Below are 65,753 nucleotides of genomic sequence, written 5' to 3' on the forward strand. Positions count from 1 at the left end.
AACTTTTCTACATATTTTAGATATTAGCCCTCTATCAGATGTGGGGTTAGTGAAATTTTTTCCCAATCTGTAGGTTGCCAACGTGTCCTATTGACAGTGTCCGTTGCCTTACAGAAGCTTCCCAATTTCATAAGGTCCCATTTATCAACTGTTGATCTTAGAGCCTGAGCCATTGGTTTTCTGTTCAAGAAGTTTCCCCCTGTGCCAATGAGTTTGAAGTTCTTTCCCAATTTCTCTTCTTTTTGATTCAATGTATCTGGTTTTATGTAGAAGTCCTTGATCTACTTGGACTTTGTGCAAGGTGATAAATATGGATTTATTTTCATTCTTCTACATTCAGACCTCAAGTTAGACCAGCAACATTTATTGAAGATTTTTTTATCCACTGTATGTATTTGGCATCTATGTCAAAGGTCAAATGACCGTAGATGTGTGGGTTTATTTCTGGGTCTTCAATTCTATTCCATTGATCTATTTGTTTGTCTCTGTACTGATACCATGTGTTCTTTATTACTATTGCTCTTTAGCAAAGCTTGAGGTCAGGGATGATGATTCCCAGAAGATCTTTTATTGTTAAAAATTGTTTGATTCTTTTTGTTTTTCAATATGAAGTTGGGAATTGCTCTTTCCATGTGTGTGAAGAGTTGGGTTGGAATTTTGATAGGGATTGCATTGAATCTGTACATTGCTTTTGGTAAGATGATCATTTTTGCTATGTTAATCCTACTGACCCATATGCATGGGAGATCTTTCCATGTTATGAAGTCTTTTTTGATTTTTTTCTTCAGAAATTTGAAGTTCTTGTCTTACAGATCTTTCCCTTGAATGGTAAGAATTACACCAAGATATTTTATATTATTTGTGGCTGTTGATAACAGTATTGTTGCCCTAATTTCTTTCTCAACCTGCTGTTCATTTATATAAATGATTTGTTTGAGTTAATTTTATATCCCACCACTTTTATGAAGTTATTTATCAGCTGTAGGAGTTCTCTGGTAGAATTTTGTGGGTTGCTAATATGCACTGTCATGTGATCCACAAATAGTGACACTCTGGCTTCTTTTCAATTTTTATCACTTGATCTCCTTTTGTTGTCTTATTGCTCTAGCTACAACCTCAAGTTCTATGTTGAATAGACATAGAGAGTGTGAGCAGCCTTGTCCCTGATTTTAGTGGGCTCACTTCTAGTTTCTCTCCATTTAATTTGATGTTGACTGTTGGTTTGGTATATATTGCTTTTACTATGTTTAGGTATGTGCCATAATCATTGGGAAAGATGAATTGTAAAGGTACACTGAATATAATTTACTTATTTCAGAATTACAACACCCATTCATGTTAAAAGTTTTAGAGAGATCCAGAATTCATGGAACCAGAAGGCACCATGAAAGCTCACAAAGGAGAGAGGCAACCAACAGCCCTACCCATCTATGATGCCTATGAATCACAAAGACCAGCAGGGAATGATAACCCTATGAGAACAGTAGTGACAAGAATACTTGGCAGTAACCAAAGTCTCTCTAAGACTTAATGATCTTCTCAATCAAAGGAGTATCATGTCTGAACACCTAGGTTACAAATCTTGCTAGTGAAATTATCATTACTGGAGGATAATCTATAAGGGTGGTTTTACCAAACCAACATAATCTCTAACAATAGTCTATAAATTGTTTGGTCTTTTATCTACAGATCAATTCAGTCTTCATTCCTATCAATGAAAATTCTCTTTACAACAGACTAAGACCACTCTATTAAACCAGAAGCAATTAAAACACAGAGTTGTGGACCCAGCCCCAATGGATAAATCTTCAAAATACTCCCACACCTAAGGCTCTAGTAACATTGTGAAAAGGGGTACAGAAAAATTGTAAGAGCCACTGGATAAAGGAGTTTGGTGTGAGATTATGTCTCCTAGTAATATCAAAAACTACATCATAAAATTTACTCAACACGACCACCCAATTGTGAGCTAAATTGGAGGACACCAATGAGCACATTGAAATTCACAGGAAAAGCCCAGAAGACCTCAACCCTACACAAAGAACTACAGGCAACTGAAAAAAGCTGAGAACCAGAGAAGCGGCTCTCCTCAGGGAAGAGCACACCAATTGATAGCCCAGTGCCAGAAAGTTGGCTCAGAAAATAAAGAAACAAGTAACATCATATTGACTTAACAGGTTATATCTAGAAATATATATGATATATAAATACATATGTCCACATACTAACAATTGATGTAAAAAGAGTTCATGAATATAAAGAAGAGTAGTAAGAGGTATGTGGGAGGGTTTGGAGGGAAAGGAGAGGGAATATGTTGCAATCAAAATAAAACCTTAAAATAACTACAGGAACCGAAATCCCATGGGGTAGAGAGCTGGACCCTCAGAAGTGTGAACATTCCTAAGAACTCAGAGGAGACAACTCTCTGCCCACATTCCCAACACAAGAGGAAATTGCCTAGTGCCCTCTGTGCCTCCTGGGCACAGGGACCTAGAAACAGTCAGGAGTAGGACCGTTTGGGTTTCTGCCTGCACCAAGAGCGGAAAATCAGTCACCAGGAGGGCCTATACACCTGAAAGCATTGTTCTCTGTTCCCAGATCTGGCTAAAAGAAAACAGATCTATAGGAGTGCTGACACACAGGTCTATAGGAGGATCAAGAAACTTTCAGAGTCAACAAGACAAGCCAACACCAGAGACAAGCTGATGGCAAGAGGTAAGTGCAGAAACCTAAGCAAAGGAAACCAAGACTACATGGCATCACGAAAGCCCAGCTCTCCCACCAAAACAAATACTGCATACCCAAACACACCAGAAAAGCAAGATTTAGATATAAAATTACACTTTATAATGATAATGGAGGACTTTAAGAAAGACATAACTAACTCCCTTAAAGAAACACAGGACAGCACAAGTAAACAAGTAGAAGCCTTTAAAGAGGAAACACAAAAATCCCTTAAAGAATTACAGGAAAACATAATCAAACAGGTGAAGGAAGTGAAGAAAACCATCCAAGATTTAAAAATGGAAATAGAAACAATAAAGAAAGCACAAAGAGAGAAAACCCTGGAGATAGAAAACCTAGGGAATAGATCAGGAGTCATAGATGCAAGCATCAACAACAGAATACAAGACAGAGAAGAAAGAATCTCAGGGGCAGAAGATACCACAGAAAACATGGATATAACTGTCAAAGATAATATAAGATGCAAAAAGCTCCTAGCCCAAAACATCCAGGAAATCTAAGACACAATGAGAAGATCAAACCTAAGGATAATAGGTATAGAAGAGAGTGAAGACTCCCAATTTAAAGGACCAGGAAATATATTCGACAAGATTATAGAAGAAAACTTCCCTAACCTAAAGAAACAGATGTCCATAAACGTACAAGAAGCATACATAACTCCAAATAGATTGGACTAAAAAAGAAATTCTACCCATCACATAATAGTCAAAACACCAAATGCACAAAACAAAGAAAAAAATATTAAAAGCAATAAGGGAAAAAGGTCAAGTAACATATAAAGGCACACCTGTGAGAATTGCACTAGAGATTATGAAAGTCAGAAGATCCTGGGAAGATGTCATACACACCAAAAAGAACACAAATGCCAACCGAAGCTACGATATCCAGCAAAATTCTCAATTAACATATATGGAGAAAATAAGAATGTTTCATGACAAAAATGAAATTTACACAATACCTTTTTACAAATTCAACCCTACAAAGAAGAATAGATGGAACACTGCAATACAAGAAGGGAAACTACACCCTAGAAAAAGCAAGAAAGTAATCTCCTTGCAAAGAAACCAAAAGAAGAGAGACACAGACATTATTCCACCTCTAACAATTCTTAAACTATCTAATTATCTTAAACTAGCTAGATAGTTCAAGGTTAAACCAATATGACATTTTATCTTAAACTACCTAATTGAGTTTAACAGTTGAGATAAAGATGCTTGGATACACAGTGTGAACCTCTGTGGTACTTGAGTATATTCCTTTAAGGGTCATTGACTGAGTTGGTGCAGACGCATCCCCTTTTCTTGTTCAGTCAAGACCTGGATCTTTTTCTGTCATTGATGTTATGAGGAAACACAAAGTTTCCCTTTATTGTGTAACTACTATATTTTATTGAAACTAGAGTCAGTGTTAAGATGTGTCTTGATTTCAGAGATTAAACTGTGTTACCTTAGAATTAATGAAATACCATGTGGTTTTGTTTCAGGGGCCATTACTTAACCTGTGAGTCGTTAATGGTGATAACTATTGTCATCTCTGTACTTCTAAATATAAGTGGTAATTATATTGCAGAGTGAACAGATGTGCTTTTTAGTTGGCAAGTATCGTGTTTAAGTTTTTCAACCTTGCCTCTTTATATTACAAGCATTTTAATTTCTTTAAAAAATTCTCAATGGGCTTCTAGTTTTTTTTTAAAACTAATATTTTAATTAAGGAAGAAAACTTTCCCTTACACTGATTATGAAGTAAACATGAAAAAGTATTCTTTGCAGGTATTAATGTCTTCTGCAGTTCCCAGACACCATTAATAAACACTCTTATAATGTAGGTTAAAAGTGAGAGTTTATACCTAAATCCTGCCAGATTTTATCTATTATAATCATGTCCTGAAATGATGATTTCTATAATTCAAAATGATCAAAATTTAAAGTTAAAAAATTTGCAATTTGGAAACTTGTCTAACGACTTTTTAAAGGGAGAGCTAGGAAAAAATTAATAAGTAAAATTCACATCACCAAAAATATAAAAATGTCTGGTACAGAAATAATGGTTTTGTTTAGCATTTTGCAAATATTTACTAACTTCTTGTAAGAATTATTATTTTAGACAAGATTGGAGACTTAAAATTGTAAAACTTGCATTAAATTAGAAGTGAATTATTTCAGAATTTGATAGAGTATAAGATGTGCCCCTTTGTCTACATAAATATTGAATTAATTTTCAGGCTAGGTTGAAACAATTGGTTATTTTGTGTAGTCAAGAGTGCATTCTTTTAATAGTAATACATCAAATTACAACCATATCATTTCATTAATCTTGTCCCTTTTAGTATCTTAAATAGATTTTTATTGTAATTGTCCTGGTGTATACAGTGTGTGGACAATATTGTGTGAAGAGTGGCTTTTTTTTTGGATTTGTGCATTTTAAATTATTTATGTAACTAGGGCTCTGAGTAACACTTTTTTTTTGCTTAAAGGAAAGCTATATTTAAATATTCAAATAATTATATATTTCCATGTAAAACTAATGTGAAGACCGATGTATTTTTTATAATGCAATTTAAAGTGTAAACTTGTTTTGATGTTATCAAAATAAATTTATTAAATTTTGAAAAAAAAGAAAATAGCAGGAAAATACAATCAAACAGGTGAAGCAAGTGAAGAGAACACAAACTACTCCTTAATATCTCTTAACATCAATGGACTCAATTCCCCCCAAAAAGACATAGACTAACACACTGGATATGAAAGGAGGACCCAGCGTTTTGCTGCATACAGGAAACACACCTCAGAGAAAAAGACAGTCACTACCTCAACGTAAAAGGCTGGAAAACAACTTTCCAAGCAAATGGCCTAAAGAAACAAACTGGAATAGCCATTCTAATATCGAATAAAATCGACTTTCAACCAAACGTCATCAAAAAGATAAGGAAGGACACTTCATATTCATCAAAGGAGAGATCCAACAAGATTAACTCTCAATCCTAAATAATAGTAGATTTCAACACCCTACTCTCATCAATGGACAGATCATGGAAACAGAAATTAAACAGAGACATAGAGAAACTAACAGAAGTTATAAACCAAATGGATTTAACAGATATTTATAGAACATTCCATCCTAAAACAAAAGGACATACCTTGTTCTCAGGACCTCATGGTACCTTCTCCAAAATTGACTATATAATTGGTCACAAAACAGGCCTTAACAGATACAGGAAGGTAGAAATAATCCCATGCATCCTATCAGATCATCACAGACTAAGCCTGGTTTTCAATAACAACAATAATGACAGAATACCCACATATATATGGAAGTTGAACAATGCAATACTCAGTGATAACTTAGTCAAGGAGAAATAGAGGAAGAAACTAAAAACTTCTTAGAATTTAATGAAAATGAAGGCACAACATACCAAACTTATGGGACACAATGAAAAGAGTACTAGGAGGAAAACACATAGCTCTGGGTGCCTGCAAAAAGAAAGAGGATAGAGCAGACATCAGCAGCTTGAAAGCACACCTAAAAGCTCTAGAACAAAAAAAGGAAATACACCCAAGAGGAATTGAAAGCAGAAAATACTCAAATTCAGGGTTGAAATCAACCAAGTTGAAACAAAAAGTACTATACAAAGAATAAACAAAATCAGGAGCTGGTTCTTTGTGAAATTCAACAGAATAGATAAACCCTTAGGCAGATGAACCAGAGAGTGTATCCAAATTAACAGAATCAGAAATGAAAAATGAGACATAACAACATAATCTGAAGAAATTTAAAAAATTATCAGATTCTATTACAAAAGCCTATATTCAACAAAACTGGAAAATCTGGAGGCAATGGATACTTTTCTAGATAAGAACCAGGTACCAAAGTTAAATCAGGAACAGATAAATGATCTAAATAGCCACATAACTTCTAAAGAAATAGAAGCAGTTATTAAAAGACTCCCAAATAAAAAGAACCCTGGACCAAACGAATTTAGTGCAGAATTCTACCAGACCTTCATAAAAGACCTCATACCAATACTGTCCAAACTATCCCACAAAATTGAAACAAGCAGAGCACTACCCAAACTTCTTCTATGAAGCCACAATTATGCTTTTACCTAAACCATGCAAAGAACCAAAAAAGAAAGAGAATTCAGACCAATTTCCCTTATGAATATGGACACAAAAATATTCAATAAAATTCTTGCAAACCTAATCCAAAAGCATATAAAAATAATCATTCATCATAAGCAAGTAGGCTTCATCCCAGGCATGCAGTGATGGTTCAATAGACTAAAATCCATCAACATAATGAACTATATAAAGAAACTCGAAGAAAAAAACCTCAAGATCATTTCATTAGATGCTGAGAAAGTATTTGACAAAATCCAATACCCCTTCATGATAAAAGTCCTGGAAAGATCAGGAATTCAAGGCCCATACCTAAACTTAGTAAAAGCAATATACAGCAAACCAGTAGCTAACATTAAATTAAAGGGAGAGAAACTTGAAGCAATCCCTCTAAAATCAGGGACTAGACAAGGCTGCCCACTCTCTCTCTCTCTCTACTTATTCAATACAGTACTCTAAGTCATAGCCAGAGCAATCAGACAACAAAAGGAGGTCAAAGGACTACAAGTTAGAAAGGAAGATGTCAAAATATCACTATTTGCAGATAATATGATAGTATACTTAAGTGACCCCAAAAGTTCTACCAGAGAACTACTAAGCCCCATAAACAACTTTAGCAAAGTGACTGGGTATAAAATTAATTCAAACAAACCAGTAACCTTCCTCTACTCAAAGGATAGACAGGCTGAGAAAGAAATTAGGGAAATAACACCCTTCACAATTGTCCCAAATAATATAAAATACCTAGGTGTCACTTTTTTCATGCAAGTGAATGATCTGTATGAAAAGAACATCAAGTCTCTGAAGAAAGAAATTGAAGATCTCAGAAGATGGAAAGACCTCCCATGCTCATATGCCAGAATTAATATAGGAAAAATGGTCATTTTTCCAAACATAATCTACAGATTCAATTCAATCCCCATCAACATTCCAACTCAATTCTTTATAGAGTTAGAAAGAGAAATTTGCAAATTCATTTGGAATAACAAAAACCCCAGGGTAGTGAAAACTATACTCAATGATTAAAAGAACTTCTGGGGGACTCACCATCCCTAACCTCAAGCAGTATAACAGAGCAATATTAAATAAATAATTAATAAATAAATAAATAAATAAATAAATAAATAAATAAATAAATAAAAATAACTGCATGGTATTGGCACAGAGACAGGCAGGTAGACCAGTGGAACAGAATTGAAGATCCAGAAATGAACCCACACACCTATGGTCACTTGATCTTTGACAAAGGAGCTAAAACCATCCAATGGAAAAAGATAGCATTTTCAACAAATGGTGCTGGTTCAGGTGGAGGCAGCATGGAGAAGATTGCAAATTGATCCATTCTTATCACCCTGTTCAAAGCTTAAGTCCACATGGATCAAGGACCTCCACATCAAACCAGATGCATTCAAACTAATAGAAAAAAAGTGGGGGAAAGCCTCAAACACATGGACACGGGAGAAAATTTCCTGAACAAAACACCAATGGCTTATGCTCTAAGATCAAGAATTGACAAATGGGACCGTGTAAAACTGCAAAGTTTCTGTAAAGTAAAGGACACTGTCATTAGGCCATATGGCAACAACATACTGGGAAAAGATCTTTACTAATCCTACATCCGATAGTAGTGTAATATCCAAAATGTACAAAGAACTCAGAAGTTAGACTCCAGAGAGCCAAATAATCCTAACTTTAAAAATGGGGTACAGAGCTAAACAAAGAATTCTCAGCTGAGGAATACCAAATAGCTGAGAAGCACCTAAAGAAATGCTCAACATTCTAGTCATCAGGGAAATGCAAATCAAAACAACCCTGAGATTTCACCTCGCACCAGTCAGAATGGCTAAGATCAAAAATTCAGCTGACAACAGATGCTGGTGAGGATGTGGAGAAAGAGGAACACTCCTCCATTGTTGGAGGAATTGCAGACTGTTACAACCACTCTGGAAATCAGTCTGGAGCTTCCTCAGAAAATTGGACATTGCACTACCTGAGGACCCAGCTATACCTCTCTTGAGCATATACCCAAAAGATGCCCCAACATATAACAAAGACACATGCTCTACTATGTTCATAGCAGCCTTATTTATAATAGCCAGAAGCTGGAAAGAACCCAGATGCCCTTCAACAGATGGATGGATACAGAAAATATGGTACATCTACACAATGGAATATTACTCAGCTATCAAAAACAATGACTTCATATAATTCTTAGGCAAATGGATTGAACTAGAAAATATCAATCTGAGTGAGGTAACCTAATCACAGAAAAACATACATGGTATGTACTCACTGACAAGTTGATATTAGCCCAAAAGCTTGAATTATCCAAGATACAATCCACAGACCACATGAAGCTCAAGAAGAGGATGACCAAAGTGAGGATGCTTCACTCCTTCTTAAAAGGGGAACAAAAATGTTCATAGTGGGTATGTAAGCAGAGTTTGGAGAGTCTAGAGCAACAGCCATTCAGAGCCTGCCTATCTATCTATCTATCTATCTATCTATCTATCTATCTATCCACCAAAATGAGGTATGATTGATGAAGCTAAGAAGGGCATGCTGATGGGAACTGGATATAGATGTCTCCTGAGGGACACAGCCAGACTATGTCAAATACAGAGGAAAATGCTAGCAGCAAATCACTGAACTGAGAACGGGACCCCTGTTGGAGGAATTAGTGAAAAGATTGAAAGAGTTAAAGGGGCTTGCACCTCCATATGAACAACAATGCCAACCATCCAGAGCTTCCAGGGACTCAACCACTACCCAAAGACTGTACATGGACTGACCCATGGCTCCAACTCCATATGTAGCAGAGGAAGGCCTTGTTGGGCACCAATGGAAGGAGAAGCCCTTGGTCCTGCCAAGGTTGGATCCCCAGTGAATGGGAATGTCCGGGGGTGCTGTGTGAAGGGGGGTGGCTGCAGAGGGGACCACCCTTATAGAAGGGGAAGGGGATGGGATAGGGGGCTTATGTCTGGGAAACTGGGAAAGGGAATAACATTTTAAATGTAAATAAAAAATGTAAAAAGAATAACTACAGCAAAAAAAAAAACTTATATAACGGAGAAAAATATTCTTTCAGAATCACTGTGGCTCCACTTAATCCCAGAACCACCATGTCATCAGTCAGCAAAATGACACTGAAATTGCTCAGAGGTCTAGTTTTTTAGTTTGCTTCTTCATTGCTGTGATAAAACATTGACCAAAACAAACCTTATGCGGAACATGGTCACTTCGTCTTACAATTACAATCTACCAGGTCAAGAGCTCAAGGAATGGACCGAGAGTGCAGAACCAACTTGGGAAGTATGAAAAAGGCCATTTACTGTCTTTGTTTCTGTAATGGTCAACCTGCTTTCTTATAGAACCCAGGTTATATTACTGGCTACAGTGAGCTGGGCCATTCTACATCAATCATTACTCAAGAAAATGTCCCTCCCACAGGTGGATCTGATAGAGGCACTTCCTCAATTGAGGTTCTTTCTTCCCAGCTGAGACTAGTTTGGGTCAAGCTGACCAAAACTACCACATCCAGGAAGAAAATTCTTGAAAGCTAAGGATTTCTTTTTGAATTTTAAATTGTTTCTTTTATATAGGATTACTCACTTCTTTGATTTAGGATCAACCTTAAGGGTCAGTGCAGGCTGGGGAGATGGTTTTATTGGTAATGTGCACGCAGCACAAATGTGAGAAATGAGTCTGAGTCCCATCTCCAGCACCCACATTAAAAATGATAAGCAGGCGAGGACTGGAAAACCAGTGTTGGGGAAATGAAGAAAGGAACCCTGGGGATGGCTAGCCAAAAAGCCTAGGTTACATGGAGAATGCCAAGTCAGTGAGAGAATATGTCTCAAAACACAAGGTTGACAGTTTGTCTCAGTTAGGGTTACTATGGTCGTAATGAAACGCCATGACCAAAACCTTCCTGGGGAAGAAAGTTTCACTCACAGTTCCATAAAACAGTTCATCAAAAACACTGTAGGCAGGGATTCAAGCAATGTAGAAGGCGGAGGAAGACGACACAGAGGCTGTGGGCAGGGAGGGTGCTACTTACTGGCTTGCTCCCCATAGCTTGCTCAGTTTGCTTTCTTATAGAACCCAGAACCACCAGCCCTCAGAACCAGAACCCACAGTGAGCCAAGCCCTCCCTCATTAACTGCTAAGTAAGAAAATGCCCCATCTTATAGAGGCATTTCTTTTTCAATTGAGGCCCCCTACTCTCTGATGATTCTAGCTGTGTCAAATAAACATAAAAGTAATCTGGAAAGAAGGTCTACCTGTGGTCATCCCCTGGCCTCCAGGCTTCACATACACATGCACACATGCACACACACACACACACACACACACACACACACACACAAGGCAAATGCACAAAGAGATTCATAGCAAATAATCTCCCACCCAATCTTCCTTTCACCCACCTCACATTGGCTTCTCCATAGTTGTTCTCTTGAAAATGCAAATTGGCCTTTGCTCTAATGCTCTGGTCTCAGAAATAGCTGTGTTAGAATTCTCTGATTTGCGCTTGTTGTTCCCCTTAAACTATTTTTCTTCCTTGTGTTTCATTTTCCTTATATGCAAAGGGAAGCAGACTTTGTAATAGTTAAATGGGAGAGTGTCAGCCAAGTCAGCATAGCATCCAATACATAGCAGATGTTGATAAATGGCGATTGCCCCTGTTGGTGCTACTATCAACAAAACTTACTCTAATTAGGTATCAAACTGTAAGTACATGAATGCATATGGTTAGAATCTTTACTATGAAACTAGCACTACTCACCATGCAGAAGCAATTTAACAGGTTACCTTAAATTTAGAACCACTTCCATATGCGTATTGCTTTCCAATATATGTAAAACAGTTATAATGATGGTATAATGTGACCTACTTTAAGACACCTATCATTGCTAACTGGAAATTAAAGGCCACTATTGTGAACAGTGTATCAGAGAGGGGCATTTCATAGGATTCATATTTACATTAATATTCTTATTTATCACATGCATTTTACCATACTGATAATTTGATGTTTATCAAAACTTTGTTTAGCCTTTTAAACTGACAGACACGATGGCATGTTTAACTAATTTTCTAAGCAACTGCACACTATGTCCTCAGTTCAGCAACCACAGGACACTGCTAGAAGTAACTATGGCAACTACTTTGGAGCCCCACAATCCCTACAACTTGAGTAGACATTGTGACGGGAGGTAAGGTGGGGGAGGATCATTGCCACAGACCACAGACATGCACAGAGACAGCTAATGGTTGCTTGGTAACCTCTGCTACCGTGTGTGATTGGCATAAGATAAAGTGAGGTATTAGCAATGCTGGATTGAGTGCATACCTACTTCAGAGGAGAGACAATTTATTACAGCTGTGTTTCCAAGAATGACTAGGCGTGAAAACTCTTAAGAGACTATGTAAAAGTTCCTGACACTGTCACAGATAGACACACACCCACGCTTCTCTTATTAAAACAGAAAATTAACTTTCAGTAATTCATTTTAATCCACCAATTAAAATGTAATAGTCAGGTTAACTTAAAAAAAAAAAACTCTACAAGCCTATATGTTAACAGTATTTACTTAGTGGCTCCTGGAGTTATTGAATGATGCTCTGAGGTCTAGACTTTATTAAACTGTATTTGTGAAAGCATAGCACCAACATGCAGGTTTGAGTAGACTTAGATCAGCAGGGAGGTTTAATCGTGACCTAATCCATAAGAGCAGGTCTTCTTTCCCTCTCTGAATCCCTTTAATTATGGTGTCTTGTAACAATAGAAAGTATCAGTAAAGGTCAGTACCCTGAAAGCACTTTTGAAAGAGAAATTAAATTTTAAAAGAAAATTTAATTATTTTAACTTTTTATTGATTCCTTGTGAATTTCACACATGCACCCTAATTCTACCTCTTCCCTAAAATAAATGACAATAAACTAATTAATTTAATTAAATCTTGCTATGGAAGCTGCAGTGTGTCACACTGTCACAACATACAAACTTTTGCCCAAACAGCTTTACTTGCAAATGCTTATTACACTGAGTCATTGGTCTGATTGAGACCTCTCACTTCTGACACACTACCAATATTGGATCTTCACAAGAACTCCTCTCAAATGTACTGTTGTTGCCTTGGGTCATGGATATCAGGTAGTTTTAGATCTGCACAACTGACCCCTTCACATGCTCCAGCAGTTCATAGATTACCCAATCCATGTTGGGGTGGGCCAACTCAGAACCCTGCATCTGAATTGATTATCCTGCCAGCTCTCCTGTGCCTATACTACCAAGGCCAGCACTTCTATTTTGCCCAGGTAAGGGACAGGGCCAGCTCTCCTGCATGTCACAAGTGGGGGAAAAACATCACCTCTACCTCTACTGTACCCATGCTACTGCAAAGCAGACAATAGGTGGGAACAGCTCTTCTGGGTGCAACATCTGATGAGGAGCCAGGCCAGGTCTCCTGAACTCATCATGCTATCAGGGTTGGCTCTCCTGTGCTGTCCAGGCAATGGGTAAGGACAGCTATCCTGAGTATGGTAACCAGGGAAACAATTAAGACAATATTATTCGTCTACTGACTTTATTACTGAAATTTGAAAGTTCATCCCCCACAAAGTTGGCATATTGAAGTTGTGTCATCAGCTGGGTATGCTGGCTCAGGCCTGTGATTCCAACAGGAGCTGTGAAGAGTGCCATTAGTTCAGTGCCAGCCTTGGCTACAGAGTGAACTCTAGGCTCATCTGATTTAAAGAGTGGACACTGTTTCAAACAGAAACAAGTCAAACAATAGACAACAGAAGAAATGAAATTAATATCTCAGAACTAAAGGTATGAGTATGTGTACAAGTATTTCTTACATGTAGTTTGACTCTCAAGTATTTATTATTCTTAGCCTCTTTCTAATCTTTGCATTGCATGCATGGCAGCTAGTGAAAAAACAGGAATTTCCTTCTGCCATTCAGGATCCTTACTCAATTCCTTGTGTTTGAGATACACTAACACTGCAGACATCTGACTGCAATTGACACACATAGAAATGGTCTATATGTTCACGCCTCCCTTGGTCTTTTTTCAACTGCTTCAAAAATGCATGAGCCTATGCAGAGAGCCACTGAGCTCAGACATACAGTAAATATGCTACATTTAAATATGTATTCAAATTTAAATTATGTTTTAAATTATAGATTTTGTATTTTATATTATAATTTAATATATTTAAATTTATTATAAATTTGTAATTTGAGCCCTGCTAAAAAAAAGTTTGTTGATTTATTAGGCTTATACTGCAAATTATAAGGCACATGGCTATGATAATGGTCTGCTTGGGATGATGGATGAGTAGCAGTTAATCCTCTTAAAATTTTTTATTTGAGGGGAAGCTGGAAGAAAGACCTCCAGAAACCTGCCCTGGCCCTGCAGCAGATACACTACTATGAGCAAATATGTAATGGAAAGATTGGAAATCCAGAGTACAAAGTGAAGAAATGAAAGAGAAAGAAATCCAAGCAGTTCATGCTCTGTGGAGAGAGGTAGAACTGGAGACGAGATTGTGGTGAAGAACAGGACATGAGGAGCCCGTGCACACCCACCTCAGGCCACCAAAAACAATGTCACTAGAGTTTGCTGACTGCCAACCTGTTGCAGGATATTTAGTCACACTGTGAACCCTAAGATTGTGTTATTTCTTGGGAAAAAGAAACTCGTTCTAGTTGTGGTGTGGCTTGGCCCTTAGCACACATCTTTAATCCCACTGACTGGAATGCAAATATTCCCTTAGTATACACCTTTAATTCCAAACAATGAAGGTAAGGTTAATTTGTAGTAGGAAGCAGCCATGTTCGAAAGTGATTCCTAATTGAGTGGCAAACAAAGTGATGAATCAGAGATTGAAAGGGGAGCTTTTTAAGAGAGAACAGTGCATGGAAAGAAGGCAGTTTTCCCAGGACAGTTGCACAGAGACTAGTTACAGAGAGAACAAGGTAGCCACAGGTGAAGACAGAATGAGACAGAGAACGAAAAGTAGATGATTAGAACAGATCACCAGAGTTAGTTTGAAGTCAAGCAGAGCAAAAAGTCAGAGGCTAAGAGAAGCCAGATTGAAACAGTCAGCTTGGAGAGGAGTTAGAGACAGAACAGCTGAGCTAATCATCCAGCCAGAGTTTATAAAGAGCTAGAAAGGGTGAACGTCATATTCATTACTACATCTCAGAAGCTGAAATATTATAGGCCTGGATAAGATTGTACAGAGGCTGAAGCTTCCAGGACTAGGCCAAAGATAGATGATAGAGGCAGTACGCCTCCAAGAGGACAATCGCTCAGGTGAATAAAAGTTACATTTACATCAACCCACAAAAACGACTAATCTCAGGTTCCTTGGTAGACTCTGCCACAGGGCAATCAGGCAAAAAATAACAGAGAAGACCGATGCCTCTGCCTTCCTTTGGCCTCCACAGGCAAGTACATGTATTTATTTACACATAAATGCAAATTATTTCAGCATACATACTGTCACATGCAAAAAGATTTAATTAAAATTAAAATCATTATATTTCCCCATCCTTGTCTTACTCAATTTAAGTCAAAAAAAGAACTTCAGTTCTAGGGAGCGAGCTGTCACTACTGAACTATTTTCTGTCCAACACAATAGATACACTTGCTCTTGATTTCAAGTGTAGGTCAATTTTGAAGTGACAATTGAGAGAGGAAATTGGTAGGAGAGAATTTTTCTTTCGTAAGTGTGAAAGGATACATTCAGAGAAAGTACTATGCTTACAATCTAAAAACTAGGACATAGTTTTTCTCCTAGAGGAGGCAAGTCAATGAATTCCAGACATGAAAATTAGTACCTTATTAACTCATTATTAAACTTACTGATAGAGAGGTAGCCTTTTAAATTGTACAGCATTTGAAAATTGTCTACTTTTCTCTATAAATAAAAAGCCCTACAAATTCTTTTCATCTCAAGAACACATAAATACACAGATAATAGTTTAGTTGTGTCATCTGGATAAAGAAACTGGGACCCAAGTTACAACACCAAGCCCTGAATCCTGAGTGTAACATGATTAGGCAGCCAGCCCCAGCAGAAAATTGGGAAAGTAATACTCTACTGGTTAACAAGTTCCCATTTTTATTGTATTTTGAGTTGTATATTTGTTTTTGTTTTTCTGTTTAGTTGGATAGTTGGTGTGTGTGTGTGTGTGTGTGTTATATGCATACATATTCACGCATGTGCACATGTGTGTACGTGTAGGTAGAAACCTGGATTGACACTAGGAGTCTTCTTCAATTGCTTCCCAACTTATATATCTTAAAGTAAGGTCTTTAGCTGATTCAGCGCTCACCATTTGAACTGCTCTAGCTGATCAGCTTGCTGAGACTCGGTTGGTATTTTTTCTTCCATGTACTGGAACGTACTGGATAGACAGCTGTAACTGCTGAATTTTTGTGTATCTGCTGGGATCTAAACTCAGGACATTCTCAGACATCACTGTACCTGCTATTCTAGCTCCCCAGCCTGGCCTTGATTTTTAAATATTTGTTTCACAACTAAATAAAAAGATAAGATATAAGACAAATCAAATGCACCTCTCTACCCATACAGTGAGAGGAAGACTTTTAATTTTTTTTGTTTTTTTAATGGATATTTTGTATCTACATTTCATATGTTATTCCCTTTCTCGGTTTCCCATCCATAAGCTCCTATCCTATCCACCTCCCTTTCTTCTATAAGGGTGTTCCCCTTCCTCAACTACCCCCCCTTCCTGTCTCACCACCCTAATATTCCCCTGCACTTCGGGGTCCAGCCTTGGCAGGACCAAGGGCTTCTCCTCCCATTGGTGCCCAACAAGGCCATCCTCTGCTACATATGCAGCTGGAGCCATGGGTCTGTCCAGGTATAGTCTTTGGGTAGTGGTTTTGTCCCTGGGAGCTCTGGTTGGTTGGCATTGTTTTTATGTGGTTGCAAGCCCCTTCAGCTCTTCCAATCCTTTCTCTAACTCCTTTAATGGGGACCCTGTTCTCAGATCAATGGTTTGCTACTAGCATTCACCTCTGTATTTGACATGCTCTGGCTGAGTCTTTTCGTGAGACAGCTATATCAGGCACCTGACAGCATGCATTTCTTGGTTTCATCAATATTGTCTAGTTTTGGTGACTGTATTTATATGGGCTGGATCCCCAAGTGGGATAGACTCTGAAGGGCCATTCCTTCAGTCTCTGCTCCAAACTTTGTCTGCATATCTCCTCCTATGAATATTTTTGTTCCCCCTTTTTAAGAGGACTGAAGCATCTGCACTTTGGTCATCCTTTTTGAGTTTCATGTGGTCTGTGGATTGTATCTTGGGTAATGCGAGCTTTGGGGCTAATATCCACTTACCAGTGAGTTCATACCATGTGTTTTTCTTGTGATTGGGGTAACTCATCCAGGATTATATTTTCTAGTTCCATCTATTTGCCTATGAATTTTATGAAGTCATTGTTTTTGATAGCTGAGTAGTACTCCATTGTGTAGATGTACCACATTTTCTGTATCCATTCCTCTGTTGAAGGCCATCTGGGTTCTTTCTAGCTTCTGGCTATTATAAATAAGGCTGCTATGAATACAATGGAGCATGAGTCTTTGTTATAGGTTGGAGCATCTTTTGGGTATATGCCCAGGAGAAGTATAGCTGGGTCTTCAGGTAGTAGAATGTCCAATTTTCTGAGAAATCTCCAGACTGATTTCCAGAGTGGTTGTACCAGTTTGCAATCCCACCAACAATGGAGGAGTGTTCCTCTTTCTCCACATCCTGGCCAGCATCTATTTCACCTTAGCTTTTGATCTTAGGAGAAGAAGATTAAAAAAGCCGTCACAGGACCTTTAAAACAATCTTACAAACACTCCAACCCTTAGTCTGTTTAAACATTCTTCCTGTAGGTTTTAGTATGGAGTCAGCCATAGACCAATTTAAATTCTGTTTCCCCATCACAGAGGTGAGAAAATGATGAGGGAAAGTAGTCCTCAAAGTTAAAATACAGGAAACTTCATTAATGATAAAAGTTTAATAATGAATATAGGTTATAACTTAATAAATACAATAATTCCATGTTGCATATAAATTAAAATGTATTTCAAAATCCATTAAGTTTATGGATTTGTCTTTTTTAAAGGAATTTGTAAGAATGCTTCACATTTGTTTGTCTGTGTGAGGATATTCTAGACATTCTAGAATATCCCAAACAGGCTTGGTTACTCAATCCACATAGCACAGCTCCACTTTGGTTATGGTTGAAAAAAATAAATGGAATAATGAGGACTGGAATGCATTGTAATGGTTAAAATGCATTATGATTATGTCTTTGAGTAAGCTTGCATCTTATTATAACAATAGAAGCTTCTGATTTCTTTGAGAGTTTAGCACACAATAATGTATAATAGTAAAAATAATAAGGATATGGACTGATGAGATAGAATAGCTGATGAATATGAAGAAAAAAAGCAAGTTCAAAGAGCAATGTATCCAGTGGCCAGCAAAAAGGGATTTGTAATAATCTAGCCTAGAGGAAACAGAGGTAGAGATGAGCTTCTGGGGGCTGATGTAATGACATCGATGACCAAAGCTGAACTTTAACAGAAATAAATTATGTGCTGCTTCTCCCTCATCAAATCCAAAGCCTACAGGTTTAGTAGCCATGAGCTTATCAGCAGGCTTCAAAACATAAAAAGGGATTCGGAGAAACATCAAAGAACAACAGGGTTCCTTAAAACACGACTGTAGTGTCTAATCCAACTAGAGTGGAGGGTACTTTGTGAAATGATGTGCCCTAACGGCTAGTCTGTATGACACTTCAACTTCAAGTAGAGAAACTAGTATAGTTGTCAGAATGCAGGAAGAGAGGCTTGAATGTGAAGGTGAGTGTGAAAATGTATTGCCACGTTTTCAGGTACACTATTTGTGTTCAGGAAGCTTTCTGGGATGACACCGAAGAAGAAGTGACAATGCGTTGGCCAAAATTTTGAGCACTATACTTTCCAGAGTTTAAAGTCGTCAGGAGAATCAATTGACAAAATAGGGAGACATTTTTCTCATATCCTTTGCATATGAAAGAGACAGGTGCCTACTGTATTTTCTTTTTGTGACTAGTTCTTGGCAAGGTGGTATTATCAAAAGTGATGCATGCCTCTTCCAGATGGCTAAGAACGAATGTATGTTCCCTTCCCTGATGTTTGTTCATTGAAGGAAGAAGATTCTGAAGACCCAGGTTCACAAATTATTGAGTATCCAGCCCCCAGAATCACCTCAGGAAGAAAGACCACTGTCTCCACTAGCCCGTTACACCTTGTTAGATAGCTTTGGTTTTAGGAAATTAAGTGGGGTTTTTTTTTTCTCTTTTAAATTGGATAAACCACCCTGGGATCTTAATTCTCTTTAATGGGGGCACAAAGTACGCAGAGTCCCAGCAGCCACAGAACTGTGCTGCAGATCAGAGTCCTGAATATGAAAAGGTGCAGAGTCTGCATATGGTAAGAGCAACTATTACAAATTAGGCTGCTGTCGAGTGTTTGTCTTCAGCTTCTTAGATCTGTTGAAATCTGCACACCTGAGTATATAAAAGAAACTACATCCTCAATGATGCTGAGCTTCACCGCAGAAGGACGTTCTGTAAATATTTTTACAACGGTGTGCCAACAATACCTCCAGGCAGGCACAGGAATCCTACAAGATTGGGAAAAGAGCTGTATTTCTAACCTAAATACAAACAAGGTTCTCTGAAGATATTCAGAGATGGCCATTTAAAAAGAATTTTTCCCTGTGAGTGATAATTTTTTACTTCCATATGCAAATGTTTCTGCAAGATATGAGGATTTCAATATCCGTTATGTTGTTCAAAAGATTGAACAAGCAGCATAGTCATGACTGAGAAACACGAAGATCTTAAGCCTATGTGCATATAGAATTAGCTTCCCTTTGTAGACAAGGGTTAACAGGCAAATAAAAAATATGAATATACTAAATAATAGGAAAATCACAAAGGTCATTAAGAGATATTATAATTGTATTATTGACATAAATGGCTTTAATGAAACAATATAAATTTGGCTCAAAATTAATTATTCCTAATTTTTTGTATTGCTGGGATCATGAATTCCTAGTCTGTTTTAAAGTAGGAAATCATATATGGCTGCTTTTAAAAACTGTGTCTTTGAACCCCCAGTGAACGTGATTGCTGGGGGGAGGGCGGCAATGGGGGGAGGATGGGGAGGGGAATACCCATAAAGAAGGGGAGGGGGAGGGTTAGGGGGATGTTGGCCCGTAAACCGGGAAAGGGAATAACACTCGAAATATAAATAAGAAATACTCAAGTTAATAAAAAAAATTAACTCAAACAAACAAAAAAAAACAAAAAAACTGTGTCTTGGGTGAGTGAGTTCACTAGAAAGAAGACAATGGGACTTAAAAGGTGGTTCTTCAACAATGCCAACCAACCAGAGCTTCCAGGGACTAAGCCACTACTGAAACACTATACATGGACTGACCCAGGACTCCAACTGCGTATGTAGCAGAGAATAGCCTTGTTGGGGCACCAGTGGAAGGGTAAGCTTTTGGTCCTGCCAAGGTTGGACCCCCAGTACAGGGGAATATGGGGGGAAGTAAGGGGGATAGATGGAGGGAATACCCATATGGGAAGGGGGAGGGGATGGAGGGACTTATGGACAGGAAACCAGGAAAGGGAATAACATTTGAAATGTAAGTAAAGAAGTATATCTAATTTTTAAAAAAGTGGGAAAAATGATTCTTTAAATAAAGGTATTTACTACCAAGCCAATGGCCTAAATTTAATTCCCAGAACTCAGATGATAGAAATAAAGAACTAGCTTTTACAAGTTGTCCTCTGACCTCCACACATGCACCATGGTGTGAATCTGTCTGCATGCATACAAACACACACGCACACATACACACACACACACATACACACACACCACAGAAAATGAAACAATTATATAATAAAATAAAATTGCTTTAAGCTTTTAAATTTTATCTTTATTTTATTTATTTGTGTGTGCATGAGTGTGGATGCCAGTGGAGGACTGAGGTAGCAGATATGCCTGGAATAGAGTTGTAGGGTCCTGCAAGCTTCCCAGCGAGGATGAGGGGAATCAAGCCTGGGTGCTCTAGAAGAATAATTCACATTCTCAGCTGCTAAGTCATCTCTTCGGCCAAGCACGCTGTTATTTTTAAAGAATATAACACTATGTGGGATGGGGATGTATTCCAGTGGTAGAGGGCTAGCGTGACACTCAATCTCTAGTACCACAAGATTGAAAGGAGAGAGAGAGAGAGAGAGAGAGAGAGAGAGAGAGAGAGAGAGAGAGAGAGAGAGACCTTTTATGAAATTGTGCCTGTGGATAAGGTCCAAGGTGCAACCTTGTGAGGATTTCAAGGCCACTGGACATGCAGATGTGGAACTGAGAAGAAACTCACCAACACTGACTCCTTGGGATGGTAGCTGGAGAGATATCTGAAAAAAAAATTGAGATTTATGAATAAGACTTAATTTCAGTGATATGTTCTCAATAAATGAACTTGACTGGCTACGGTGAACAGAGAGAGGGCTTGGGATAGCAAACTGTGCCTTGGTGTCCAGGATTGTCTGATATAGTAAAGAGGGAATAGCTGAGAGAGAAGTGATGCTCCCTAGACAGTAAATGTGTTGGCTTTTTTTAAGTCTCTAGGGCTAGAGAGACGCCTTGGAGGGTAAAGTCCTTGCCACACAAGATGAGGACCTGAGGTGGATCCCCAGTGCTAACCTCAAAACCTAGACAGAGCAAATACTCCTGAAATCCCAGCACAAGGAAGGCAGAGACAGGAGGACCCTTCCAAGCCTGCTGGCCAGTCAGTACAGCTGAATCAAGGCTCAGCAAGGGGTCCTGTCACAAAAACTCAAGTGCAAGAAGTCGAGGTAGTCATCTGGTATAAATATCTGACTTCTGCATGCATGTTCCCACACATGCATATGTACCTGAACCCACCCATACGTGCACGTACACAGGAACAAATATATAGATGTTCACACAAACACAAAGAATTCAGGACTATCTTTGACTACAAAGTGAGTTTGGGAGTTTCTCTTTCTCTCTCTCTCTCTCTCTCTCTCTCTCTCTCTCTCATACTCACACACATACACACACACACTCACACACACACACACACACACACACACACACTCACACACACTGCAAGTTTTTGTTCTGAAAGACTAGAGTGTCTCAGGGTACTTCAATCGAACCAAGAAACTGATACTGTTAGAGGGGAATGTTGTGAGTCTAAGCTGCCTGCCCACAGAGCAAGAGATACAGAGGTGCTCATCATTAGAGAGTCGGAGGGGAAACGAAGGCATAAAATGATGTCCCTGGAAATACGGGAATAATGATGTGCTAACATAAGAAACTGAAATGTCTTGCACATTTGGGGTTGATTATTATAAGTAAAGGTAAGACATTTGAGGATTTTTGACAACTTTATGAGGAAAGTGGGCACTAATCTTAATAATTATCAGGGTAATTTATGAACCTTGCTTTACTAAATAATGTTTTCTGTTACTCAAATATGAAAGGAGCTGGATAATCAGCAATTTTAGCATTCCACTTTTAGTGACTACACATAAGATTTAACATTTTGGGTGTTGAAAATGACAAGTGAGTAATTTTGGATTATCTTCAGTTAATCAATAGATATAACATTTGTATGTACGAAACTGGGAACCAGCTTAACTAGGGGTAAAAAATGTCAGTCACCATATTGATATTTCTACAGAATTTTTAATAGCTTATACTACTTTATTTTAAGGTGCCATTCATGTAACCCAAGCTGCTTTCACACTCCCCGAGTAAACGTGAACTCTTCCTGGGCACACCACCCCTGGCTCCCACTTTTAATCAAATTACTTTTATCTATTTTCCTTTCCTTGGATTGTGGCATTTATTAAAAAAGACAAATAGGAAAGCCTGAAGATAACTTAGCAAGTGAAGTCTTCATTGTTTGTTAAATAAACTCTACTTGAAATAGAAAAAAAAAGTCCTGTGCTTGTTTGAAATGGAAGTCTTATTGTCTTCAGTGGTCTAAAATTTAAACAGGTGAAAATTAATTGATTTTCATTGATTCCAGCTATGTCTTGGAAACAGGAAGAGAAAGTGCCTTCTCCGTGCCTCAGCTACACATGAGGATAGCTGCCAGTCAGAGCGATCGAACAGTTCCAGAGGCGGCTCTGCCTCAGTGAGCAAAGCCATCACAAGAAACCAGCAGAGACTACTTCGCTTTCTGTGGGGCTGGGAAAACAAAGGGCAAAGCATTAAACACACACAACAAACACTCCAAGAAAAGAAACTACAAAAAGGAGAGAGAGAGAGAGCAATCAATCTCTGAAAAAAAAAAGTGCTTTTTTTTTAAGGTGAACTTCCTCACCTATTTGAAGATCCAATTTGCCAAATTATAACATGTGAAAATTACCGTGATCTGATATCATAACAAGGCATTGATGTGTGCAGGCACTGGTGTGTTTTTCTGATGCCTCTGTCTTTGTCTATTGTTCTTCAAGTGACTGCCTGATAATCCGCACTCTTTATCTCCTCAAAGATCTCTTAAGGTCTAAAGAAATGAAATCCTTGGAGGTGTCACTGAGAGACATAAGATATGCAAGAGTGAACTTCTAACGTGAATAACTGTAATACAGGCATCTTTTACACTTGGGTGGGGGCGAGAGAGCATCCCTCCTTTAGTGGTCCACCTGGCAGAGCTGGGTCTTTGACTTGCATTTGACAGTGTGATCATGGCAAGAAGGGGGTCTGGCCTTGGGGAACTTCTTAATTAATTCTGCAATGCAGCATTCCACCACTGAAACAGGATGCAATTTGGGCAGTACTTTTTCTCAGAACAAAACTAGGAAAAAGACAGTGCCTCTATTTAACTCTCTTGGTGATGTAATGACCTGGAATTGAGTACAAACACACACACACACACACACACACACACACACACACACACACACACACAGGCACACACACATGTATACAGTCATGTGCACACACGCACACACATATACATACACACATACACAAGCATTCAAACACATATGCACACAAACATACACACATTCATATACACATATACATATACATGCATGCACACACGCATATATATGCATATTCAGACTTGCCCCTCACAAAAAGACATGCGCACACACACACACACACACACACACACACACACACACACACACACCCCTGCAGGACTACTGCTTTCCACTATGTCCCCAGCAGGAATCAAAAACTAATCATTCTTAGTTGGATTCCTTTGCTTGCCAATAATCTCTAACCAAACTTTCCAAGATAATTTCTTTGTTTTAGAGGCTTCTCATCTGCACCTAAGGGCACTTACGAGGAGTCAAGAAGCTAATAGTTTGTGTACTTAACTTTACACATAGTTCAGGAAAGGCGAAAAGAGTCAGTGTCTTGGGCATTTCATATAGATGACACTGAGTGCTGTGGCTAACAGAGAAGCATCTCCAGTCAGTTAAGTACATCATACAAAACTGGTAACAGGCTCTCAAATTTGTGGAAACTTGCTTCTTTTTTTGCTCCAGATTTTTCTCCCCAAATTCCAAACCATAAGTTCATTTAATTTCCAAAACTGAAGAGTTGGTTTGGACAGTAAGCAGTCAGAATACAGATACTGTCATGGCTGTTCCGGGCACCAGCAACCAACCAGCGTTCAGAGAAGATGGCCAAGGAAGCATCCCCTAATATAGTTATTGTCAGGCAGTTCATAAAATATGATTATTAACCATTACATTTGGACACATACAACTTGAATGATATTTCCCTTTTAAAGTGTGTCAGGACTTGTATGCAAAATTCATTTAAAGACTCTCAATAAGTTGTAAAGAACTGTAGTGGAAAAGATCTCTGTAAAATGAGAAATCAGCTCCTGTTATGTGAGCACTTTTTTTTTTCTTTCTCATATGATATATCTCCTCCCTTCTCTCCTCCCAGTCACTCTTCTTCACCTCCTGTCTCCCCGACATCATCATCTCGGTTACTCTTCATAAAGGGGCAGGCCTTCCAGGAATATCAACTAAACATGGCTGCAGTCAGACTAGGCATATCCCCTCATATTAAGCCTAGACCCAGTAGGAGGAAAGGGCCCACTCCCCAAAAAAACGGGCAAAACATCAGGGACAGGCCCCACTGCCACTGTTAGGTGTCCCACAAGAAAGCCAATTACACAACCATACATACACAGACAGTCTAGGTTAGACCCATATATAGGCTCCCTGACAGTCAGTTCATTATCTGTGAGCCCCTGTGAGCCCTGGTTCGTTGTGGGTCTTTTTCATGTGGTCCTTGATCTCTCTGACTTCTTCAATCCTTCCTCCCCAACTTTAGCCAGGTTCCCTGCATCCAGTGATCACTTCTTTAATCACTTCAGTATTGCCATATACCCAATTTGCAGTTAGAAACAAGAGAAAGTTCCATATGATTATATGTTGTTATGTGTGTGCCTTGCCGCCAGGGGGTGGTCCCTTCTATTTGTGCTATAAGATTCCAATTAAAACCAGAAGTGGGTTTCTATTTAACTCAGTGGAATGTAGTTTCTATGCTGCCAGCAGTTTGCCATCCCAATAACAGATTTATCCAGCCAAAAATCTCTCTCATAAAGCTAGAGGGGAACAATAAATCTCTGAATCTAGTATGGTTTCTCACATTTTTCTTTACACGTTTATGTTAGGATTTATGAATATGCTGTGGGTGTGTGTTCTTATATGGTGGTATATCCTACAAATAGGCAGGTGCTCACGAAGGCTGGAAGAGGGAGTCGATCCCTGGAGCTGGGGTTACAAGTGATTGCAAGCTGCCAGAAATGGCACCCGGAATGAAACTCAGATTCTCTGAAAGAGCAACAAACAACTAAAACTTCTCCACAGCCACTTTATTTTCAATCCGATGTCAAGGCATAGCAACTGATACATTGTGGGGATAAATTCTTATGCTTATTTCTTCCCCTTATGTGAATTCTTTATTGTCATCTCTACATAAAATAAAAACCTTTGATATGAACGCATGTCCCACCCCCTGCATCCCTATTTAACATGAAATAATATCTATCTTCCCATTGATAAACAGGAACTGTTATGTGCCTAATAGAAACTATAATTCATCCATATTGCCTCAAATTGCAGCTCCTTGGCATCTCCAGTCCTTGCCACAATCTTTTGAAATTCACTAACTCTTATCTGGGTGAATATATTTCAATACTACACTTTTAAAAGAAAATTAAAAAGGGAAATACCAACAGCTGATCTTTTTTCCTTACCTTTAACTACATGTTTATGCTTTTTATCTTTAATTTGAATATTAAGTCAAATTTACACAATGAAAATTAAAAGTTATTTGATTTCCAAGTGTTTATAATATAGGAATCCACTATTAACATTCCTGGAAGAGGAAGCATTTTGTCCTCTGGCTACTCTTGATTCTCTTTCCAGATTTATCAAAGGATAGAGTCTCTACTGACCCAGTTACTACCTGATTCCATTAAAGAGCCTGCTTTCCCATGGCTAGCTCCCTCCTCAGCTCGTGATGATCTTCTCTGACTGTCTATACTCACTTTTAACATCTAACACTAGAACCTGAAGAAAAGCATTAGTCGGGGTTTGTTTTTTTGTTGTTTTTTTTTTGTCCGTATTTAAAGGAAACATTACAAGCACTTGCTATGTTTTTCTTCTTTCATTGGAATTAGTAGCTAGGTGACCTTGAACTATAAGTCCAATATGTCCTCAGACACGCGCTGGCAATGATTGAATGCTCAGCCCGTCCTGGTGCCGAGTTCCCAAAGCAGTTTCCTGAAAGTGCCTGTGCTCTTCCTAAAGAAGAGAACATTTTAAAATACGACTATTTTAAGATGTGGATTGGGGATGGAAATGTAAAGCAGTTTTGTGACAGTAACATTCATCTCTTTTGGCAGTTCTGATATTTATGTATTGGGTTTTCTCAAAGCTGGGTCACCTCTGTCTACAATCATTTGGCCTGTTTAAAAAGTGATTTCCTAAAGTCGCTTCACACAAACAGAATTAACATTCTTCACACTGCCCTGGCTGAGCAGCCTCAGGTCAAAGCCCAACCAGGTTTAACTACCCAGTATTCGCCAATGTCTTCAGTAGGGTCCGGTAGCTGTACAGGTGCTAGGAGTGTGCCGTGGACCAACTACAACTTCAGTCCCCGTACTTAGCTTTGATTACCTCCGAAAAAGCTCAACCAGGTCAAAAATTACTCAATGGCTAAGGCATGCCTTGATCCGCATAGTGTTCCTGGTATACTAAGTTAAACCAGATGTGATTCACATCTCTGAGGTGTTAATGTGTACCTGTCCCTTCCGCCCTTTGTTCCCTTGTTGTACTCAGTCCCTGACCCCTACTTGGCAGAATTCCATTTACGTAAGTGACTACTCAGACATCCTGGGCCCTGCCATGTTCTAATAGTCACTGCAATCTGTGATCCGAGAATTTCTTTAGTTACAATACATTGACACCTGGCCTCTGAGAGTCAACTAAGGGGATAAAAATGCTGAGCAAATACTGAGTAATCATATTTGAGCTCACTCTAGTGCTTGCAAATATTCCGGGATAAAAATGGCTGCGAGGAAGCATCTGACATGATTCTCGGACATTTTAGCATCACCATGGGGACCTTTATAAAATGCTGATTCTGACTCATAGAGATAGTGTAGCTCCCTGAGACACTGCCTTCCCGTGCTCTGGTAAGATTAGCACTACCAAGCCAGGAACTTTCAGACTCAAGGTCCTATGCCTCTCCCTATTTCTAAACTGTAACATGGAGGGCTCCAGTTGATGTGAACCTAAGGTCTAGCAATTTTATTAAATGAATTTGAGCATCCGGTATAAGAATGAGACAACAGCCATAGTAACTTTGATGAAGTCAAATGGGGTGGGACCCCTAGGGCTCCTTTCTTACCACTCCTGTTGGGAGTTGTTGGCTGCTGAGAGAGGAAGAGTCACGGTCTTGTTGCTAGGTTACTCATGCCTAGCGGATGGCCATACACCCACATGTATATGGGTAGCACTAATTGGACTCATGGGGTTACTAATAACAAAAGAAAAATAAAAAGAAGACACAAAGTTGAGAGGTAAAGTGGGTGGGGGAGACCCTGGGGGAGTTTGGAGGAGGTGGTGATGTCATCAGTTTACATATAATTAATTAGAAATGTATGAGATATTTTTATTTTTAAGTTTGATTTATTTATCCACTTTACATCCCAATTTCACCCCCCGTAATCCCAGTACCCTCCCCATAGATCCTCCCCCCATTCCTCCCTCCTCACTGGCAACCTCACTGCTCCTCCACCACCACCAGCAGCAGCACATCAAGTCACTGTAGGACTAGCACATCCTCTTCTACAGACACCAGAAAGGTAGGCCAGTTAGGGGAACAGGATCCACAGGCAGGCAGGCTACAGATTCAGGAACAGCCCCTGCTCCAAAATGTAAGGAATGGCTCAATGATAAAACGAATATTTTTTAAAAATTTAGAGGTTTAAAGTGTATAAAAGTTTGCAAAAAGAGGTAAAGTTTGAGAGTCAATGATTCCATTGGTAGAGTTCACAAGCTGAAAAATTTTTAAACCTGTGACTTGAAAAACTATTTGCCCATCCTTATTCATTCACAGTAGCCCCCATGTAAGCACTCAAGAGTCATTTAGCAGATGAAAAATAAGAAACTACAGTGTCCAATGGGACATTAGCCTTAGAAATTACAATTCATGTTAAAAGACAGATAAAATGACTGAATGACGTTCCTGCTGAAATAAATCACTGAAAAACAAATAGCACATGAGTTCTATTATGATAGTTGGTGGTGACAAAAGGTAGAATAGTGGTCAATAGGATGGGGGGATGTGGGAATGGAAAACTACTGTTTTAAGAGATATAAAGTTTCTGTTTCTCAACACAAAACGTTTTGTAAATTAATGGGCGTGATGGAACCACAATAATGTTAAAGGGCTCAATGCCACTAAACTATAGTTTTATTTATTTTTTGCTTATTTATGTATTTATTTACTTACTTAGTTATACATTCCTTTATACCTTATATGCACCACATAAATGCATTACCCATAGATAGAAGAAGGATGCACTGGTCCCCAGGAGCTGGAATTATAGGAGGTTGTAAGCCATGTGGTATGTGTGCTGGCGATCAAATTGTGGTTATTGGCAAGAGCAGTAGGTACTCTCAGTAGTTGAGTATCCCTCCAGTCTTAATTCATACATTTTAAAGCATTTGAAGTGGTAGATTTTTATGTCACTAGTATCTTGCTACTATTGTATTGATATGTGTAGTTTATTGGATTCAGGCAGAAACAAAACTGATTACTATAATTTAAACCAACAATTATAGGCTGTATTGATAATCTATTGGTAACACATGAAGAATCTAACCTTGTGTGTAGTATGGCTAGACCCAGGGTTCTGACAATAAAGTAGAGATGTTTCCTCTATGTGAACTGAATCCTGTGTTATAAATCTGATGTACATTCTCCAGCTTCACCATTCCTAAGATTGGAAAGAATGACTTTTTCAGAAAAATAATGTTGTTTATCTGTAGGATAATTGTACTTAACCCTAAGAAAAGTTTTAATTAAATTTTTTCATATAATATATTCTGATTATGATTTCTCCTCCCTTTATTCTTCACAGTTCCTACCCATCTCCCCTCCCATATGGATTGACCACTTTCTGTCACTTCTTAGAAAACAAAAACAAATATGCATCTAAGGAATAATAATAAATATAATATGATATGGTAAGATAAACAAAAACAAATACATCAGAATAGGACAAAACAAACAAATAGACAAAAAGAGGCCAAGAAGTACACATGCTCCATTATGTTCATAACAACCTTATTTATAATATCCAGAAGCTGGAAAGAACCCAGATGTCCTTCAACAGAGGAATGGATACAGAAAATGTGGTACATCTACACAATGGAATATTACTCAGCTATCAAAAACAATGACTTCATGAAATACTTAGGCATATAGATGGAACTAGAAAATACCATCTTGAGTGATGGAAATCAGTCACAAAAGAACACACATGGTATGTACTCACTAATAAGTGGATATTAGCCCAAAGGCTAGGAATAACTAATAAAAAATTCACAGATCATATGAAGCCCAAGAAGAAGGAAGACCAAAATGTGAAAGCTTCAGTCCTTCTTAGATGGGAGAACAAAATATTCACGGGGGGAAATACAGGGACAAAAGTGGGGCAGGGACTGAAGGAAAGATCATCCAGAGACTGCCCCACCTGAGGATCCATCCCATATGCAGCTACCAAACCCTGTCAGTATTACTGTTGCCAAGAAGTGCTTGCTGACAGGAGCTAGATATGGGTGTCTCCTGAAAGGTTCTGCCAGAGCCCTACTGATACAGATAAGGATGGTTGCAGCTAAACCATTGGACTGAACAAGGGGACCCCAATGGAGGAGTTAGAGAAAAGACTGAAGGAGATGAAGTGGGTTGCAACCCTACAGGAAGAATAACATCAGTCAACCAGATCCTACCAGAGCTCCCAGGGACTAAACTACCAACCGATGAGTACACATGGAGAAACCCATGACTCCGGCCCCATAAGTAGCAGAGGATGGCATTGTCTAGTATCAATAGGAGGAAAAGCCCTTGGTCCTGTGAAGCCTTGTTTCCCCAGTGTAGGGAAAGGTCAGGGCATTGAGGTTGGAGTAGGTGAGTGGGAGTGGGAGCATCCTCATAGAAGCAGAGGAGGGGGATATGGAAGACAAGAGACAAAAGGATAACATTTGAAATGTAAATACATAGAATATACAAGAAAAATAAGTTTTTTAGTTTCTGGTTTTTTTTTTTTTTTTTTTGGTTCTTTTTTTCGGAGCTGGGGACCGAACCCAGGGCCTTGCGCTTCCTAGGCAAGCGCTCTACCACTGAGCTAAATCCCCAACCCCGAAAAATAAGTTTTTTAAAAAGGCCAAGAAAAGGCACAAGAAACTGATACAGATATAATATAAGATAATAACATAGTAAATATAATACAATACGTAAAAGAAAACATTTTGGAATAAGACAAAACAAACAAAAAAGTCAAAATGGCACAAGAAACAAAGACACACTTGTTCATATATTTATGGTCACACAAATAAAACAAAACTGGCAACTATATTACACAAAACTCTGGTAGGTTTTGTGTGTGTGTGTGTGTGTGTGTGTGTGTGTGTGTGTGTGTGTGTTTTGGGAGAGAAGCCCTTGAAACCCTCCATTATTGATATTATTAAGGTTAGTGTTAAGTATGACTGCGTTCATGGAAAATCCCCAGCCAGCTGCAGAAGACTAATACAAATCTGGTGATCAGGATGAATAATGATATGATAATGCTCTGACCTTGCTGAAAAATACATCTGACGTCAAGATGCCCAATGTGATGACCTTTCTGAAAACCCAACATCCTGTTGACATCAGCTGACCACACGAATACTGTGTCCTTGGCCTGAGTAAATGTTTCCCACTTACCCCCTCTCTCTGTTACCCCTGTTATGGTATAAATTCAGCCTTGGGAAAAAATAAAATTGTCGCCTTGATCAGACTCTTGGCGTCTTTCACGTCTCTTGTCCCCCATTCTCTTCCAGGTACCCTCAGCACCCCTTGTTGACATGTGTGTGTGTGCATGCATGTGTGTATGTATATATCTATGTGTGTGTGCATATGTGTTTGTGTTTCTGTGTGTATGTGTGTATCTATGTGTGTGTTATATGTATGTGTGCACCAGTACATGTATGTACATATATATGTATATATAATTTTTTTAAATAAAGAGAAAGATTGGCCCTGACATTGTAAGGCAAGGAATCTCCTCAGAGTGCACTTTCTGCTGAGCATGCAGCCTACCCTTAGCAATAGAGAAATCTTTTTACAATTAAGCCGATTTACTAAGTAAATCAATGTTATATTCATAATTCTGTGCAAAGCAGATAGTATTTAAGCTACACGGAAAACTGAATAAATACCTTTAAGAGTCAGCCTTGTGATGAAATGTGTAATTGTAGATATGGGATTAGATATGCAGAAATCTAATTATTTAATATATTAATATTCATGAAAATCAACTAAACAAATATTTAAAGTCTGATAGTTTTGCAAATCTAATATAATTAGTTTCACCTTTCTAATTCAAGGTGAAAATTGTAAACATTTTTGAAATGAGTAAAATGTGATCTGCTGTGCTTTTAAGTTGTAGCTGTTTTATATATCAGAGTTCAGTCCTTGGAATTCTTCAATAATTCTGCCAAATATCTGACGTCCTTATAAATAGGTGGTGAATATGCTGAATATACAAGTGCAATTTTACATGTCTTAGGATATTAAACTAAGAAAATTTGCATATGGAGGATTATTAAAAGCATTAATTTTGCTCTAGAACTGATTGAAAATTAATCAAAAGCCTTTTTATAGGGTATTTTTATTTACTGAAGGTTAGGGCTAAGGTAAGATAGTTTAGTAGGTAAGCAGGCTTGCTGCTAACCCTATGACCTAAGTTCAATCCTCAGGCTCCACTGCATAGAAAGAGAGAATTGACTTCTGAAAGAGTTTCTCTGACCTCTGTGTGAATACACACACACACACACACACACACACACACACACACACACACACACACCATAAAATAATGTCTTTCTTAAAATTCCTTTTAAATGATTGCAAAAATTCACAGCATGTAACAGTCAGCACAAAGTGGAGAACAAAATTTTAAGATTAATAAACTGTCTCTCTTTGAATTGGACTTCCCTGCTTCCATAGAGTAATCACAATCTGAATTGTACAATTGACTGATTAACTTTTATCATTTTAAAAGTTGACAAGCAGAACTAATAGCATGGCGCTAACCTAACAACATTGATTACAAATTTTCCCGCATTATATATCATCTAGAATATATAAAAAATATTTTTCAACTTTAATATTAGGTTTTTTTCTATGAGCTTTTTCATCAACCGTAACTATCAGCTCCTCTCCTTGGACCAACCCGTAAACATTTAGATAGATCCATACTCATCAAAAACAGATCCAACTGATTTAAAGTTTTTCTCATTAAATTCCTCTTCTAAGCTGGATAAAATGCCAAAAGTTGGGTATAAAGCAATGCTTGCTTGTATAGGTCTTCAAACTCAAAAAACAGGCCACAGAGAAACTTCCCAGCACATGACTAGATCTAAGCCACCCACTCAACATCTCTGAATAGTAAATGTTACTGGAAAGTTTCCATCCCACAAGTTTCCAATCAGATTGACAGCTGCTGATAGAGAGTGCTTATCATCAAAATCAGCTTCCAGAGTTTATAAACATGAAACTGCTGATATTTATAGTTTGCTAATATATAAACATGTAAACATATCTAAATATATAATATTGTTTATCTCTTGGTTTTTGGTTTGTTTGTTTGTTTGTTTGTTTTTTTTGTGCTTAGCAATGGCTGTGAAAATAGCTGCTAAATAAAGGTTTCCCATACTCTTTGGTTCATTCGTCTGATAAAGATAAGAACAAATCCAAAATGGTTCAACCCAATCTGAGCATGACACTATGACCTGGAAATTTCTGCTCCAGTGATGCTGTACTTCTCCCCTCCAAAATATTCAGAGCATCAGAAAATTGGCAACATATAGGACAGAGATAAGAGAGCACCCATCTGGGTTTGGATATTTTGGTTTAATAAAAACCTTGAGGAATTTTGTTTTGAAGCTGATATTTTTTTGTAAGTTCTTTGCATTTTTCAGAAGTTTTCAATCACTGCTTTTCAAGGGAAATTTTAGTAATTTTTTTCAACTGAATGAGAAGCTGTGCTATGCAAACAACAAAGATTTTTTTTTCTTTTGAAAGTTATTCATGCCCCGCTTCTAGAATTGCCAGGGGAATTGAATTTTTAAGAAAAATATTAACCAAGCATCCAGGGTTATAGTGTGTGTAGTTTTCGAGAGACAACCTACACTCTGAAGCTCTGAAGTTTTATGTTTCTTTCTATGCCTGGAGTCTATGTTTATAAGGAAGGTTTTTAAGCTAGTCAAATAAATTTGCATAACATTTTTGCCAAGCTTATTTTCTTTTAAAACATTGCTTTATTCATTCTTTCTCTTTCCTATATCTTTATTTATCCCCATGTGAGTAACAGAAGGGGGGTTTGAATCTGCCTCAATCCCTCAATAGGCCCTGTCACATTGGCAAGAAGCCACACCTATGTTTCTCATAAATCATTTATCCCCTGAATTTTTACTCATATATTAAGTAGCCGGTGCTTGAGTTTCATTATCTGAATATAACCTGAAAGAACGTGAGGAACAGCAGCTCATACTTCCTACAACTGCATTCAAGCCAAGCGTTTAAGCTCTCTCTAATCCCTAATGAATTGTCATTTTCCATTCAGAAAATACGCATAAAATTACCTGCATGCCAACTCCAAAGGCAAACTCCAGACACTACTTTTGGGAACTATGACATAGTGGGGTTTTCTGTGTTATCTTTGTTTTTTGTTATTTGGTTGGTTTGGATTTTTTTTCTTAAATATATGAATTTTTAACAAGCATCTTGAGGCGAATCTAAGTAAGTTGTCTACATCTCAAATAAGTGGATCGTATTTCAGTTAAGGCTTCACTGTTCGGCCCGGTTTCAGCTTCCTCCCCTCTACCAATGACTATACTGTAGCCAATGACTACACGATAGCAACTAGAACAACTCATTCTCCTGTTTGGATTTTTGATTTATTAGTATTTTATCATTCCAATTCAAATGGTTAATAAAGACATTAGATGAGAAAATAGTATTGCCATAAATAAGAGGTGTTATTTTTAAAGTAAAGAATCCAATAATGGTAGTCATATATTAGTAACAACAAACAACTCTCTAGTTGGACCCAAAGCCTGCAGGGGGCTAAAAATCAGATATCTTACCTGGCACTAGAAACCTTGTCAACGACTCATTGAGTCTCATGAATCTTGGAGAACCTACAACGACCACTTTATGAAACAAGCATGATTCCTAACTGTACTTAAGTGATTATGTTTATAGCCACAGATAAAGACAGCTGTCATCTACCGAAAAGAAAAATCTCTTTGCAACAGACGGAAAACTAAAAACTATCAAATTGCAGAGAATGAGCAATTGTGTGGTGCCCAGCACTAACTCACTCATCTACAACCCAACCCTGCATCCAACATTTAGGAAATATGGAGGGAGGTGGGGCAAAAAGATGGTAAGAACCAGAGGAACAAAATGCATGCGGTGAGCACACGTATCCTAGAAATGTTAGAGAAGCTATACCAATGAAATCTCAACAATACGGTTTCCTAAACAAGACCCTAGAACAGCACCAAGCAGACAGGCTGACACAGAATAGGAAAACCTCACGGTACTCCAACACTAGACAAATACTACAGACTTCTAACGAGTGCTGAGAGTGGGAGAAATGGTCTTCCCCAGGGAAGAGCCTTTCAATTGGTTACCCAGTACCAAATGATCATCCCTGAAGCCACATACAAGTAACATTATATGGACTGAGCAGATTTTATCTGTGTGCTTGCTGGAGGGGGGTGTGCATGCACACATATGTGCATGTGTGTGTATATAGAATAACAATTTTTAAAAGGCCAGAGGCTGGGAATTTGGAAGAGAGCAAAGATAAATACATGAGAGGATTTGGAGGAAGGGAAGGGAAAGCAGAAAATGCTGCAATTATATCTTAATTCAAAAAGAATTTTAAGTAGAAAAGAAACCAGATGCTAAGAGGAGGGAGATGATTGGAAGCTGATGGATCACATGGGAAGATGTAATCAAAAGATATTTTACAGGTTTATGAAATGCAGAATGAAGCTAATTATTATTACATAATCAATAGATGCCAATAAAAAAATCTTTAAATATATAGAAGGAGACGGAGGGAGGAAGAACAAATAATACTGAGGATGTTTACTGCTTGGAATGATAATAGTCTCCACAAAAGCGACAGGTTACTCAGCAAAAGTTTACTACCAGACATGAGAAACCTCTGGATCTCTGCTTGGGTCGTTGGCCAGGGTAGTCTAATACCAAATATAGGGTTTAGTTTTCTCTCAGAGGTCTAAGAATACTTGTCGCTGGAGATACCACACTTTTCAGACAGGAAAAGATTCAAGTGGTTCTAAACTGAAAGCTTACATGGTCGGTCTAGCTTACATGGTATTGGGAAGTATTATGTTATCTTCCACGGGAGGGAAACATTCAATCACATATCTAGCTGTCATACCTATGAACTACAACGATGAGAAGCTTGGCAAGATATTCCTTAAAGAAGAGTAATGGCATGCCATTTTTTGGTAGTAACCAACAGCTGCCTAATTGTACCTAATACCAACTGGATAGGAGGAAAATCAGCCTGGAACTGGAAATCTAACTACCTAGGATTAGTGAGGTCATGGTTCTTAAAAGGGAATGTACTACCCTCTCTTTACTAGACCCGCATAATATGTAACTGCATTCTAAATACTTATTTTTATACGCACAGATAAGTATAGTTTTTACCCGTTGTCCTAATTTTATGTCAACTTGACACTAGCAAAAGTCGAGAGTGACTTTCAATTGAGAAAACACCTCCATAATATTTGCCTGTAAACAAATTTGTAGTGCATGTACTGATTAATATGAGAAGGCCCAGCTTATTGTGTATGGTAATATTCCTGGGTATGTGGTCTAGGGTGCTATAAAAATGCTGGCTGAGCAAGCCAGTAAGTAACACTCCTCTATGGCCTCTGCATTTGTTCCTGCTTCCAGGTTCTTGCCCTCTTAGAGACCTTGCCCTGACCTTTATCAGCACTAGAGTATGACCTGACATATGTAAGATAAAATAAGACTGGAGAGATGGGTCATAGGTTAAGAGCACTTACTGCTCTTCCAGAAGTTCTGAGTTCAAATCCCAGCAACCACACGGTGGCTCACAACCACCAATCAAAGAGTACACATGGAGGAATCCAGTCACACATGCAGTAGAGGATGGCGTTGTCCAGCAGCAATAGGAGGAGAAGCCATTGGTCCTGTGAAGGATCCTTTCCCCAGTGTAGGGGATGCCAGAGTGCTGAGGTGGAAGTGGGTGGGAGGGAGTGGGAGTATCTTCATAGAAGCAGGGAAAGGGCGGAAAGGGGATAACCTTTGAACTGTAAATACATAAAATATCCAATGAAAATAAATAATTTTTAAAAAAAGATAAATCGAACCCTCTACTCCTCAAGTAGTCTTTGGTTATGGTGCTTCATTACAGCAACAGAAATCCTAACTAAAATGCCCACCGTCAAAGAAGCTTCTCTTTATAGCAGAGATCATTGCAGAAAACTACAACTGCAGAGATCAACAGATCCTAGGGAATCTATCTCCAAGAGCTACTTATAGAGCACAATGCCTGCAGCCAAGGCTCAGGAAACACCATGGAAGAGGATGGGAAGATTGCAAGAGCCAGAGAACGAGGAAGTCTGCTGTAAGATTGTGTCTCCTAGGAATGACAGAAATGCTGCACATATACTACCTCAACCACATGGCTGCATAAACAAGACATAAACAGTGACAGTGACAGTGTCAACTGACATGCTAACAAAGAAAGGAGAAACCTCAAAGAACCCCACTTCTAGGAAAAAAAAAACAGAGAGATAACTGATGGCTGCTAAGAGGAGGCATTGCCTCTCCCGTGGATGAGCACACTAACTCCTTATATTGGAAGGTGGTAACATGGAAGGGGTGAGAGGAAAGAAAGAAAAGGGTACAAGGGGAGAAAGGATGTGATCATATTTCAATGTTAAAATTACATGTGTATGTAACTTATTCATTAGAATCCTGGAGGTGTCTCAGCAGTCATGAGCACTGGCTACTCTTCCAGAGGACCCAGGGTCAATTCCCAGTATCCACATGGTAACTCACATCGGGCTGTAGTTCTAGTTTTAGGGTATCAGACATTCTCTTCTGACCTCTGTGGGCGCCAAGCATTCGTGTGGCACACAGACATACATGCAGGCAAAACATTTATGCATATAAAATTAAAACGTTTTAATGTATCCATTAAAAAAGTGAGTTCCTCCTAGAAAATGAGTGCTAAAATGTGTATTTTAACGACAAAGACATAAAAAAAAATCATGCTGTAGACTCTCTGATAGAAGGTAATCAAGGCACAGCTATAACTCCTTCACACACTAAGTTCTCAATCACAGCCACTGTTTGCTCTCTGTGGATGTTCTGACAAAAACACTGGCCACAGCAACTTGAGAAGTAAAAGGGGTTATCTGAACTTCGTTTCCACATTCATCCGCCATTACTGAGGACAGCTAAGGCAGAAACTCAAGACAGGGTCCTAGAGGCAGGAACTAAGGCAAAGACTGTGGAAGCATGCTGTTTACTGGCTTGCTCAGCCACTTTCCTTACACATCCCAGATCCATTTGCATAACGACTGCACCACCCACATCAATTTGTGCCCCCCCCTCCCTTAAGTCAGTAATCAAGAAAATGCTCCACAGTTGGGGGCGCAGGCCAGTGTCCCGGGTGTTGCCCTGTGTGCTGGAGGCTTTCCACAGAGATCTCTCGTCTGGCTAGACTTGCAGGTTCAGGTGAAGGAGAGAGAACTCGGGCAGGGAGGGGGAACTGCTTCCACTGCCTCTGATGGTGCTCAGCCTTCATTTCCACTGCAGCCTCTTTGGTTGCTCCAGGATGCCAGACCGAGCTAAGCCTTCAGGAGACTGACTGGCCAGCAAGGGGTGCAGGGGAGCTTCTGGCAGCGATTTTGGGGACAGGAGATCTCTTCCCCAAGTGGTGGTGTTACAGCTCTTAGGACAAGCTCTCAGATGATGGAATAATTCCTGCACACCTTAATCCTTCTGAATAGGATTCTTAAATACAGTTTTGGGATGGGCTGGGGTCTGACAGCAGGTACTTCCTATTGGTTTGGCTTGAGAGTTTGGGTATCTACATATTTGGGGGCCTGGTACTGCTTCTGGGTGACTGATCTGTCTTGAGCCTACAGGACCTGTGGTCACGTCCTCACCTGTGGCGGACCGGCTTAGGGAGTTGCCCTATGTGACGGATCTGTCTCAAACAGGGGGCTGTGGGGAGCTGTAGCTATGTAAGAGGGTCATGATCTCATGGGAGACTGGGGAGCTCCTGACATCCCTCAGGCTCCCTTAGGGTTACCAGGAATCAAGGTATCTTTCACAGTCTGCCACCCTGCATATGGGCTTCTCCTCATTTCAAGTTTCATGTTCCTCTTTGTCTCAAGTTTGTGTTCCATTAACAAAACTTAACCAACATTATATCTTTCATTAATGGCACACATACAAATATGTTCCAACTCCCACACATGTATACAACAGCTACGTTAGTGATAGTTTCTCCACCATCAATACTTCAAGTGCTATCAAAATGCACAAGATGTCATTCCCTTTAAAGACAATGCTGACGAATTAAGACCAAGTCCCTTCTGCCCACCGTGTGAATTGCAAGTCCTCAAGTTAGCTCCTTTTGGGGGGAGGTGTATAAAATTGCAATGCTTCCCCCAAATGATAAAGCTCTGTGAAACAACTGGTATGATATAAAGAGACTGACACCAAGCATCGCAGCTTGATTTCACAGTACACCACATGGAGTTTTTTCTAAAAATGAAGAGAATTTAGCATTTCCTTGATATTTGGGGCTATAACGCCATAACCATCCCACCTATACAGTGTGACTTTGAAAAGAGCAGACTGGCTAGAAAACAAGAGATAATTTGCATGTGACTGTAAACAAACAGAAGTCTGCAGTATGCCACCTCTAAAAAAAAGTTAATGTCTTTGCTTAAAAAGGAGGAGCAACCAAAATTTTAAGAGAGGTGGTAATGGGCGAGGAATGCAATATCTTTTCCATCTTTTATTTTCATAATACATTTTTAAATAAACTGGACTTGACCTCAGTATGTCATCAGTACTTCCTCTGAGGCTTCATTGGTTTAAAGTTTTCCCTCACCCTAATATATCATCACAGCATCAGGTTTTGTCTTTAAATCGCGTAACAGTCTATAGCCTCAAAATACGTTCTATTGTCTTCCACAAGGTTTTTCTCCTCCTTATTCCTTCATTTTGACTCTTCTTACAGCCACACCCCACCCAACAACCATCTCCAAATGCATGCTCAAATACAAACATTCATACTATATATCAAAGTCAGAATCCTCAGGAGCCCCCAATTCAGTTGTATGCATCCATATTTTCATATTTAAGTCATAAGAGAATCTTTGCTTAAGACTTATCCTTAGTGATATTGGAAGATTATATAGGGAAAAGAGGACAAAATGTCGATAGCATTCAGGGGAACTAACCTTCAATAGAGGTGACAAAACACTCGTTCACACAAGCAGATGTACGTGTGCTTACATACACAAACATGGATTCATATACTTCTATATAAACATGAGCACATGATACATATTTCAAAATGGATTGCTTTTGTGATCAAAATAGATTTCTTGAACATCTATCTCCCAGCCCTTTTTCAAAACTATATGAGCATGAGTGGAAGAGAGACAGCTCAGTAGCTAATATCAATGACTGTTCTTCCAGGGGACATGGCTTTAATTCCCAGAACTCACACTCATTTGGCCCTCCAGTCGCAGAGGATTTAGTGCCCTCTTCTGGTTCCATAGGCACCAAGGAGGCATGTGGCACAGCCAAAGCACCTAAACATATAAAATAGAAATAAATTGTGTGTGTGTGTGTGTGTGTGTGTGTGTGTGAGAGAGAGAGAGAGAGAGAGAGAGAGAGAGAGAGAGAGAGAGAGAGATTGAGAGGAGAGAAGAGAGAGAGAGAGGAGAGAGCATGATTTTCATTTCTAGTCAAAAGGTGTGAAATGTAAACAATGCTCCTCTATTTCAGGCCTTGCTCATGTAAAGACAATGCTCTGCCCAGGGAGTAGCAGTATTCGGAGGTGTGGCCTTACTGGAGTGGGTGTGCCCTTGGTGGAGGAAGGTGTGTCACTGTGGACGTGGACTTAAGACCCTCATCCTTATCTGCTTGGAAATCAGTCTTCTGTTTCCCTTCAGAACAAAATGTAGAACTCTCAGCTCCTCCTGCATCATGCCTGCCTGGGTGCTGCCATGCTTCTGCTTTGATGATAATGAACTGAACCTCTGAGCTTAAAGCCAGCCCCAATTAAATGTTGTCCTTATAAGAGTTGCCTTGGACATGCTGTCTGTTCATAGCAGTAAAACCCTAACTAAGGCAATGAACAAATAAATAAGTATTTTTTTAACTCAAAGGTATTTCAAATGTAGTGGTGACCTCTACTGAGGAATTTTCTTATTTACATTTTTATTTAAATTATTTGGAAAACAGTCTAGATGGGCTGGGGGAAGATATCAGATTTCCATGTGAGCTGGGAAGATAAACTAGAAATGGTGATGCACTTGTAACACCAGGTCCTCAAGAGGTTGAAGTAGGAGGACAGTAAGTTTCCGGACAACCTGTCAGCAGTGAGTTCACCTATAACAACAGCTCAGGCTACTGAGTGAGGCACAAACTTGAAACAAAATAAATTTTAAAAGGTTTTAGAGGCAGCGTTTTTGTCTCATACAAAGCCCTAGATCCAAACTCAAGGCCAAAATCAAAGCAAATCAACAAAGCAAACTGTAAAGGCCTGAAGCTCATACTACATGATCAATCCAAAGACCATGAATGTAGTCAATATTTGAGGGGGAAATTTTTTAACTCATATCTTCAAGATCAAATATGTCTAAAATGATACTATTTTAAAACACATAATAAAGGTTTTTTTCAGCCAAAAGAACAACAGAGTTTTGTTATTGACGAAGGGTTTTACTATGTAGTTCTTGATGATCCAGAACTCATTGTGTACATCAGGCTGACCTCAAACTCACAGAGATCTGGCCACTTCTGCTCTCCTCTATCATTGGGATTAAAGGTGTGTGCCACCATACCAGCCCCCCTGCAAACTTCTTGAAAGGCTTTTTTTTTTTTTTTTTTTGGTTTCAGCCTCCCAGGATCATGTTTAGTGGAAGATGAGAGCTAGCAATCATTCATAGGTCCTGACATGAAGTGAGCATTACAATTTATAGAGATGGCTTCATTATGTCGAACAAGTTCTTATACCCGCTATGCCAAGAGTATTAACATATGCTGGCCTTCCTTGTTGTTTTACATTTATTATTATGATTACCTAGATTTTTCTCCCTTGCTGATTAATAAATTGGGATGTTATCTTTTATATATTGCTTAGTTTACAATTTTAATAGATACATTTTAAATGATATTGGTCTTTAATTATTTTTCTTTCTGATGTCTTTGTGTAGGACTAATCTGGATATGTGTTCATTTCTTCAGCTTTATAAAGGGCTTTATGTAGAGTTCCTATTAAATGCTTTTGTGTTTACTGGCAAAAGAATTTGAGTTTGAAATTATTTATGCAAAGTTGCTAGCTGTAACTCTTAGTTTAACAGATGATGTGAAAAATCTATTAGTTCTCTAATTCTTCTTGAGCAAGAGTTGAACACATTCCCAAGAATTTATCAAGTTCCTCAAAAATATTAAATTTGGTGGCAAAGAGTTGGTGGTGGTATTCCCACATCGTTCTTTGAATGTCTTAGGAATTTAGATATGTTATTATTTTAGAGTCAGCATTGGTAACTCGATTTTCATTACATTTATTTATTGTGTGCATACACATGGGTCACAGTGTGCATGGGACAGGCAGAGCACAAATTACAGTCCATAATTTCCAATGTTCAGGTACCAGGAACTGAACTCAAAGTCATAATTTTTGGCACCAACAACAAAATTGCTGACTGAGCCTTCTTCCAACCCCGTTTTTGTTTCTTTATGATGATTCTCACTACTTTTTCCTCAATTTTATTGATACTTTTAAAAGCTTTCTGTTTTCATAGTTCCTTTGTTTTTCTATGTTCTCTTATATTAATTTCTAAAATGTTCTCAGTATTTTCCTCTTTCTTTGAAACTTATTTATTATGTGTGTATATAAGTTGAAATAATTTTCAACTTTAAAGATGTTTTGATCATATTATTCCCCTACCCTTCCCACGCAACTCTAATTTTTTTCTCAGAAAGCAAACAAAAGCTCAATGCAACAAAACCAAGAAAACAAAACAGCACCTAAAAACTATAAAGCATAACACACACACACACACACACAGAGAGAGAGAGAGAGAGAGAGAGAGAGCAAAAACAAAACAAACAAACAAAAAGCTGTGGAATCCAGGCAGGAGGGGTACAGCTTTAACCCAGCACTCAGAAGGCAGAGGCAAGAGTATCTCTATAAGTTCGAGGCCAACGTGGCCTACATAGGTCTACACAGAGAGTGCCATGACAGCAGTGGATAAACCCTGTCTCAAAAGAAAAAAAAACTGTAGAGTCCATTATCTGTTGCTCAACTTCTTCTGAAGTTGAGGCCTATCCTGGAGTGGTTGACATACCCAGTGTCATTTCATTGAAGAAAACTGATTTTCCTGCTCCAAGTAAGTATATGTGGCAGTTCAGTTGTTAACTTTTACCCTAGTGGCTAGGTTATCATTCATTTTAAAAAGTTAACAAAATAAAACAAAAGAAACCTATTATATCAACGTTGGACAAGACAAACCAGCAGATGGAAAAGTGTCCAAGAGAAGACACAAGAATCAGAGACTCACATATTAGCACACTCAGGAGTCCCCGTAAACCACTAAACTGGAAACCATAATGTAAGCACAGAGGACCTGGTACACACTCATGTAGACCCTGCGCATGGTGCCCCAATCTCTGTGAGTTCCTATGAGCTTTGCTCATGTTGATTTAGACGACCTTGTTTTCTTGGTGTTTCTCCATCACCTCTAATCTTACATTCTTTCTGCCTCCTCTTACATGAGGGTTTTCTGAGCTCCACGGGAGGAATTTGACTGATAAATGTTAGAAGATTCAGCCCTAAATGAAATATTTGGGTTTTTCTTAAACATAAAATCAAGGGTCACCTATTGAAGATATCTATCACTGCCTCTGTTTGCACACTTTCTGGGATGATAAAAAGTCTTCCAAACCCTTGCCAACAGAAGGAGGTTATTTTCTTAAATTCTACACCACAAAAACCCTTGATGTTTCATCAAATAAAATTGTATTTAATGCAGACACTTCTTTTAAGAATGATCTAAGGGGAAGATATAGATATATAGATATATAGATAGATATAGATAGGTATAGATAGATATAGATACAGATATATAGTGAATAAATAATAAATATTTTTAAAAAAGAATGATCTAGAATAAACTATAACTTTTAACAGCCAGATCTAGGGACACACATTTCCAATCCCAGAACCTGAGCTATAGAGGCAGGAGGATCTCAGGTGGAGCCTATCCTGGACGTCATAGTGAGACCTTGTCAAAAAGACAAAGTACATCTTTATGTGTGTTACTCACATGTTCTCTTCATGTGCTTCCCCCCGAGTATAATCAATTGTGAAACTTTTGTCGAGATCTCAAAAACCAGCAATATCTGTAAAATGAACTTTGAATAATAAAATGTCATGTCAGACATGACTGACATCATTTTCTTCCTTGATGATTACTAAGATAAGGAACCTTATTATGAAAGGCATTGTAGATGATAAGAAGTGTAGGACACTGGACTGCATTTGCCTTTTGAGTCCTTTTACTAAAGACGTTAGAAGCACTATCATCTATGAACAGACAGCCACTGAACACAAGGAAGGTATTATTTTTCTTTCTCTCAAGACAGACTCTAAATGGATTGTGTGTTGCTGCAGGAAGGGAGGAAAAGAAAAAGTGTCCCCAAATCAGCCTTATTGTTATGACATTAGTCAGTGGTAAAAGTAATTCTTTCACACATACAAGACTACACTACCAAGTTTACTGTTTTAGTTCTGGTTTTTCCTGGTGACCTTTAATACAGGAAGAATAATATAAACCAGAATACTTAAGAAACTGATGAGATAACTCCTTTGGGTGCCCATCAAGGTCCTTAAGCACGGATTTCTGAAAATGAAAAAGGAAAAGATAAGAGATTAGGAAACTATAAGTGAAAACCCCTGAGTAAAAAACAAAACTAACATAGGGGGTTGAAGAAATGGCTGAGCGGTTAAAAGTACTGACTGCTCTTCCAGAGCTCCCGTGTTCAATTCCCAGGAACCACATGGTGTCTCACAACCATCTGTAATGGGATCCAGCGCCGCCTTCTGGTGTGTCTGAAGAGAGCGACAATCTATTCACATACATAATAAATTAATAAATAAATAAATAAATAAGATATAAAATAAAATAACATATATGGGGTTGGCATATGTTATTTTCCCGTTCAAAGATCCATTTCATTACTGAAGTAGCCACCTAATACCTCTTGTGACATTAACTCTAGCACTGAATTAAGAGTTTATCAACAAGGTGAGAGTTAAGAGACTTGGGGGCCAGCAATAAGAAATCACGTCATCTGCTGAAAAAAAGTGTTAAAGCAATTATAGTACTTAAAAACGGGCTGCTATTTCTTTCATCGAGTTACCACCACCACGGAACAATGTCTGATTAAACACTTGACTCACTACTAAGATGAGCTTCCCCCACTCAACGCTTCCAATTGCTTCCTAACAGGCCATAAAATGAAAGAAAGAGATGTGAGGTTGTAAGGGGGTCCTATGCGGAAGAAGCTTGCCTGTAATTTCAGGCGCCCTCTACAGGGCGCTAAGTGAGTGAGTCCCAGTGCATAGACCTTGAAATCCTCATTCAGCTGAGATTTCCGCAGGCGCTTTCTTAAACTTTCCCTGAGCAAACCCTAAAGAACAAAGCTATAGTATCAAGAATTTGCATAGGCAATAATTATTCTTGTTGTTTTCTACCACAAACCACACCCTGAGATGAAAGCCGATCTCAGAGTGATTAGGGTACAGAATAGCTATCACAGAACGATAGGGGTTTGCCTGAAAATCAGCATGATGAGGCAGAAACATTCAGTGTCCAGCTCTTGAAGTTATATAAGTGAAAGAAGGACAAAATCATTAGCCAGGAGCTCTGAAGAGTGGGAAGGGAGCCATCTTAATAGACTTGGTGCGTGCTTTCTTGTCGTTGGGATTGTCGTTAGGATCGGCAAGCTGCATTCTGTAGACTTCGTGGGTTAACAGCATAGGGATGTGGGTGGTCCTTATTGTTCTTCAACGTATTTTTTAATCCACCCTTGAGGAACCATGTGGGTAGACAGGTGTCGGGGTTAAAAATTCATATGGTATGTGATAGGATTTGGGTGAGGAAATGGAGCAGAAGGGATGGACATTTTAACAGCTTGTGGGGTTTTAGAAGTGGAAAGGAAGGGGGAACATATTTCCTCCATTGGGAAAATCCATTGAAATATATAACTATGCACGCTGAGAAACCGAAGTCTAATTTCAAAGTTCCAAGGGAAAGTTTAGAAAAAGAAATAAAACATTAAAGGAGCCGAAAGACTATGCAAAACTTGGGTTGTTCTCCACAGAACTTTCTAGTTAGTATGATAACTGATTAATAGTAAACCAATGTGGGGCAGGGAGAAAAGGGGGACAGACTCCTGTTATAATCCATTTTTAAACAGATGCCACATTGACACATTTAGCCAACAAATAATTATTGTGATTGAAGATATGTATTAAAATATCTGATTACAGAGAGTGGAGAATGAAAACCGTGGTCTTTAAAAATCAGAAACATTACAAGAATAAATATCTATACAGAATGCATTTGGGTAGGGGTTTCACATGGGGAATCTGTGACTCAAACAATAATGACACAAAAAGTGCATGCTTTTATCTCCCCTGTACATAAAGGGGGGAGGCACAGAGGAGCTCAAACACTGTTAGCTGTTAGATAATAAAGTTAACACTTGTCCTTTGATTCATTTGAATGTTAGTATATAAATACACGCCAAGTTCATCTGAGGAAACTGTGACATCATAATGCAAAATAACTAGAAGTTTGAGATATATGGAGGTGTAATAGATAACAGATTATAGATGATAGGTGGATGAAAGCAGTTGGATAAAAAGAAAAGGAAGGAAAAAGGAGGGAGGGAGGGAAGGAAGGAAGGAAGAAATTGATAGAGATAGATAATAGAGGACAGATAAGTTGACTGATTATAGATAGATGATAAACAGATCCAAAATATATACATGAAGATAGATACATAGATGATAGAGAATAGAAATATGGTTATGAATACATATATATTACATAGATAGGCATTGCTTTTTAGTGCAAACACCAGTTATTTCTAATATTTTTATTATAACCACTATTCCAATGAATAGCCTTAAATATGTATACTTGTTGACGAATTTGTTGATAACAAGGTATGTTTCTTAGATGCAGCAGAAGAGTGGATCCTCTACCCTACTTCTGCATCCATTCTGTTAGTCTCTGTCTTTTTTAAATTGCAAAATTGAGACCATTAAAGCTGAGCGATATCAATGAGCAGTTTTTGTTGATTCCTGTTATATTGTTGTTGTTGTTTTGGTAATGGTGCACGTGTGTGTGTGTGTGTGTGTGTCCCCTTTTGACTTCCTTGTCGGTAATTATTCTTTGTACTTTCTTGTGTGTGGTTAACCCCTTTAGCTTGTAGTTTTTCTTCTATCATTTTCCATAAGGTAGATATTGTTCAGATTTGGTTTTATCATAAAATATTTTATTTTATCCATTTATGGTGATTGAAAGTTTTTCTGGCTATATTAATCTGGAATGGCTGGCCTCTATAGTTTCTTAGAGTCTGCAACACATCTGCTCAGGCTCCTCTGATTTCTAAAATCTCCATTGAGAAGTGAAGTGTAAATGTAATAGGTCTGCTTTTCCATGTTAATTGGTATTTTTCCCTTGAAGCTTTTAGTATTATGTCATTTTTCTGTCGATTTAGTATTTTGATTTTTTTGTGCTGAAGGAAAAAGGTTTCTGGCCCAATCAAGTTGGTAGTCTGTATGATTCTTGTACCATTTTAGGCATCTTCTTTAGTTTAAGAAAAAAATTTTTTTCTTTGATTGTACAAAATACGTTCTGGTCCTTTGAGGTAGTTTTCCCCTCCTTCCTCCATTTCTATTATTATTAGATTTGGTCTTTTCATAGTGTTTCATATTTCCCAGATGTTTGGCTCTGGCACCATTTAGATTTAACATTGTTTGTTGACTGATGTATCCATTTTTCTGTCATATTTTCAACACCTGAGATTCTCTCTTCCAACTCCTCTAGTCTATTGGTAAGACTTGGCTCTAAGGTTTCAATTTAAGTTCCTAAATTTTTCATTTCTAGATTTCTAGCCATTTGATATTTTTAATTGACTCTATTTCCACAGTTCTTGACTTAAACTAAATTATTCATTTCCTTTCACTCTATTGGGTTTCATAGACTTCTTCAAGCAATTTTTTTTATTTTCTCCTTAAGAATATCTCCTCCACATCAAACCAGATACACTCAGACTAATAGGAGAAAGGGTGGGAACAGGTTCGAACACATGGGCACTGGGGAAAATTTCCTGAACAAAACACCAATGGCTTATGCTATAAGAACAAGAATTGACAAATGGGACCTTGTAAAACTGCAAAGCTTCTGTAAGGCAAAGGACACTGTTGTTAGGACAAAACGGCAAACAACAGATTGGGAAAAGATCTTTACCAATCCTACATCTGATAGATGGCTAAGAACCAAAATATACAAAGTACTCAAAAAGTTAGACTCCAGAGACCCAAATAACACTATTAAAAAATGGTAAAACATTCTCAGCTGAGGATTATCAAATGGCCAAAAAGCACCTAAAGAAATGTTCAACATCCTTAGTCATCAGGGAAATGCAAATCAAAACAACCCTGAGATTTCACCTCACACCAGTGAGAATGGCGAAGATCAAAAACTCAGGTCACAACAGACACTGGTGAGGATGTGGAGAAAGAGGAACACTCCTCCATTGTTGGTGGGATTGCAGACTGGTACAACCACTCTGGAAATCAGTCTGGAGGTTCCTCAGAAAATTGGACATTGCACTACCTGAGGACCCAGCTATACCTCTCTTGGGCATATACACAAAAGATGCTCCAACATACAACAAAGACACATGCTCCACTATGTTCATAGCAGCCTTCTTTATAATAGCCAGAAGCTGGAAAGAACCCAGATGCCCTTCAACAGAGGAATGGGTTAAAAAAATGTGGTACATCTACACAATGGAGTACTACTCAGCTATCAAAAACAATGACTTCATGAAATACATAAGCAAATGTAATGAACTAGAAAATATCATCCTGAGTGAGGTTACTCAATCACAAAAAAGACACTTGGTATGCACTCACTGTTAAGTGGATATTAGCCAAAATGCTCAAATTACCCAAGATGCAATCCACAGACGATAGGAAACTCAAGAAGAAAGATGACCAAAATGCAGATGCTCCCACTCCTACTTAAAAGGGGGAAAAATATCCATAGGAGGGGGATATGGAAGCAAAGTTTAAAGCAGCAACTCAAGGAATGTCCATTCAGAGCCTGACACACATGTGGCCCATACATATACAGCCACCGAAACTAGATAAGATTGATGAACCTAAAAAATGCACGCTGAAAAGGACAGACCGGATAAACAGTTCTCTGAACCCAAATCCCATGAGAGGGAGAGCTAAACCTACAGAGAGGCAGACACACCTGGGAAACCAGAAGAGACTGCACTCTGCACACATCTCTGACGCCAGAGGAAAACACCAAACGCCATCTGGAACCCTGGTGCACAGAGGCTCCCATAAATGGCAGCGAATATCTTCCTGGTTGCTGCCGACACAGAGAGTTCGTAGGCAGCACCCTACAAGCAAACTTGAGCCTCGGGACCACAGGTAAGACCAACTTTTCTGCTGCAAGTGAGCTGCCTGGTGAAATCCAGACACAGGCCCACAGGAACAGCTGAAGACCTGTAGATAGAAAGAACTACACGCCCGAAAGCAGAACACGCTGTCCCCATAACTGGCTGAAAGAAAACAGGAAAACGTGTCAACACCACTCCTGACACACAGGCTTATAGGACAGTCTAGCCACTGTCAGAAATAGCAGAACAAAGTAACACTAGAGATAATCTGATGGCGAGAGGCAAGCACAGGAACCCAAGCAACAGAAACCAAGAATACATGGCATCATCGGAGCCCAATTCTCCCACCAAAGCAAACACGGAATATCCAAACACACCAGAAAAGCAAGATCTAGTTTCAAAATCATATTTGATCATGATGCTGGAGGACTTCAAGAAAGACGTGAAGAACTCCCTTAGAGAACAAGTAGAAGACTACAGAGAGGAATCGCAAAAATCCCTGAAAGAATTCCAGGAAAACACAATCAAACAGTTGAAGGAATTAAAAATGGAAATAGAATCAATCAAGAAAGAACACATGGAAACAACCCTGGATATAGAAAACCAAAAGAAGATACAAGGAGCTGTAGATACAAGCTTCACCAACAGAATACAAGAGATGGAAGAGAGAATCTCAGGAGCAGAAGATTCCATAGAAATCATTGACTCAACTGTCAAAGATAATGTAAAGCAGAAAAAGCTACTGGTCCAAAACATACAGGAAATCCAGGACTCAATGAGAAGATCAAACCTAAGGATAATAGGTATAGAAGAGAGTGAAGACTCCCAGCTCAAAGGACCAGTAAATATCTTCAACAAAATCATAGAAGAAAACTTCCCTAACCTAAAAAAAGAGATACGCATAGGCATACAAAAAGCCTACAGAACTCCAAATAGATTGGACCAGAAAAGAAACACCTCCCGTCACATAATAGTCAAAACACCAAACACACAAAATAAAAAAAGAATATTAAAAGCAGTAAGGGAAAAAGGTCAAGTAACATATAAAGGCAGACCTATCAGAATCACACCAGACTTTTCGCCAGAAACTATGAAAGCCAGAAGATCCTGGACAGATGTCATACAGACCCTAAGAGAACACAAATGCCAGCCCAGGTTACTGTATCCTGCAAAACTCTCAATTAACATAGATGGAGAAACCAAGATATTCCATGACAAAACCAAATTTACACAATATCTTTCTACAAATCCAGCACTACAAAGGATAATAAATGGTAGACCCCAACATAAGGAGGCAAGCTATACCCTAGAAGAAACAAGAAACTAATCGTCTTGGCAACAAAACAAAGAGAATGAAAGCACACAAACATAACCTCACATCCAAATATGAATATAACAGGAAGCAATAATCACTATTCCTTAATATCTCTCAACATCAATGGCCTCAACTCCCCAATAAAAAGACATAGATTAACAAACTGGATACGCAACGAGGACCCTGCATTCTGCTGCCTACAGGAAACACACCTCAGAGACAAAGACAGACACTACCTCAGAGTGAAAGGCTGGAAAACAACTTTCCAAGCAAATGGTCAGAAGAAGCAAGCTGGAGTAGCCATTCTAATATCAAATAAAATCAATTTTCAACTCAAAGTCATCAAAAAAGATAAGGAAGGACACTTCATATTCATCAAAGGAAAAATCCACCAAGATGAACTTTCAATCCTAAATATCTATGCCCCAAATACAAGGGCACCTACATACATAAAAGAAACCTTACTAAAGCTCAAAACACACATTGCACCTCACACAATAATAGTAGGATACTTCAACACCCCACTCTCATCAATGGACAGATCATGGAAACAGAAATTAAACAGAGACCTAGACAGACTAAGAGAAGTCATGAGCCAAATGGACTTAACAGATATTTATAGAACATTCTATCCTAAAGCAAAAGGATATACCTTCTTCTCAGCTCCTCATGGTACTTTCTCCAAAATTGACCACATAATTGGTCAAAAAACGGGCCTCAACAGGTACAGAAGGATAGAAATAATCCCATGCATGCTATCGGACGACCACGGCCTAAAACTGGTCTTCAATAACAATAAGGGAAGAATGCCCACATATACGTGGAAATTGAACAATGCTCTACTCAATGATAACCTGGTCAAGGAAGAAATAAAGAAAGAAATTAAAGACTTTTTAGAATTTAATGAAAATGAAGGTACAACATACCCAAACTTATGGGACACAATGAAAGCTGTGCTAAGAGGAAAACTCATAGCGCTGAGTGCCTGCAGAAAGAAACAGGAAAGAGCATATGTCAGCAGCTTGACAGCACACCTAAAAGCTCTAGAACACAAAGAAGCAAATACACCCAGGAGAAGTAGAAGAAAGGAAATAATCAAACTCAGAGCTGAAATCAACCAAGTAGAAACAAAAAGGACCATACAAAGAATCAACAGAACCAAAAGTTGGTTCTTTGAGAAAATCAACAAGATAGATAAACCCTTAGCCAGACAAGCGAGAGGACACAGAGAATGTATCCAAATTAACAAAATCAGAAATGAAAAGGGAGACATAACTACAGATTCAGAGGGAATTCAAAAAATCATCGGATCTTACTATAAAAGCCTATATTCAACAAAACTTGAAAACCTGCAGGAAATGGACAATTTCCTAGACAGATACCAGGTACCGAAGTTAAATCAGGAACACATAAACCAGTTAAACAACCCCATAACTCCTAAGGAAATAGAAGCAGTCATGAAAGGTCTCCCAACCAAAAAGAGCCCAGGTCCAGACGGGTTTAGTGCAGAATTCTATCAGACCTTCATAGAAGACCTCATACCAATATTATCCAAACTATTCCACAAAATTGAAACAGATTGAGAACTACCGAATTCCTTCTATGATGCCACAATTACTCTTATACCTAAACCACACAAAGACACAACAAAGAAAGAGAACTTCAGACCAATTTCCCTTATGAATATCGACGCAAAAATACTCAATAAAATTCTGGCAAACCGAATCCAAGAGCACATCAAAACAATCATCCACCATGATCAAGTAGGCTTCATCCCAGGCATGCAGGGATGGTTTAATATACGGAAAACCATCAACGTGATCCATTATATAAACAAACTGAAAGAACAAAACCACATGATCATTTCATTAGATGCTGAGAAATCATTTGACAAAATTCAACACCCCTCCATGATAAAAGTCCTGGAAAGAATAGGAATTCAAGGCCCATACCTAAACATAGTAAAAGCCATATACAGCAAACCAGTTGCTAACATTAAACTAAATGGAGAGAAACTTGAAGCAATCCCACTAAAATCAGGGACTAGACAAGGCTGCCCACTCTCTCCCTACTTATTCAATATAGTTCTTGAAGTTCTAGCCAGAGCAATCAGACAACAAAAGGAGATCAAGGGGATACAGATCAGAAAAGTAGAAGTCAAAATATTACTATTTGCAGACGATATGATAGTATATTTAAGTGATCCCAAAAGTTCCGCCAGAGAACTACTAAAGCTGATAAACAACTTCAGCAAAGTGGCTGGGTATAAAATTAACTCAAAGAAATCAGTAGCCTTCCTCTACACAAAAGAGAAACAAGCCGAGAAAGAAATTAGGGAAATGACACCCTTCATAATAGACCCAAATAATATAAAGTACTTCAGTGTGACTTTAACCAAGCAACTAAAAGATCTGTACAATAAGAACTTCAAGACTCTGAAGAAAGAAATTGAAGAAGTCCTCAGAAGATGGAAAGATCTCCCATGCTCATGAATTGGCAGGATTAATATAGTAAAAATGACCATTTTACCAAAAGCGATCTACAGATTCAATGCAATCCCCTCAAAATACCAATCCAATTCTTCAAAGAGTTAGACAGAACATTTTGCAAATTCATCTGGAATAACAAAAAATCCAGGATAGCAAAAACTATCCTCAACAATAAAAGGACGTCAGGGGGAATCACTATCCCTGAACTCAAGCAGTATTACAGAGCAATAGTGATAAAAACTGCATGGTATTGGTACAGAGACAGACAGATAGACCAATGGAATAGAACTGAAGACCCAGAAATGAACCCACACACCTATGGGCACTTGATGTTTGACAAAGGAGCCAAAAACCATCAAATGGAAAAAAGATAGCATTTTCAGCAAATGGTGCTGGTTCAACTGGAGCTCAACTTGCAAAAGAATGCAGATTGATCCATGCTTATCACCCTGTACAAAGCTTAAGTCCAAGTGGATCAAGGACCTCCACATCAAACCAGATACACTCAAACTAATAGAAGAAAAACTAGGGAAGCATCTGGAACACATGGGCACTGGAAAAAATTTCCTGAGCAAAACACCAATGGCTTATGCTCTAAGATCAAGAATCGACAAATGGGATCTCATGAAACTGCAAAGCTTCTGTAAGGCAAAGGACACTGTGGTTAGGACAAAACGGCAGCCAACAGATTGGGAAAAGATCTTTACCAATCCTACAACAGATAGAGGCCTTATATCCAAAATATACAAAGAACTCAAGAAGTTAGACCGCAGGGAGACAAATAACCCTATTAAAAAATGGGGTTCAGAGCTAAACAAAGAATTCACAGCTGAGGAATGCCAAATGGCTGAGAAACACCTAAAGAAATGTTCACATCTTTAGTCATAAGGGAAATGCAAATCAAAACAACACTGAGATTTCACCTCACACCAGTGAGAATGGCTAAGATCAAAAACTCAGGTGACAGCAGATGCTGGCGAGGATGCGGAGAAAGAGGAACACTCCTCCATTGTTGGTGGGATTGCAGAGTGGTACAACCATTCTGGAAATCAGTCTGAAGGTTCCTCAGAAAATTGGACATTGAACTGCCTGAGGTTCCAGCTATACCTCTCTTGGGCATATACCCAAAAGATGCCCCAACATATAAAAAAGTCACGTGCTCCACTATGTTCATCGCAGCCTTATTTATAATAGCCAGAAGCTGGAAAGAACCCAGATGTCCTTCAACAGAGGAATGGATACAGAAAATATCATACATCTACACAATGGAATATTACTCAGCTATCAAAAACAATGACTTTATGAAATTCGCAGGCAAATGGTCGGAACTGGAAAATATCTTCCTGAGTGAGGTAACCCAATCACAGAAAGACATACATGGTATGCACTCATTGATAAGTGGCTATTAGCCCAAATGCTTGAATTACCCTAGATGCCTAGAACAAATGAAACTCAAGACGGATGATCAAAATGTGAATGCTTCACTCCTTCTTTAAAAGGGGAACAAGAATACCCTTGGCAGGGAATAGAGAGGCAAAGATTAAAACAGACACAGAAGGAACACCCATTCAGAGCCTGCCCCACATGTGGCCCATGCATATACAGCCATCCAATTAGACAAGATGGATGAAGCAAAGAAGTGCAGGCCGACAGGAGCCGGATGTAGATCTCTCCAGGGAGACACAGCCAGAATACAGCAAACACAGAGGCGTATGCCAGCAGCAAACCACTGAATTGAGAATAGGACCCCCGTTGAAGGAATCAGAGAAAGAACTGGAAGAGCTTGAAGGGGCTCGAGACCCCATATGTACAACAATGCCAAGCAACCAGAGCTTCCAGGGACTAAGCCACTATCCAAAGTCTATACATGGACTGACCCTGGACTCTGACCTCATAGGTAGCAATGAATATCCTAGTAAGAGCACCAGTGTAAGGGGAAGCCCTTGGTCCTGCTAAGACTCAACCCCCAGTGAACGTGATTGTTGGGGGGAGGGTGGTAACGGGGGGAGGATGGGAAGGGGAACGCCATAAAGAAGGGGAGGGGGAGGGGCTAGGGGGATGTTGGCCCAGAAACCAGGAAAGGGAATAACACTCGAAATGTAAATAAGAAATACTCAAGTTAATAAAAAATAATAATAAAAAAATGCACGCTGAAAGGGACTGGATATAGATCTTTCCTGAGAGACACATTCAGAGCATGTCCAATACAGAGGTCAATGCTAGCAGCAAACTACCCAACTGAGAATAGGACCCCCTTGGGGGAAATTAGAGGAAGGATTGAAAGAGTTGAAGGAGTTGGCAACCCCATAAAAACAATGCCAACCAACCAGAGCTTCCAAGGACTAAACCACTACCAAAAGACTATACATGGACTGACCCAGGGCTCCAACTGCATGTGTAGCAGAAAATAACCTTGTTGGGGCATCAGGGAAAGGGAAAGCCCTTGGTCTTGCCAAGGTTGGACTCCCAGTGCAGGCGAATATGGAGGAGGGCAATAAGGGGAATGTATAGGGGGAATACCTGTATGGGGGAGGGGGAAGGGAGGGAATGGGGGCTTATGGACATATCCCGGTTATGGCTTCCTAACCAGGAAGGGGAATAACCTTTGAAACGTAAGTAAAGAAATATATAATAAAAATTATTTTTAAATTTAAAAATAAAAAATGTTAAGTTAGTGTGTTTGTATATGCTATAGCTTCAAAAGGTTTTAAATACAAAGCTTGGGAAATGACTCAGTGTCTGACAGAGCTTGCTGTGAAAGTAAAATGACCTGATTTAAATTCCCCATACTCTTCTAAGATGCACATGGCCACACATGACAACTATCCCAGTGTTAGGGAAGTGGAAACAGATATCGTGGGCTTCACTGGCCAATGAGCCGAACCAAAATAACTACCTGCAGGTTCAGTGGCAAGACTTGTCTCAAATAATAACTATTAATTAATTAATTATCAATAATGTATAGCAGAACACTGTGTATACACCTTTAATCTCAGCACTTGGAAGGTAGAGGCATGTGGATCTCCATGAGTTCGAAACCAGCCTGGTCTATAGAGTGAGTTCCAGGAGAGCCAAAGCTACACAGAGACACCCTTTTTTGAAAAATCAAAACCAAAAGAAAAAAAAAAACAAAAACAAACAAACGAACAAATAAATAATTGGGTTGGACCAAAGATCTCTACACGTCTGACAGGATTGCAGCTTGGTCTTCATGCAGGTCCTCCCACAAGTGGAGTGAGTGCTCTTTCTGATTCTGTTGCCTGCATATGGATCCTGTTCCCCTAACTCTGCCCTCAGTGAGAGAGGATGCACCCAGCTCTACAGTGACTTGATGTGCCAGGATAGGTTAATACCAGGGGGAAACTCTTACCCTTATCAGAAGGACAGAGGAATGAGGAATGGGGAGAGGGGCTATGTGAGGGAGAGACTGGGAGGTCACAGGGGATTGCTATTGGGATGTAAAATGAGTAAATACATTAATGGGAAAAAATATAAAGTATGATTGTCCATGTATTTAATTCTAGTACTTAGGAGACAGAGGGAAGCAGATCTCCTGAGTTTGAGGCCTCCCTCCTCTGTACAAAGAGTTTTAGGTCACACAGACTACATAGGGATAATTTGTTTCAAACAGAACAAAATACCAAAAGGATAGAAAGTTATAGAAGAAACCTAACCAGCTCTGGCCTCTGTTCAAGTGTGCATGTGCTGTACACACACACACACACACACACACACACACACACACACTATACACACCTATGTGTTTGCACACATACATACTTACATACATACATATATATACATGCATATATATATATTTTGTATACCTATGTCTTTTCACACACACTACTAGAACACAAAATAGATAAAATAAAAAGATTTTGAAACAGTTTGAAACACAAAGACCACAATCATCTCTGAGTAACTTTTGAGAATTTATTTCCTGCCTCTTGGTGAAAACACATCAGAATGACACCCTATGTCTAAAGCTCTACTCTAATACTGGTGGCATTTTGACCCTGGCCTGTTATAATACCACAATGTGCCTTATGAGGTACTGAAGAGCTCTACGAATATTCTCTCACCTTTCTTTGTGTGGAGCCGTCAATGCAGAATCAGTGGCTTTAAGTGTCTTAAATCCACCTTCTCGCACTATTTCTGCATTTACAGACACACATGCCATTCATTTGTAGTCATTTGGCTTGAAACTGTGTGCAGAGGAACAACGGAAGGAAAGTTTTGCCCTGTAATCATTTTTAAAGAACATATTTTAAGCCGTATCCACAGAAATTCGCAAAGCTTTAAGAAGGGGGGCAGAAAAGAGTGTGTCATCGGCTTAGCCATACCAAATAAGAAAACTCATACATAAAACATTGCAAAAGTAATACAGCTTTAGTTCAATGTGTAATTTGTGAGCTATCACAGACTTTCTGGCTTGGCACCACTCAGGAATGTTCACGAAATGTCATTGTAAAGGTTTGAGAGGACTCTCCAAGGACCAATTAAAGAAAGGGAGAACCAGGAAAGATTGTTCTCCACTAAGAAAAAGCAAGAAGAATGGCTCAGGGTGGATGTGGTTTCCTGGTTTTCTTATTTTTGCGGTGAATAGAAAAGCATAAGCCCAATGCAAATAAGGGTCGTCGTCCTCTTGTCCACTTATTTGTTTATGGTCATTAAAAGGATGATTTCCTGCAGTCCATTCTGGTCATGTATTCTCTAAAACCTAACTGCCCTCCAACCCCAAACACTAAACAAAGTCATTGATTACACTGTTCCACAACCATGTGGGGTGTGTGTGTGTGTGTGTGTGTGTGTGTGTGTGTGTGTGTATGTGTGTGTGTGTGTGTGCGCGCGCGCGCGCACACGCATACACACATCCATATTTATAACTGAAGCTCATTTTATTAACAAGTACTATGTAACTGAAAGAAAATCAGACATTTCTCTTTGAAAATACAAACAGAAAAGACTTCCTTGTTCTGTTTAGTATTGCTCATTTATTCTTACAACTATAAACTAATTATACATGATAATGGGTTTATTGCGACATTTTCATACCTGCATATAATTTTAATCAATTAATGATCTCCCCATTTCCTCTCTTGTCTTATTCACATGCATACTGTTTCTTCTCCCAATTAATCTTTTATTTCCATGTCTTCTTTTAGTTCCATGGGGACTGTAATCCAGAGTTAGTCATTCACAACAGCATGCGTGTAAGGTTATTTATGAGATCATAGACGATTTTTTGTATAAAACTGATTATATTGTAAATCTTTTTTCTTTCTTTTTTTATTAGATATATTTCTTTACTTAGTTTTCAAATGTTATTCCCTTTCCCTATTTCCTGTACATAAGTTCCCCTCCCCCTCCCACATATGGGTGTTCCCCACATCCATCCCACTTACTACCGCCCCATGTTCCCCTGCACTGGGAGTCCAACCTTGGCAGGACCAAGGGCTTCCCCTTCCCCTGGTACCCCAACAAGGCTATTCTCTGCTACATATGCAGTTGTAGCCCTGGGTCAGTCCATGTACAGTCTTTCGGTAGTGGTTTAGTCTCTGGAAGCTCTGATTGGTTGGCATTGTGGTTTTCATGGGGTTGCCAGCTCCTTCAACTCTTTCAATCCTTCCTCTAATTCCCCCAAGGGGGTCCTATTCTCAGTTGGGTGGTTTGCTGCTAGCATTGACCTCTGTATTGGACATGCTCTGGCTATGTCTCTCAGGAGAGATCTACATCCAGTCCCTTTTAGCATGCATTTTTTTAGCTTCATCAATCTTATCTAGTTTTAGTGGCTGTATATATATATGTGGGCCACATGTGTGTCAGGCTCTGAATGGCCATTCCTTGGGTCACTGCTCTAAACATTGCTTCCATATCCCCTCCTATGAGTATTTCCCCCCTTTTAAGAAGGAGTGGGAGCATCTGCATTTTGGTCATCTTTCTTCTTGAGTTTCCTATGGTCTGTGCATTGCATCTTGGGTAATTCCAGCTTTTGGGCTAATATCCACTTATCAATGAGTGCATACCAAGTGTGTTTTTCTGTGATTGGGTTACCTCACTCAAGATGATATTTTCTAGTTTATTACATTTGCTTATGAATTTCATGAAGTCATTGTTTTTGATAGATGAGTAGTACTCCATTGTGTAGATGTACCACATTTTTTTAACCCATTCCTCTGTTGAAGGGCATCTGGGTTCTTTCCAGCTTCTGGCTATTATAAAGAAGGCTGCTATGAACATAGTGGAGCATGTGTCTTTGTTGTGTGTTGGAGCATCTTTTGTGTATATGCCCAAGAGAGGTATAGCTGGGTCCTCAGGTAGTGGAATGTCCAATTTTCTGAGGAACCTCCAGACTGATTTCCAGAGTGGTTGTACCAGTTTGCAATCCCACCAACAATGGAGGAGTATTCCTCTTTCTTCACATCCTCTCCAGCATCTGCTGTCACCTGAGTTTTTTATCTTAGCCATTCTGCTGACTGGTGTGAGGTGGAATCTCAGGGTTATTTTGATTTGCATTTCCCTGATGACTAAGGATGTTGATCATTTCTTTTTTTTTTTTTTTCCGGAGCTGGGGACCGAACCCAGGGCCTTGCGCTTCCTAGCAAGTGCTCTACCACTGAGCTAAATCCCCAACCCCTGAAGATTTCTTTAGGTGCTTTTTGGCCATTTGATAATCCTCAGCTGAGAATGTTTTTTGTTGCTCTGTACCCCGTTTTTTAATAGGGTTATTTGGCTCTCTGGAGTCTAACTTCGTGAGTTCTTTGTATATTTTGGATATTAGCCCTCTATCAGATGTAGGATTGGTAAAGATCTTTTCCCAGTCTGTTGGTTACCATTTTGTCCTAATAACCGTGTCCTTTGCCTTACAGAAGATTTGCAGAATTATGAGGTCCCATTTGTTGATTCTTGATCTTAGTGGATAAGCCATTGCTGTTTTGTTCAGGAAATTTTCCCCAGTGCCCATGTGTCAAGACTCTTCCCTACTTTTTTTTCTATTAGTTTGAGTGTATCTGGTTTTATGTGGAGATCCATGATCCACTTGGACTTAAGTTTTGTACAGGGTGGTAAGAATGGATCTATTTGCATTCTTCTCCATGCTGACCTCCAGTTGAACCAGCACCATTTTTTTTAAATGCTATCTTTCTTCCATTGGATAGTTTTAGCTCCTTTTTCAACGATCAAGTGACCATAGGTGTTTGGGTTCATTTCTGGGTCTTCAATTCTGTTCCACTGATCTATCTGCCTGTCTCTATACCAATACCATACAGCTTTTATGACTATTGCTCTGTAATACTGCTTGAAGTCAGGGATGGTGATTCCCCCAGAATTTCTTTTGTTGTTGAGTATAGTTTTCGCTATCTTGGATTTTTTGTTATTCCAAATAAATTTGCAAATTGCTCTTTCTATCTTTATAAAGAACTGAATAGGAATTTTGCTGGGGATTGCATTGAATCTGTAGATTGCTTTTGGCAAAAAGGCCATCTTTACAATATTAATCCTGCCAATCCATGAGCATGGGAGGTCTTTCCATCTTCTGAGATTTTCTTCAATTTCTTTCTTCAGAGACTTGAAGATAGATCTTGTCATACAGATCTTTCACTTGCTTGGTTAAAGTCGCATCAAGATATTTTATATTCTTTGGGACTATTTTAAAGAGTGTCATTTCCCTATTTTCTTTCTCAGCCTGTTTATCCTTTGAGTAGAGGAAGGCTACTGATTTGAGTTACTTTTATACCCTAACACTTTGCTGAAGTTGTTTATCACATTAAGTAGTTCTTTGGTGGAACTTTTGGGGTCACTCAAGTATACTATCATATCATCTGCAATTAGTGATATTTTGATTTCTTCCCTTCCAATTTGTATCCCTTTGACCTCCTTTCGTTGTCTGATTTCCCTGGCTAGGACTTCGAGTACTATACTGAATAAGTAGAGAGAGAGTGGACGGTCTTGTGTCTCATCCTCCCAGCCACCATTAAGTACCTATAAATTCTCAGGTAGGTGGGACCCTCATAAGACACTCTCCATACAAGAAACAGAAAATTTTAAAACCTTTACTGAGGGAGGGAATGTCATGCCATGGGGGGTTGGCATGTCATGTTATGGGCATGACCTCCTGCATGGAGGTCGGAGAACAACTTTGTGAACTCAGTCCTCTACTTTCAACTTGATATGAATTCCAGGGATCAAAGTCAGGTATCAGGTGTGCATGTGAGTGTTTTTACCTGCTAATCCACTTCACCGGCCCCAAGGCACACAAAAGTTTATGAACTGTTTTTCATCAACTTAAACTCATTACCAACCACCAATGTTGTGTTTTGTATATTACATATTTTAGCTTTCAAACCAAGGTATGGAATGTGTAACAGGCTGATTCACTGATTTATTGTCTAAATGGGGTAGTTGAATCATACCTTTCTATTACATCTTTTAAACAAACCCTTTCCCTGATTTTTCTATGTGTTCTTCGCCCAAATGTAATGGGCATAAGTTGGATTTTGATATTCAAACTGAAAGCCTCTGTGCATTATTTCTAAGGCTTACTGTCACTGTGTATGGGAGAGGTTACCAAAGAGAAAACAATATTGGCAAGTGAACAGGTTCCTTCCGTTAGCCTACCTACCTGTTTAATGTTTTCAAAATTGATGAACTTTTCTTTCTGCATTCTCCTGTATTTTGCACCATGTTCGGAGATGAGGAAAACCTTCTCTAGCCATTGTGTTATAGTATAATGAGGCTAAAATCCAATAAAACAGGAGCTCTTTTGTATGAAAGTTTTCCTTTTCTGGCAATGTTCTTGTTTCTGTTTTGCCTTGCTTGTTTGCTATCTTAATCTCTGAAGTACACCAAAGAAATTTCAGTTCTCAAACTCAAAGTGGGCTAGAGTAACAAATAAGAAATTACTGTGGAGTCTTGGGTTGAATGACACCTTTTTCTGCAGGCCATTAAAGTTTTTAAAAATTTCCCAAATTGAGAATACCCAGTCATGTCCATTTAAACAATTTTCCTCACATCTATGAGACCCAGTTAGTGATTTGTCAAACTAAAGTCATGTTTACATATTTATTTCTTAAATGAATTATGTATTCATTTCAGCTCTGATAATCCATAATTCTATTTCTAAACAAATATTTGTAAATAGTGTAAATAGACTGAGATATGAAGAATTAAAGTTAACAAACTTTCCTTAGTGATTGTTTATATTTTGCTATGGCCAAGTGATACATAAAAGGCTGGGTTCTAGCTCATGGTCTAGTCTCATCGCTGAATATTCTTCTCTTTTCCAAACTGTCTATTCAGTTGTCTGCTAACTTGACTTACTAATGATGGGTGGTGAAGCCCAACTAAGTAGAAGTGCCAGGAGCAGGGCTCTGACCCTAGCATCTCCAATTACAGGGACTGGTGAGTTGGATAAGTGAAAAGAACATATTTAGGGAGTCATCCACCTGCAGCAAGTTTCTCCAGATAAGGAGAAAATATTGAATGGTCCCCCATACAACTTCTGGAATCTTTATTCCAGGAATTACTTTTTCTTATCATTTCACTACAGCTATCAAATGGTTCTTTTATGTATGCTTGGTGGAGCAAAGCAGAAAAATGAGTATTTGGACTTTTTTCAAATGTTGAGATAGTCTGGCCCTAACTAAAATAATCTTGGCAGATTTTTAAGATAGTAAAGGATTACTCAGCAGGCACCCAAGAACTGAATTCAAGGATTAACGCTAAATCAGACCAATAGGAGAAATTACATCCCGGTGACTAAGGACAGTCAAGATACAAAGATCAGAGGGCTAATGGATGTATCTTCAGAGAATATTGACAGGAGAGGAAATTGTCAGAATTGAAATAAAGACATAACTGGAATGATGCCACTTTCCTGTAATTTCAGAACAGGGATGGCTGAAATAGGATCGTGGGTTGTAGGCCATCTAGACTTCAGAGAGATTCAAAAACAAAAACAAAAATATGAAAAAGTAAAGTCATTTTTAGTTGACCCAAAAGTCACCACAGGTAAGAAAGTAGACCCAGGTGAGTCTTATGTTTGTTTACCTGACACTACGTTCTCATCTCTGTTTTATTCGTGTTGCCTATAATATTTGTTTCAAACACTGGCATATTTCATCTAAACATTAAGGTGTGAAAACAAAGAGTGGGGAATTACCATTATCCCGACAGGAAGGAAAATATTCTAAAGAAACGCCAGGACCCATCCCTTTAGGTATCAGTGTCTTGAAACAGTGGATCCCTACAAAATGGAATGTTCCAAAAGAGTCTTATATTCAGAAAAGGCTGAAGTATGAGACCAGCCAGAAGAGTAGCTTGTCTGTGGAAGAAGTTCTCACAGAGTCCTGATAACTTTGCAGACCACCTCTCAGGAAAGTCTAGAGCCATAACAAGCATGGGCCAATGATGGGACAGACAACACTTTGACCAGGACTCAGCTTTGCTAAGGGCTTCTGTCCTCTGTTTCAATGCAAATCTCATTTTAGATCCGTGACTAGGGACTTGCTGCTTCATTAGACTTCCTTCTTCCTTTTCTTACAGTGGCCACGTTGAACAAGTATCCTCTCTCTCTTTTAATGTAAGGCTAAGATGTACTCAGTGGAAAATGATAAGCAACATTTGTGTCACTGCTATAGAAGTCACCAGCATTTAAATTTTGATATACCAGTAAACTAGAGGGTTCTCCATGGTAATCACTGTATCTCAGCAGTTTTTATGATCACAGAACAGGAAACTTAGTATGAAAATATTAAATATGCTTAATGATTTAGTACTTAAGTAGCTCATCCAAGCTAGAGGAATACACAGGCAGAAAAGGGTGTTGACTGTGTAGCCATGAACCTGGAGAAAATTGTTCTTCTCTCTGCTATTTTTTTCTACTCAGTAACCAAGCCTAGATGTGTGTTTCAGGCTCTGCCACCAATACTTAGTTCTCCCATCAATTCCTCCCTCATGCTTTTTTTTTAACCAGTTTCTACACACTTTACTATCAGGAGATGATACATGGTTCTCCTATTTGGGATGAGCTGGTTATGCTCTTGGAGCAGTCAACCCATCCTCTTTCAAAGCATCCCATCCTCTCAAGCTAGCACAAGAACAATTATCTTTGCCATAATTCTACTCGCCGTTTTCTGAATCCCAATGTTCTTCCTCTCTGTAATATCCATTACTGGACCCTCATTGGTTTGTTTCCCTCATTTTACAAAGAATGTGAGAAATTGATACTGACTGAAACTCTTTTCTCTCTGACTTCAATACTGTACTAGTTCTTCTGTTTAGACCCTTCAGACCTGCTGCCTTCTTACCACATCTACTCTTATCAACATCAGCAATTATCTTCCTTACAAAGATGTTATTATCAATGTATCCAGTCTCCATACTCCAGAATATCATCAACAACAACAGACAACAGCAACAACAACAAAAACCACTTTTGTCCCTAAGACTTAGGAACACAAATCAGTTTTGACCAAATTTGAGTTAGATATTAAAACTGAAAGAATTAACAATTGAAATATATATACCAATACACATGGTGGCCACCTGGGAAGTGGAAATTCTATTTTACTTTATTATCAGCATTTTGTTGCATGTGTATATGCTACTTGTGTGTATATCTGTTTAGAGGACATCTATGAATGTACTGGTAAAGGCCAGAAGTCAACATCAGCTGTCTTCAGCAGTAGAACCCTTTCTTGGTTTTTGGTGTGTGTGCATATAGATATTGTGTATGTGTGTTTGTGAGAACACATCTGAGCATGTTCTTGTAGAGGCCCGAGATCAACATCAGCTGGCTTGCTCTGTAAACTTCTTCTCTTACTTTGTGAGACAGATCTCTCAGTGAACTTGGAGCTCTCTGATTGGCTAGATTGGATGGCTAGTGAGGGTCCCAGTCCCCAAGAATTCTCCTGTCTTTGCTTCCCATGCTGGAATCGTTGGCAGATGCCACCACATCTGGGTTTTTATGTGGTTCCTGGAGACCTGAACGTGTGTTTTCAGTTTATCCATTGAGCCACATATCTAGCCCCTTGATTTATTGTTTTCTAGAGTAGTTTTCTCTTTCTTCTTTGCTAAACTAAAATATCAATACATCATTTCTCTGCCCCCTCTACCTCTTTTCTCTCTTGCCCATCACATGTGTGAACCACCT

The 65,753-nt window shown here is 38.8% G+C and overlaps 1 long non-coding RNA gene across 1 annotated transcript; it reads right to left on the bottom strand.

Moving 5' to 3' along the window:
- Positions 1-44,855: 44,855 nt before the first annotated feature.
- LOC134480350 (uncharacterized) lies at positions 44,856-46,155 on the bottom strand. The gene is made up of 2 exons (XR_010054735.1): positions 45,100-46,155; positions 44,856-44,982 (listed from the first exon to the last, which is right to left on the bottom strand). It is a non-coding gene; the product is annotated as an uncharacterized LOC134480350 (long non-coding RNA).
- Between the last annotated feature and the right edge of the window lie 19,598 nt (positions 46,156-65,753).

Source organism: Rattus norvegicus, chromosome 9 (genome assembly GCF_036323735.1).
Source record: "Rattus norvegicus strain BN/NHsdMcwi chromosome 9, GRCr8, whole genome shotgun sequence".
In the NCBI taxonomy this organism is placed as follows: domain Eukaryota; kingdom Metazoa; phylum Chordata; class Mammalia; order Rodentia; family Muridae; genus Rattus; species Rattus norvegicus.